The following is a 72,089-nucleotide window of genomic DNA, read 5'->3' as shown; positions in this document are numbered from 1 at the left end:
TTCTAAACTATTTTGGACCAGCTGGGGGAGCTGGGGGAGACCGAACAAGGAGCCCCCTGGGAGCACGGGCCTGTAGCGCTTGTTACCCTTGTAGTTACGCCACTTATTGGTTTCTCTATTGTAAACTCAGCAGGGGCTGCCTTCTCCTTTTCTACCAGTCTGATTTTTAAACATGCTACAAAATCTGATTGTAAAGCCATACGGAATCTGCTGGTGCTATATAAATTTTATGTAATACATCATGAATTAAGCTTTAATGTTAACTGTGTTACTGCACTTATTCACATATCCGGGATTTCTGATATTGTTTATAAGAACAAATTTAATGATCTCAATTTAACTTTCTCTCCAGAATGACCCTTTACCAGGTCGAATCAAAGCTGATTTTATGGTTCCTAAAGAACTCCCATTTGGTGACAAAGATACAAAGTCCAAGGTTACTCTGCTGGAAGGTGATCACGTGAGATTCAACATTTCAACAGATCGACGGGACAAACTGGAACGCGCTACTAACATTGAAGTCCTCACAGATAGCTTTCAATACACGGATGAGTCTAGAGAGATGGTTAGTACCATTAATGGGTTTTCCCCCCGGTCTTTATAGTGTCGGATGAGAGTATGAAGTTAATGTGGGAATTGTGTATTGTACGGCAAAGAGAAATGGCACATAAGTCATTTTGCTAGTAATGACCTAGAAAAATGTGCACTCGTCGCAGTCTGGTAATGTCCGCCACCAGACTTTAGTGTTGTTTGACTGGTCCTGGGAGGAGCTGCCAGGTAAGTTTACATTCATGCTCCTGCTGTTCCTTAATGAAGTCTGATCTTATTTCTGCAGCCAGTGCCAGCTGACTCATTGCAAATAAACTTTCAGGGAGAATGTTATAAGCCAGCGGTGTCCAACCTGCGGCCCTCCAGCTGCTGCAGCACTACATCTCCCATAATGCTAAGGGGCTGGATGATGAGTATGGAGATGTAGTGCTGCAGCAGCTGGTGGGCCGCAGGCTGGACACCCCTGTTATAAGCTATACTAGTGAGGTTTCATTAGGATCTGTCCACTTTATTAGTGTCTGTACCATACATGGTTGTACTGTCATGGTCTCCAAGTTCGTCTCTACTTAAAAACCTACCAGTGGGTACTTGTATGTAACCCACTTATTATTAGCACCGCATTGTCTTGCATGACCCTGATAGCCATTAAACAATGCACAGTAAAGTTGTACACTGAACGGCTGCAGAGCTACACAGTGCATTCATACTGCTGTTTCCCTTTTACAGGGTGTGATTGCAGCAATGAGGGATGGGTTTGGTTTTATAAAATGTGTTGATCGGGATGCCAGAATGTTCTTTCACTTCAGTGAAGTCCTGGATGGAAACCAGCTACACATTTCTGATGAAGTTGAGTTTACTGTTGTCCCTGTGAGTAAGCCTTCTTAACTAAGAGTACAGTTATGTCTGCTCACGTTCCTTTAGCAGAACAAGCAATGATTGTGCCCCTTTAGTGAAGGTTTTTTGTTTTTTATGCTTTGCCCTAAAACATATATTTTGCATGTGGACCATCTTGGTTTTTTGTAGAGGTCAGAGGATGTCTCTAACCATTAGCGATCCACACCCTAGTGCAGCAAACTAACCTTGGTGGACTTAATATTTAATGTACCTTCTTTGCTTTCTTGTAGGATATGCTGTCCGCCCAGAGAAATCACGCAATAAGAATTAAAAAGCTTCCAAAGGGAACGGTCTCCTTTCACACCCAGTCAGACCACCGCTTTGTTGGCATTGTGGAAAAAGAAGCAACTGCACCCAGCACAAAGTCAAACAGCCCCAACAAAGGGAAGGAAAAGGTAATCTATTATACACCCTTCCCAAACTTTTTTGTTTTTTAACATAAAATACTTTGAATTTGTGGACTTGAGAGGAAACGCCCAAAGAGCATTATTTTTCCTTATTCAAGCAGTGTGCAGGCCATATTGGTAGCTAGACTACTTCTTTGGTTTTGTTACCCAGTCTAAAATGCTTTGATTGCAGGACAGGGAACTTTTTTCTTTAAATCTTAATGACCCTATTTCACTTCTATCAGAAATGGTGCCAACAGAGGCTATTTTGGCTCTGGATCTTTCAAGCACAATAGGTAGACTGATTAGTGTCATGGCCTACCTAGGAACCCTTTCTGTTTTGCAAAACTGGTTAACGTTTCCATAATATTATTGGCGTGCCAACTTCAACATAAAACCAGAACTTTGAGTAATTTCTGATTTCTCTAATCTACATGTACTTACCTTGTGGTCATTGAGTAGAAAAAGGAAAAGGTAAGCCGTTAAGCATGGGGTGTTAAATATCCTCCCCTGTGGGGGGTTACCAAGGTTTCTTGGTTGTTTGCATACTTCTATAATGTTTTGTTTTGTTTTTTTGTTTTTTCTCCATGTTAAGCCATTGTTTTAGTCTGCCTTTGCATTGCACCAGTTGAGTAGATAATGTCTGTCAACTCTTTTCCTCTGGATCTTTCCATGTTGTCTGTTAACCGGGTTTAACTGATCTCTACTTGCCTGTCACAGAACTTAATGTTAAGTGCATTTTCTCATGGCTGCCTAACAGCTTCACTTTGGTCTCCTCCTTAACAAGTAACAGTTACGCAGCACCTTATAGAAAACGGCCCGTTTCTCATGGGTTTGGTGTGTAATGGAAAGTATCCTATTCTAAGCATACGGCTAGCATTCTTGCAGTTCTTTATAAATGTATTTGTGGAACGTGAGACTGCAATGTGGTTCTGTAGTCCTAGCAGCATAGATGTGCTAGTTCAAGGGTGTCCAACCTTTGGCCTTCCAGCTGCTGCAGGACTACATCTCCCATACTCCTCTGCCACTAAGCTGAAAGAGCATTATGGGAGATGTAGTCCAGCAGTGGGAGGGCCGCAGGTTGGACACCCCTGTGCTGGTTTAAAGACTTAAAAATCTTAAATGCATGTTTATGTTCTGTTTCTGAAAGCTAAACTATCCAATGAAATATGTTTTTACGATATCGATATAGAGATGTATGTATGATTTTTTTATTGGTATCTCCTCTAATTGCCAAACAGATTACTCAAGCGGCAAAACCTTTAGCATTCAGCATATGTAGCCCCCTGCATTTTGTGTTACTTTGGCATTGCAGAGGGAATACCCTGACCATGTAATTACTGCCCTATGGTTATTGCTTTCTCCAAATCTGTACTTTTTTTTGTTTTTTTTTTTCGTTTTTTTTTTGTAGTGGATTAGAGGAGGTTAAATGCTAAATGTAATGGCCGGTTGAGCATGGGTCCACTAACAGTGTACCTCACCTGAACAATAGCAAGGGTTTTGGGTCTTCAGTTAAACCAATTTGTTGTCCTTTGTATTAGGAGGGCGAGGAAGGAATCATCTCCTATGAAGACTGTGGTATAAGGCTGACTGTTTCTTATCATATAAAGGATTTGGAAGGGTCCTCTCCACCTCAACAAGGCGATAAGGTGGGATTGTTATTTACATTCTCAGTATTGTCAAATCCAATTTGCATTGTGTAGCTAAACACTTATTTAAGCACCTAGTAGCCATCTATCCCTCCCAAGAAATGACTGAAGAGATGCAGGTTTGGACTGGAATACATGTAATCTGTAAAGCATGCTATTTAATTCACATGTTTCGAGGGGCTGACAAACCAGCCTAAAATTGGAATTTGGAAACCTGAAAGTCGGCACCCTGAGACTGTGGAGTGCTATCGGGCAAAAGCATGTCTGCCAGTGGGGCTGTGATAAAACTACTATGATCGAACCGTGTCATGCAAAATGCGGTTAATACTCGAAATTTTTACTTGGCATTTATTGACTTATCTTGAAGCCTGGCCAGGCCCCATAATAAAACTGAGGCGGGAAGAGCATCCAAGGAGGGCATCTCCGAAGAATGCCGTGTGTGTGCGCGCCATAAAATCCTACAGAGAACACAGCACTTAGTATCTTCAGAGTTATGTTTGCATTTCAATAACAGATTTATAACATGAAAATGTTCTGTGTGCTGACCGAATGATTGAAAACCTGGCAGGAGGGTGAGAAAAGTGGGTCTCTTAGATAACAGGTAGAGGTGTTTGGTACCTGAATGTTTGTAATAGCATATAGTTCATAAGGTTGAACGTTATCACCCCGGAGTTGACTTACAAGGTACCATCACAAAATGACAGGATATACAACGCAACTCTTCAGAAGTGTTGTAAAATGCTGTGACTACGCGCTTCCCTCTTACATGACTAAGAGATTCTTATAAAAACGTGAATTTTGTTTTGGACCAAGGGCTGTGACATAGATTCCCACAGATTTTACTTGTTTTTTTTCTGTAAATGTTCTCTTTAATCCTTGTTTACGAAGGAGATACACGGTTTTGTACGTATTTCTTGTGAGCCTTTTTGCTCAAGAAAACAAATTCTGTTCTAATCTGAAGGTTTTTATGGTTTTTGAGCACTTCAAGACTCCTTAGGTGTTAACCTTTAAATAGAGCTGAGTGACCGCAAGTGTTTACACAATGCAATATAACGCCAGAAGAAGCGTGCATGAATGTATAATTCCTGTTCATGATGTTTTCCGTCTCCCCCTGCAGGTTGAGTTCAGCATTTGTGAAACTAAAAGGACTGGACAACAAAGTGCAGTTTCAATGAAAGTTCTTGGGCGAAATTCTAATGCCAAAAGGTTTATTGGCTATGTGGCTACCCTGAAAGATAACTTTGGATTTATCGAAACTGCTAACCATGATAAAGAAATATTCTTTCATTACAGGTATTGTAAGAGTCTATGTTGCCATAATAACTTAGAATTTCCTTCTTTGATTTCACTGATCTGTTACTTTGAATAATTGAGAATTTGACTATTCCTCCTCAAGATGGTAATGTTCCTATGTAAGAGCCAATTCCACATGCAGTGTAGTCGCTATAGAAGATCTTCCCGCCAAAACCTCTTGAGCACACAATCCGCGTGCCCTATTAATTTAGTTATTTAACTATATATTCAAAACTAACTTGAAATGTCTCCTGGGGATCAGCATACTAAGTGTCTAAGTAGAGGTAGCTATGCTAAGTGTTTCTAATCTATCAGGGTTTTATTTTATATATTTATATAAATCCCTCGTGGTCCCAATACTTGCCCTGCTACCATGTATTGTAGAGTCTGAAGAGATGAGTTTGCAAACGGCTCAGTGTTGAAATGAGATGTGGCTGGAAGCCATAGTACTCCTACTACCTAAGTGGAACATGTTTACCAGTCTTTTTCAAATAATGGCCAATTGTCTTTTCTCTTAAGCGAATATTCTGGTGATGTGGATAAGCTAGACCTGGGAGACATGGTTGAATACTGTTTGTCCAAAGGAAAGGGGAACAAGGTCAGCGCTGAGAGGATCTCAAAGGTTCACCAAGGTAAGATAGTTGTGTGTGGCATTCCTGTACCTATGGTTATGTAAGGAGTACACTTCACAAGCTGTTCTAAATGCCATCTACTTTGTGCTGCACTTCTGTTAACTTTTTTCTTTCTTTGCCCTGTCGCTTGGGTCACGTGCAAAATCTTAATGAGTTCTTGCAAAACTAACATCTAATGTTTCTTTGGCTATATTGTTCAGCAGTGTAGGTATTTTCCAAATCACATTTTGCGTTTACTGGACATGCAAGCTTTTTTAAAAAAAATTTTATCCTAGATATCTGTTTCCCAAAACTAATGCTTTGAGCTTTCTAAGCTTGTATTTGGAATTTCAGTTATTGTATGCTGATCTCTTCTTCCATTGTCTTTAGTAAATGGTTCAAATGATGAAGTTGATCCAACAGTATATTGGGGTAGAGTGATCAGACCACTAAGAAGTGTTGATCCTACACAGACTGAATACCAAGGCATGATTGAGCTTCTTGAAGAGGGTACGTGTGTTCCCCTTTCATTTGTTTAGCTGTCACTGATTTATGATAAAGGGTCGGATAAGGTCTGACTGGCCAGAATTTCATGTGATTTTTATCTTCATCTCTATTTCTAAACTAGTTTCCGATAAGCAAAAGATTACAGAAGAAACTGATGAGCAAACTGCAGATTCAGAAGCAGATGTGGACCTGGACGTGGAAACTAACAAACAAGGTAAACATTTTTGTAAGGGTTTTCTCCCTTGGTTTTATGCGACTTTACTGAACTAATACTGTCCTGTAGTTGAGCGGTTGAGCGATGCAGCTTCCATTGGGACAGTAAATCTTATGCTTTTACCAAATGAGGGTCTTGATGTGTGGCTGACTGATATCCTCAGCCTTGCATGGTGTTGGTGTCCTTTAAGTGTGAAGGTGAATTGTTAAGGGTAATGTAAAAATCACTTTACTAATGTGGAGCCATTGGATGCTTACATGCCACTTCTGGCAACAGCATGGAATCATCCCGTTGGCTTTCTGCATTTGCATGTGGGGGCTTGTGAGAGTTGTGGGATGGTAAGATGACAGGTTCTGCATTACTTGAGATGAGATGTCTATGTAGTCTTATGGTTTGGCATGTGAAACACCAGTCTGCTGTTATTGTACCTCAGCCGGATATGGGCACAATTTGATTAAGAACATGTGTCTCTATTTTAGCTAGTATGAAAGGAAACCACATCCCCTTTGGAATTGTTGGAATGGCAAATAAAGCAGATTGTCTTCAAAAGGGAGAGTCCGTTAAGTTTCAGCTGTCTGTTCTGGGGCAGAATAGCCAAACGATGGCTTGTAACATCGAGCCCCTCCGCAGGGGCACTGTGGAGTGTGTAAAGGATCAGGTGGGTACCGCATCTGCTTTTATCGATTTTTAGCCATGTCAAATGCTTTCTTACCTGTAATGTGTATGTGAGTAAATTAAATTTTGCAGTTTTGTGTTACACCTAGTTTATTAGGGCTTTAAGGGTTGAAAAACATCTCTAGACAGTTCAACTGGAATAAATAAGCCTAGCTCAGTGTGGTGGGTGCAATTCCACTGTCTGAGCCATTAAGCTTTTTACAATAGTAAGATGTAAGCCTAACCGGTTCTCTGGGTATGAAATATCAATTACTTTAAAACTGTGTCAATTGTCCCCACTAATATTTCTTCTGTGTTTCAGTTTGGCTTCATAAACTATGAAGTAGGTGATAGCAAGAAGCTCTTCTTCCATGTGAAGGAGATTCAGGATGGGGTGGAGCTGCAGGCTGGAGATGAAGTAGAGTTCTCGGTTATCTTGAATCAACGTACTGGGAAGTGCAGCGGTTGTAATGTTAAACTTATAAGGTAAGCATTGTTGGTGACCCACGAATTATACATATACTCGGGCCATGGCGGTTTTGGAATGTTGGCTCTTAACGAGAGAGAGATTGAAAACGGGAAGACCTGGAACATAGTTGGGCTTGTATTCAAAAGCTTTAGGGTGTCCATCTTTATAGTAAAACCATTACAGAATACGAGGCCTCTGTAGGTATCCACTTATTTTTACTTGCATTTAACCTCAAACTTCTCTATTGCAGCAGGGGCCCTGAAATGGTGGCAGCACCTCGTCCTGACAGATTAGTAAATCGTTTAAAGAGCATAACCCTGGATGATGCTAATGCACCCCGTCTCATGGTTCTACGTCAGCCCAAAGGTCCAGACAACACAAAGGTAATGGAAACGGAGGAAAGTTGCCACTTGATAAAAGCGGATCCTATTGATACAGAAAGCCCTGTGTTTGAATGGTCATCCTTTTTTACTGCTAGCTCTAAATACCGCATTTTGTATTAATCATGGCAATGCGAAACACTTGTAATAGCAAGTGATGTAAATGGATAGGGATCAGATGAAAAAAAGTGGCAGATGTAGTTTAAACTGGGCTTATGCCTGACTAACACAGACTTATTTTTAATACAGTCGTTTAGGTCACTCCTGCGGACCTTGATGTGAATAGTGGATGTCCAACGTTACTTGACCCTATCTCCTACTTTGTTTCCCTACAGGGATTTGTCTTGGAGAGAAAGCTCCGTCAAGCTGGTGTCATCGACTGATTTTATTCCATCTGCAGAAGCACATTACCTACTATATGATCAAACAAGGGATCTTGTGAAGAACATCATCATCATCATCTTTAATGCCCATAAATCTAAGAATCTTATTCTTTATAACTATTACATTTTAACACCTTTATGTTCAAACCAGGAAGGTGATGAAACTTTTTTTTTTTTTAATTATGCACATTTGTAAGTGAGGAGTTACAGTTGAAGCCTTATAGTATGGTTTTTATATTTTAAAGAAGCTTTGTTTTGAATGGTGCATCTTAAAATAAACTTTTTCCTATTTGTCAGATATGGTAACAAAGCGTGATTTTTAACCCAATGGAATTCTGCACTTCGTACTGTTTTGTATATATTCTACCTCCTTTGCCGCAACATAGTTCTACTTTTGCCTGTATGTCTTCATTTTCTTCAGTTTTGGGGCTTTGATGCCCCCAACCCCAGAGGACCACGTGTTTAAAGGTGGAATATATCCTATTAAGACAATTCTTGGCACATGGTTTTAAGGCTTGTTTCTTGGTTAAAGACAGATGTGTTTTTTTTTTGTTTTCTTTTTTCTCCCCTCAAAACCATTTATTTCTTAAACTTCCCAAAGCACCTTGTTTGCTTCAAAATCAGTTTAGTGTTAATATGTGGCTTTGAAGATGCAGAATTCTGTATGGGTAAAGTGCCATCTGTATGAACTTAAACGTATAAAAACGCAGGGTTTTTTTTTTTTTCTTTGCTGCTTCAACAGTGCAGCGTTTCTGATGTTTAAAAAAAGAAAAATGTGCCTCAAACTTTTCTTTACATCAACATCTTATACTGTTTAAATTCTTTAGGCTTTGGAAGCTGTATTGATACTTGCAACGAGATGAATTTAGGACATTGGCACCATTTATTTTTCATTATCCATCTACTTTAACATCTGTATAAATGTATTATATATTATATATAATACATTTACACTTTCATGCAGGTCCTCCTCCCCTTGTTAATCGACAAAACAAAATGTGGTCAAAAATTTTCAATCCAGACCTATATTCGCTGGATTTAAGGAAGAGGGTTTTTTTCCACCTCTATGATTTTCTTTTTGCAGAAGATGCATTACCTTTGTAAAACAAGACTTGGCTCCAATTTTTGTTTAATGGCAACAAAAGAAAAATTAGAATAAAGTTTTACCAATTTTGAAATGCCATGTGTTTGGATTTTGTTCCCGCCTCTGTTGCGTAAAATGGAATCATAAGAAATACAGAATGCAAAAAAGACAACATCCATAATGCATTTATGGTGATCTCTTTAGATTTTAGATTTTTTTTGGGGGAGGGGGGGTGGATTGGTAATACGTTCCCTCTGAGAAATGTGATTGTGGCATAGAAGGTAAAAACTGCCCTCCCTCGCAAGAAATCTACAGTGGATGGAACGGTGGATGTGATTATTGTATGCAAATTCTGCCATGGTTAAATAATGATTCCAGTCGTCCTGCAGGTAAGTGGTGTAGCACCGGAGATATTGTTCAAGTGTTCGGTTTGACCGTTGCTTTGAGGGTGAAAGGCTGAAGACAGAAAACGCTGGACATGAAGTTGCTCACAAAAACCCTTCCAAAAACGCAAGGTAAACTGAGAACCATGGTCAGACACAATATTATCAGGTAATCCGTGCAGACGGAAAACATCCCTAATGATCAGAGTGGCTGTTTCTGAGGCTGAAGGGAGATGTCCATATGGAATGAAGTGTGCTATCTTTCTAAATCGGTCGACTACCACCAACAAGGTAGTCAGGTGGTTTGAAGGCGGAAGATCAGTAATAAAGTCCATATATATGTCAGTCCATGGTTTAGAAGAGGCTGGAAGAGGTTGCAAAAGGTACGTAGATGGGGGTCATTATGATAGTAGAGACTGTAACAATGCTGCAAACCTGAAATATCTGGAGGAGTGATACGTGCAGAGCAATGGTGAACTGCATCCCAAATAGCGCGGGTCACCGCAATAAAATGTGCAGGAGATAAAACTGTCTTGTTCTGAAGGGATTATAGTGGGGATCTCGTACATGCGGGAGAGTGAATCCGTCTTTGTGTTCTGCGACACAAAGGCGGATTCACTCTCCCATATGTGTAGTTAAAAACGGGTAAAAAAACAAGGCTCTCCTTGCCAATCGGATTGTAAACGTTTGGCTGAACGTAGGTATTCTAAGTTCTTATGGTCTGAGAATACAGTGACAGGGTACAGTGCACCTACAAGGAGATGTCACCATTTTTCCAGGGCCAGTTTGATCTCCAATAGATTCCGTTCCCTACACAATAATTCTTTTCGGCTGGGGTGAGAGTTTGGGAAAAGTAGGCAACTGGATGTAGCTGCCCATCTGATTCTTGCCTTTGGGACAATACAGCACCTACAGCAGTGTTGGAAGCGTCCACTTCCAAGGTGTAAGGGTTCTTAGGGTTAGGCATCTGGAGAATGGGTGCTGAGACAAATTTACTCTTAAGGTAGTCAAACCCCCTCTGTGCGGCATCAGTCCAGGTGAACTTGGTATTCTTTGTGGTAAGAGCAGTGAAAGGTTGCACGTGTTTGGAGGAATCTCTGATTAACTTTTGGTAGTAATCTTTGTACCCCTTTTCCGATCCGTAGATGGTGGCCAGTGCAAAATAGCCTTAACCTTTTTGGGATCCATCTGGATACTTGTGGGAGAAAGGACATAGCCCAAAAACTCAACGGTTTGGACCTTGAATACATATTTCTCCAGCTTAGTGTATAGTCCGTTTTGTCTTAGCCTCGTGAGTACTTGACAGACATGCTCTCGGTGTGTCTCTAGGGATGGAGAAAACACCAGGATGTCACCTAAGTATACAATGACAGTGATCCAGGACATCACGGAAGACGTTATTAATTAAATGTTGGAAAGTGGCAGGAGTGTTACGCAATCCGAACGGCATCACCAGATATTCAAAGTGGCCGTAACGACATCTAAACGCTGTTTTCCCACTCATCCCCTTTGCGGATTCTCACTAGATTGTATGCCCCCGTAAGTCTATTTTAGTGAAGACCTTGGCTGTTCGCACACTTTCAAGTTATTCTGGTATGAGTGGAAGAGGGTATCTGTTCTTCACTGTGATATTGTTTAATTCCCGATAGTCAATACAGGGTCATAGTTCTCCATCTTTTGTATGGACAAAAAAAAGATTCCTGCTGGGGAAGTAGAGGGTCATATAAACCCCTTAGCGAGACTGTCATTGATGTATTCTTTTAATGCTGTGAGTTCAGGTGCAGCCAACGGATGTATACGGCCAAATGGAATGGCAGCTCCTGGGTACAGTTCTATGGGACAATCGTAGGAATGAAAAGGAGGAAGTCTTTCAGCCCCCAAAGACTCAGACATCCTTAAACCGTCTATAAGGTATTTCTTGGGGAGAGGTGGTGATGTAGGTGAGACATACAGCCTTCTTCTTCTTCAGACAGGTTTGGTTACAGTGAGTGGAAGTGAAGCGGAAAACCCCTGTCTCCCAGTTGATAGAAGGAAGGCCACGAATGACAAGAGATATGGGAGAAGGTAAGACGTCGAACCAGATAGTCTCCGAATGTCTATCTCCAATCTTGAGTAGCAAGGTGGTGGTCTCTCGGATAATAGGACTGGTCCTCAGAGGACTGCCGTCAACCAGCTGAATAGAGCTAGGGTGTCTCTTACAAAGAGTTCGGAATGTAGAGTGACTGCACTAGATCATAGTCCAGGAAATTGCCACTAGCTCCAGAGTCCACCATCGCTAGGAGGTTGACAGACCTCTTACGCCACCTTGGAAAAACTAGCACGAGTTCTGCAGTCATTGAATGAGTGGCCTGCTCGACCACAGTACAGGCAAAGTCCCAAGGTTCTGCGTCGCTCTTTTTCAGCGGGAGATAAGGGTCCTCGGACGATGCCTATTTGCGTTGGCTCTTCCAGTGGAAGAACAGATCCTGTAGTGAAGGTCAAAGCAGGGGTCCAGGGAGTGTTGAAGGATTGACGTTCTAGTCTTCTTTGAGACGGCGGTTGATCTGGGTGGCGAGCTTGATGAAGTCTTCTAGCCCGACAGGAATAGTAGTGCGAGCTAGTTCATCCTTGACCATCTCAGATAAGCCCCAACGGAATTGGTCGTGGAGGGCCGACTCATTCCAAGTAGATTCGAGGGCCAGCCGCCTGAATTCCGTTATATAGTCCTCTACCGGTCATCTCCCTTGTTCAAGAGACCTTAAGGTAGCGATAGCTGAGGGTGTTGTGATGGAAAGAAGGCCAGGAGTCCAGGAGAGAGCTACGGCTGTGGAGAAGGTGGTGTGCCCATGTAATGGGTTGCTTAGTTAGGGTTATAGATACCCTATGAATCCTTCGTCTGTCCCTCAGGATCGTCTCCAGCCTCAAAAGGCTAATAGATGGATCTTTGTCTTAGTTCACAAAAGTTGTCACGACCACCATGATTGTGAAGAACAAATGGAACATTTTATTGTTGGAAAACATAGCCTTGTATATCCACATAATTGCATTAAAATTAATAAACAGGTATATGTAGACAACCCAACCTTGTAGTCTGAGGTATAGGTCCTAGGCTTCAAATTAAATAGTATCTGGCATGATGTAATGAAGGAACAATATTTTTTGCGGTCGTCCGAGAATCTTTCCGGTAGGGGCACCTGTGGTTCGAGGGCTGAGGTCCCTTCCAGGATAGGAGCCTGAGGGGCATGCTGCTGGCTCAGCTGGTGCATTTTGTAGTAACTGAAGCAGGTGCATCTGTTGTGTCAGCTGTTTCTGACTCGCCTGGAGCTCTTGAAGGGACTGGTTTATGGCGGCCATCTGCTGGGTCAGTGTAGTGATGGCGTCGGTAAGTCCTGCGGGCTCGGTTATTATGTAAGGTGTGGGAGGTGGTGGAGTCGAGTATGCAGGATAACCCAAGGCACAAAGCAGAAACAGGGCCAGATCAATAGCCGGGTTTGGTACACTACAAATTAGGTTAGCCGTTTAGTAGCCAAGGTCAGGACAAGGGAAGGCAGCAGAGTCGAAGGAATAGCCGGGTTTGGTACACTAGAAATCAGGATAAGCCGTTTAGTAGCCAGGGTCAGGACAAGGGAAGGCAGCAGAGTCAAAGGAATAGCTGGGTTCGGTACACTAGAAATCAGGATCACGCGAAACACGAACTAAACTGCTGTACTTGGCACAATAACTGAGCACTGAGCACAGCTCAGTGCTGAGTTTTAAACTTTCCGCTCGGAGGACGTCCTGCCCCCGTGCTTCACGTCAACCGAGCGTGTTCCTTGCCATCTCTGTACGGAGACGCATAAAATTTGTAGAGGGCGCACGCATACCTAGAAGCAGTTACGCTGAAGGTGGAGGAAGAAGCTGGAGGCGCGACGCTGGATCCGGTACCCGCGAATAGCGGGTACTCGGGTGAGTTACTTTGTCTGGCTCCGGTACGTGGACTCTGACAACTACCCAGCTTAATATGGTTTCAAATGAAAGTCCTACTTGTGCTGAAATATATGATTTGTGGGGGTATACTAATTGAGTAGAGAGAAATTACAGTTGAAGAAAGACAGCAAAAACACAAAAACGGCTCTGGTCTTTAAGCGCAAACATGATAAAAAAAACCCAGTCCTGAAGGGGTTAAACGATGCTCAATTGGTACAAATGCTCAAGGGGCCCAAAGTGTGCCAAGAAAATGTCCCCCACACCATTACACCACCATCAGCCTGAACCTATAATACAAGGCAGGATGGATCAATGCTTTCATGTTGTTTACACCAACATCTGACCCTACCATCCGTATGTCACAGCCTCATCAGACCAGGCAACGTTCTTCCAGTCTTCCATTGTCCAATTTTGGTGAGCCTGTGCGAATTGTAGCCTCAGTTTCCTGTTCTTAACTGACAGGAGTTGTACATGGAGTGGTCTGCGAGAGACCATCATTCAAAGCGGGCCGCCCGGATGCGAAGTTCAAAGCAGCCATTGTGCGGCCGCAAAATTCAAAGCATTGTAAATAATACAAAAGGCGGGTGGCTGGGTTGTGGCATTACAAAATCAATAAGGGGGATGGCTGGGGGTAATAAACATGGCAGTAGGGGCATCAATAGACAAGAGGTTGGTTGGGCATCACATTAGCCAATACAAAAAGGGCAGGGGCATCAATACACAAGGGAGGGGATTGGCTGAGGCATCACATAAATCAATATACAAGGGTATGGGGGCATAAATGAACAAAGGGGGCAATACACAAGGTTCTGGGGGGGGGTTTGGGTGTCAGTGTGACAGAGCCTGTCCTGGTGTGTGCGTTTGGGTGTCGGTGTGGCAGAGCCTGTCCTGGTGTGTGTGTTTGGGTGTCAGTGTGGCAGAGCCTGTCTTGGGGAGGGGGGTGTATTTTTGTTTCAAGCGGTAGAGCCTGTCCTGGTGTGTATTTGGTTGTCTGTTTCCTGGCACTTCACTTACTGCAGTTTTTTTCACTAGTTGGCTACTATATAAAGCACATTATATACCATCAAGGTGTCCAAATACAGAATAGTTTAGATACAATCAGCGCATTAGGAATTTAGGATGGATTCTTATTATACCGGACAAAATTCGAAACATCGGCATGTGACACAAATTGCCTAATCAAAGCGAGGCTTGGAATACAACCGGGAAGGGTGGATGGTCTCGCGAGGTTTGGCTCAGTAGATGCGGAAGTGAGTGCCTGAAGTTGGGGTGGAGGGTGCGCCCGGGTGGAGAGGGACCTCCAAGGGAAGGAGCAGAGAGTCTTAGAGGCCGGGAGTCCTGGTGAAGGGGCTGGTGTATGGACCGGGAGGGCGGACAAGGATACCAGACAAGAGACGGTATGTAGTGCTTCATTGTGCGTGTACACATCCCGTTTACTGAGGCTACGCGTGTTCGCCTTGCACACTTGCCTGCCACACCATCTGTAGCTTCGCCACCACGATCCCACTCCCATCACTCGTAGTCAGCGCCTGGTGGGACATAGGTTTCCGAACCCATCCCTTAAGGCATCGGGTGCCTATAGAAGTTATGGGAAATATTTTAAACACCACCAAAGCCGGCAGCCAGTGCCGTGTCTCCTGCTGGCTTTAACCATTCCCAGTCTCCCCAGTAATCTAGCTTCCTTTCCCCTACTGGACCAACATCCTGTCTCACACAGCAGTGGAATGCCAGGCATTTAAACATCACTTGTATATATACACCGTTCGGTCATTCGCTTTCATTATTGGTTACTGCTGTTTACTTTTCATTTTGGATCATAACCCACTTAATCTCATATCGTTAATGCTTCTCAGATTTATTGTATTGTATTTTTTCTGGGAGATTGGTGTATATTATGGCTTAGTAACTGTCCATTCTGTGGCCCTTGTAAGCTATATGCCATATGAATATGGCAGAGATATGTAAAACCAATACATAATAAGTTACAGAACTGACACTTTCCACATGGCCAAGACTGCCCTCAATAGGCTGACCTAAGGCTTGTGTTAGGCTGAGGATCGTGTGTGTGTGTGTGTGCACACCAATATGTACATATTTCTCATAGTTACTGATCCTTGCAACAAAGCGTTAACAAATCACCTTCGATCCACTACAAGTTTCCACAATCCTCTGCGGACGTTTTTTCTACCTATTCGCTATTGGGCATCTTCATGTCCGGACTGGCCATAAGGCACATACAGACAAATGCCTGACGGGCCACTGGCCGAAAGCCCCACACACACGCTCACCCTATCTGCCTCTAGAGCAGCGCCTTGTTATGGTCGCCATATGCAATGCGAGCATAAAAACATACCGCGTGTCTGTGCATATCCAGCCATCAGCTGAGCTTATATCATCAGGCGGCCGCTGGCCTTAAAGCGCCAGCACCTCATCCAATCCAAATGTGATCATCTTTGTATACTTTAGGGATCTTTAACTGCAATCCTTTCTTTGACCTTCACTCACCCTAAACACATTTCTTACTATCATGTTTTGCTTTATCACCGCGGTTTTCATATTCTTCACCGCATTCCCTTATGTATAATTTGCATTTTCTTTCTGAATATTTTAGCACTCTTCTGATTTTTCTGAAGGTATTGCATATTCATCGTTGCGTTTGCCCCGCTGTGGCAACGTCGTTGGCTTTTTATCAAACGGACTGAGGCAATTAATTTAATGTAGCGTTAACCTTTTGTGAGATTCCTGTCCTTATTTTACCTCCTTAGAGCAAACCGAGATTGCTTAGCTGCCGATATAAACCCGCGGGATTGTGGCTTCGTGTCTCTATTTCTGCTTATTGGGATGATAGGGTTTTGTTGCGGATTACCCCTTTCCGTAAATCAGATTTTTATGTCATATTCTACCTAGGTCCTTGTACAGCGCTGTGGAATATGATGGTGCTATATATATAAAACAATAAATAATAATGTAAGGTGTTTTTTTATGGATATTCGTCATATCAAAGAAGATCACAACAAAGTATCTTAAATCTGGGTTTTCTTATGTAGATGTTCCACTTGGACATAATATTCTCTTCTCTCTGGAACCAAATAAACTTAGCAGGTTTGTCTTTTTATTTTTTCATATGAAGGGTGAATCGTGTTTTAAAAAAAAAAAAAAAAAACTTTTAAGGTGCTTCTGGCAAAAACATAAAAGTGGCTGCTTTGGTGTCATGTGACAATTAAGCCCTACAGGCATAAATTCTGAATGAAATTGAACATGGTTGTTTCTGGGAGTGGTTTGGAGGAATGACTTTTGCGTATAGCACCTAATGCATAGAAGTTACTTTTTTCACGTTGTATAAGGTGATCCATAATTTGGCCTTCATTTGGTAAGGGTTTTAGAAAGTGGTGCCGATGGGGATTTTGTGATCTGTGAAGTGCGAATGCAGGGCTATCGGCAGATCTGCGTAAGGATGGGATGAAGTTCTCGGGGAGGAAATACCACCGGGTGAGTCTCTCCTCTGAGACATCTGCACAATAGAATGATTGACTATACATTGTTCCATAGCTTCTACAGTGCTTAAGGTTTTAGAAAGACTGGCTTTATCTGTGTCTCTGAGTCAATACTTCTTATTTACAGTGACCCCCCTGCCCTTGAAACACGTGCTGAGTAACTGCATCCTTCAATTTTTTTTTTCACCAGCTAGAAATAGCTACATAATCTTTTTTTATTATTATTATTTTTTGCAGAATAAGCGAATAAGTGTTGCCATAAATAATCGGCTCATTGTGGGGTTTAAGACGGAAAAATCCATGCTTCGTGTCAACACAATGATATTTATTCACTAAACATGAAATTGAGTCGGGTAGAAGGGTGTCGTTTCACCAACTCGCCTATTCATTTTCCCCTCCCCTGTCTGCTTCTAATGAAGCAGGATGTGTACTTATGTACACTGCTCATTCATGTGCTCCAGAGCATGCCGGCGCAACCTGCGTATATGAAAGCTGAGTTTCCATAGTAACCGATAGAAGTTAGAGATGAGCAGCAGCCACATGCAAACCCATTGAAGTTGAATGTCTTTGATTTCTCGCAGACAGGGCTCGTTTTGGCCCTTTGTAATGCCACTGACTGAGGATCATATGCGTTGAACCATTATATGTAATATATAATGCATTGAAATATAATCTTGAAATGTTAAGAAAACCTATCTTTTTTGGGGGGAGGGGGGATTTACATCCATGCAGCAAACCTGAGTTTCCCCCACAGATCATATAGCTTAATTATAATATGGAAGTTAGTAGTAGGTAGCCATCTCGTGGTCCTCTGCAGAGTTTCATGGCAGCTACTCCAGCTGAAGTTCTCCTGTTAACTATTATACCCATTTAAGTACTCTGTGTTCTCAAAAGAGAATTTGGTATCTTTACTAATGTATGTGTATTCTATTCTTTTCCCCACAATGACACATACTCATTTATGCTTATGACAAACAGATAAGGAACTTTGTTACGAGGTTTCATTTTCAAACATTGTCCTTATTTCTCCTTGGATACCCATGTGTTTTTTGACAACAGTAAAAGAACACACTATTCCATTTAAGGTATTGGCACGTCTTTGGTGCAATTGTTTCAAATCACACGTAGTCCGTTTCCTTTCTTTCTTCCTTCCTTCTCTTCTTCCAGCGGTTACTAAGATAAATATCCTGGTTGCTAACATCATTATACATAATCTGAATCTTCTATGCATAATGTCACATTCAGGATGTCATATAGATATACAGAGATATGAGAACTCTCTTGCTGTATGCGATCATATATTTATCTTCTAGGATTTAACTGAATTTTAGCATCTATCTGTATTCAAATTATCACATCGTACAAATGTAAATATGGTCTCCATCCATTAAAGCACACCTTCTTCTAGGGCTTTGTAGAATTTTATATGGTTTTAGACAAAAAAATCCAATCTTATAGAAACATAACAGGTATGACATATCAAGGATTGGGTATTTGCCTATGCAAGTACGTTAATTGTCCCTTACCTTGTTATGCCAAAGCTAACTGTTTTCTGCTTTTTTTTTTGGTTTTTGTAGCAACGGAAACGGCTTTAAAGAAATGACTGAATATAAATTAGTGGTGGTGGGAGCGGGTGGTGTTGGAAAAAGTGCCTTGACGATCCAGCTCATACAGAACCACTTTGTTGATGAGTACGATCCTACGATAGAGGTGAGATACATTCTTTCTGCAGGTCAGAAATGTTTTAGATGATATAGAGGATTATATGATGTCTAAAATGTAACTTAAAAATTAATTCTCGAACCGTGTATGTTGGGCAGTTGGTTTGGGCTGATTTCATGAATCTTGGACCCTTGAAGGGTCACAGAAGGGTTGACCGCCTTCACTGCGTCTCCAAGTGCACCTCTTTAAGGGTTGTTTATTTAGAGTTTGGCGCACCAAAGATGGAATGCCAACTCTTTCTTTATATTCCTCACCACTTATTCCTTGTAAATGACCCGGATATTCTATTCTGAAGAGGATGATGGACTTCTAATGCAGCTCACCAAACATCTACTAAACGCAGCAAGAAAAATGTCAAATAAACTCCGTGACTGGGCCCCTAAAGTATAAAAGATATGGATGAAGGAGGAACCGATTCTCGCATTGTCTAGTTATACCACCTCTTACTTGGCACCCGCATGGAGTTTGTTAGAATACTCTATCCCCTCTCTCCACCACCTTACCTAAATATATAAAATACACTTTCCTATTGTCATCTAGGCCAATGTAGAGCAAACACTTAAACAGATGCAGCAATGGATGACAAACGTTGAATGCGTGTTTTTGTTCTAAAACCTGCTGAATGTGTATTTTGTTACATATTATGTGCTGTTTGTCCTTCTCCACAATATTTGTTTATGCTTCCAATAATTCTTCTTGCTGGTTTTGGGCTCTCTGTATTTTAACTCACGTGGAGTCTTGTTTGCTTGTGGTGTAAGTGTCTGATGTCATTTTCAGGACTCGTACAGGAAACAGGTAGTGATTGATGGAGAGACTTGCCTACTGGATATCTTGGATACTGCAGGGCAGGAGGAGTACAGTGCCATGCGTGACCAGTACATGAGAACAGGGGAAGGGTTCCTGTGCGTGTTTGCCATCAACAACAGCAAGTCTTTTGCAGATATCAGCATATACCGGTAAGAGCTGGCTAATCCAGCTTGAGTCTTATGACCAGGCGTCCTCGCATTCTTCATGGAAGAGTAACTTCTAGCTTGGGATTGTATTCTAAATGCAGGATGACAATATGGTGTGCCACAGGTTTAAAATGGAAAAAGTGAGAGAGACTGACTCAGCAGCGTGATTTACTTTTGTTGTTTAATGTAAAAGAGCAATAGGTAACAATAATGGGAAAGGGCAAGTCATTCCCAGTACAAAGTTGTGAAATATATCCTGGACTGTATCTGCATTGTTTTAGCAGACAGTACAGGATATCTTGGCCCTAGGGATTGTTTGCAATTGTGATAATAGGTTTACAGAGGAAATGCACAAGCATTGTAGTGTGAGCCGGTAATTTAAACCATTTGATGTGCCTGCAAGATGGCTCTCTTACATGCAGCACTCCAGAAGATGACAATGGCAATTGTATATTAATATTTGAATTAACATGAAATGTACATGAATATGTTTTATACAATACATTTCCTATGTAATAACCTATTCCTGTGCTTTTAAAACTTTTGCAAATGGAGCATGAATCTAGTGTGTTTAATTTAAGGGCTTCTGTCAATCACAAGTCCACAAAATGCAGGCGATGGTTTTCCACTATGCTAGGGGAAATGGACAAAACACTGTTTGGGATCCCAGAATCCGTTGCCAGGCAGTAAACTTTTTACTACATGCGCAAAAAATGTATCTATGACATTTGCTTTCTGTATGTTTGGTGTCTGTTTCACATTCACTTTCCTTCACAGGGAGCAAATTAAGCGAGTGAAAGACTCTGATGATGTACCCATGGTACTTGTGGGTAACAAATGCGATCTACCAACAAGAACTGTAGACACCAAACAGGCCCAGGAACTTGCCAGGAGCTATGGGATCCCATTCATTGAGACTTCAGCAAAAACTAGACAGGTACTGGAGATTAAAACTAATACTGGCATCTGTCCTCTTTGATTGTTTTCTTCTGTGACCTGGCCACCATTGATTAGGTAACATCTTATCGGATTAAGTTTTTGCAAGGGAGCATATATCTGTTGAGGTGTATTTATTTTTGTCTCTCTGCACATCAAAAGAAAATGACTGTAACCTTTCCTTTCAAGAACCCGGCAGAGAATTAACAAAGTGTTTATCTCATTAGGGTGTTGAAGATGCCTTTTACACATTGGTTCGGGAGATCCATCAATACAGGATGAAGAAACTGGACATCAGTGAAGATAACAATCAGGGTTGTATCAAAATGCCCTGCAGCTTAATGTAGTCTGGTAAGTGACAAAGGAAGCTGTCCCCACACATATTCCTTTACACTTCTCGCTATGCACATTTGTTTTCAAAGGTGCTGTTCCACCCTCCCTGCTGAATGTAACACTTTTATAACCAAATGCAGCATTAAGAACATCAATGCTGAAGGATGCACAAACCCTTCCCGCAAATGATTATTTAATCTTGAATTCCATCATTAATATTTTTATATTTCATGGAAAGCTTAAATATGCGGCCAAAGGCACATACAGAATTTTTTTTTCATAGAAATTGTATGAAAAGAACAAGCCATGTAAATGTTTGTATTTTATGCGGTGAAACTATCTGAGAAAATAAATATCTGCCAAGGGTTTATTTACTTTGTGCGCCTATGAGCCTAATTAACTTTATGCCTATGTTGGTGTTTTTAAAGGAAGTGACTGCTAGTATGACCCACCACTATTTGAATTGGCGGTCTAAATGATACCTGGTTACATAATGACATAACTTAACTTGTTTCAACAAGTCTTGACTAACATCATACTGTGGTAATTTTGTTATACGTAAGCATTGTCTTAAAGGAGATAGGCGTGTGGCTATCCTGAATATAAGACAAGACCAAGGACCAATTACCGTTATAACATTGGGGAAAATGAGCAGAATAGAGAAGCCAAATAGTTCTTATCTGCTCTTAAATTCTATGTTTTTATTAATAGGTTGAGCCTCTATGACCAACATTGGAAAGGTCATAGGGTTGGTATGCTGGAACTTGGGGAAGTCTCTTTGTGCAGTCGTTTCAAACTTGGTTTATGCTCAGAAAAACCCTCTCTCAGGGCTTTCAAAATGCCAAATAGTCCTTTGTGGGACTATTTACTTCCCCATGCTAGAGCCACATGGAGATCACTGACTGTACTTATACCACCCACAAAAGAACACCTATTGGAAATGATGTATGGGGAAACTCCAGTGTCTCGGTGTAAATGTCACAGAAATCCATGCATGCATGGAAATGGTGCTTTCTCTTTATCAGTACAGTGTGATAGAGAAATCGTTAGCAAATTTATATATAAAAACTTATGCTTACCCAAATGATACTGCCACTGTTCCTAGTGCTTTTCAGTATGGTGTCTTCGGTTCAATTATGTGGTTGAAATTCTGTGACTTGGAGCAGTTGTAGTGTGGCTGTGTATAAGATGAGTATTTTATTGTTTTCTCTTATTACAGGAGTCCAAGTTAACAAAATATGGAACCTTACACCGGATATCAAAACTAAAGAAACCACTCGCACAAGATGCAACGCCAACCACACAAACTGCGTCAGAAAAACACTTTACCTCGTTGATTGATGGTCAGATCGTTGAGCATTTCCTGTGCCTGTAACATGGCGGTATTACCGAGCCACTGCTATGTGGATTGCAACCTCTTGGCAAGACCAAGGCTCAAAAAAAGAACACACAGGTGTTAAACTTACTAAGTGGCTGACTGAAAAGGACAGACGTGATTTTTTTTTGTTTTTGATGACTTGCCATCAATATTCATCTCAAGGATTTTAATGACCTCACTGACTAATATATTCTGCTGGACATGTTTTTCAAAAGGCATTTGATAAAGTTGCCTATATTACTATATCTTTTGGGGTAATTTGGAAAAGGACTCCTATGTATTTTTAATGTGATTGATGTCCTTTGGACTGGAATCCAGACGTTCGACTTTCAGTGTGTGTATGTATATATGTAATGTGTGTGTATATGCATACACGCAAATGGATGCATGTTTCCTATTTCATGCAGAATATTTAAAGGTTTTTTGTTTATTTTTTTTTATGGAAAGTCGCCTTTCATATTCCTCTTTGTGGCATACACAACACCTGATTTTACATCCAAATCTTGGACGTCGGGATATATTACAAAAACAAAACAAGAGGCGAGATCTCTGAGTAATTAAGTGGCTTCAGATTTCCAGTTATGTAAATCGCAAACTGCCTTACTCATTTTAATGTTCAAAGTACTAACATTTTATTACCCTTTTTATTTCATACTATGCAGTAGCACAGTCGTCTTGGTGTTGAATGAAATCAGTATTTTTAATTTGTGATTTAAAAGGTGATGTAGCATGTGTGCTTATATCTGAAATACAAGGATGATTCCTAGAATTCCTTCTTGTTTATCGTAAACCAAACTTTTGCGCAACCACAGAGTTACAGAAAAAGAAATATGAACTGCGTGTTACCTGTTTTTTAAACAACGTCTAAAATTGCTACTTCTTATCTTTTGACTGTTTATAAATGGAAGTTTTGCGTACATATCCATTTCATATCATCTTGTCTCCTAAATGTTGGATACAAGTTCAACCCCTATAGGAAATTAACACAGGTCGCTGGATTTCTGTATAATATTTTATGTAACAAGGTGTCTTTTCTTATGTGCAATTATTACTCTGAAGTGCTGTATTAACCCTTTCAATCACTTGGGTTGCACAATTTGGTAAGCGTTTTGCAGCTAGTTAAGTACTGTGGACCAATATGACAAAAAGACAGAGCAAATCAAAGCACAGCCACTTTCCAATGTGCCTGGTGTATGTAAATGTTACATACTGTATGGGATGCGTGACTGTATTACTTTTGGTGGGCATTTACGTATCACAGACCACACCAACAGAATTACAATTAAAATGAATGGGGATGCTGTTATTGGTTTATGGATGTAGTGGTATTTTTATGTATGGCTAAATAACAGGGCTTGATCTTTTTAATGTGAAGCTTTAATGATCATCCAAGCTGCTGCTTTCACATCAGGGGTTTTCAAACAATTTTTATATGCTAAAAAGCCCTTTCTCTGCAGACCTCAATTATTGCAACAACTTGAATTGTTGGGGAAATTCTGTTTGCAGTAGCGCAGATAGAGTATTATATAAAATGCATTGATCATAAAGAGGTCAAAGAAAGTTTATTGAAATTAGTCAGGATTTCTAAACTCAAATGTACAACAGATTAATTTGATTTTCCAGTTCAAGTCTCCATGTCCCAAGAATGTACAGTTTAACATAGAAGATGACATTTTACCATATTGCCATATTGCCCTTGGGAGTACGTCCTTGGGATAGATGTCTATCTCTAATTTGTACTGTCCTATACTACAGATTGGCTCAACCACAGCTTTGTGACCCTCAAACATAATGTTAGAACAAATAATAGTGTTTTAGATGAATACTATATGCCAAAATAAGTATTGTCAACAAAAGTGGTGTCACCATTCTTTGTTACTTATTTGCAGTGTTCTCATCCTTATGTCCCTATTTGACAAGTTTGTGAGATCAGTTATGACACACACATTGGATAGAGATGGCAGATGTGTGTCTTCATACATATAAAGAAATGCAACCATATGGCATAGACAAGTCACTGAACATGCAGTAAATCTAATTGTATATTGGCAGAATATAATTTCCACACTGTAAAACATTTTTGAACTGTAAGTCTCTAATATCAACACACATTTCTGGTTCAATATTAAGGATTTGGAATCAAGCAAACAAAAATAAGAATGTACTTGTGTTTTATTGGGTTCTGCATTGGCAGAGGACTACCGCACACATTGTAGTTACTGTTACATTGCCATGATTACCGAAACAAAGTACATTTAGGTAACCATGTATATGTGTGATCATACAATTTTTATTTTATATTTTGTGATCATTGCCAGTTAGTCTATTGAATGAGGTTTGTATTCAAGCCACATCAGTTTGATGGCAAACACATGCTCAAAAAATAGATATACAGAAACACATTAAATGCAAGAAGGATGTTTCACTCGCTTGCATTTACTTGGTTCAGCTGCCTGGTCGAATGCACATTTAATGACCAAGCTCATCTGATCTTAACAGACGTGGGAAACATATCTGTAGGTACCTTTTATTGTAGCTTATTCCAAATCAATGGTGTGGCTTGAGATCTCAATGTCCTGGTTTAAAAAATAAACACCAATCTTTTATTGTACCAAAGTCCTGTGAACAGAGCTGTTTAATTTCTCTGCAACAAATGTATGCCATGTTGTGTGGGGGAAAAAAACCAAACTTTTGAGGCTCATATGCAATAAACTAATGTCAAATTTGCATTTTTTGCAAGTGTCTTGTTTTAATGTTTGTTTTGTTTTTAGCAGCACTCACTAGAACTGTTTTTTGTGGGGGGAGGTGGTATGCATGGTTTATTTCTAACAAAGCTTATGAAATATGTTACAGCTTAAAATAAGTCACATATACCCTTATGGATTACAATAAGGGCTTCAGTTTATTTTTTTACACATTTCATAATGAGCTTCCTCTGCTTGGGTTGCATGGTGTCTAGTCATATCAGATGTGTTTCGGGGCCATCTTAGTGATTAAGCTCATTCATCTCCAAGTACACTCCTTCCCTCTCTGCCCATCTGATTATCCTCGTCTGTCCTCTGCTCTGATTTCTGGTTCTCATGAATGCTTGCAAGATTTCTTAAGGGCTGACCTATCCTCTGAAGTGCCTTCCTGCCCTATCCATCTTTTCCCTTGCCTTCAGTCCTTCAAAAATAGCTTAAAACCCACTTTGAGGACACCTGCAAACCTATGTATTAAGGCCCTTCCTCTCCTCCCATCTTTCTTTTAGATCACCTTTCCTAGTGCTTATCCTGCCTTAGGATGATAAATGTGGCTGGTACATCCCTAACAACGGCACCTTTACCTCTTGTGCAATACGCTCTAATTTGTTCTAGATTGAAAGCTAGTTTGAGCAGGGTCCTCCTCGCCTCTTGTTTTTGTAAGTCAAATTGTTATACGCTATCCGTTATGTCCTATTTCCCCAATGTACAGCACTATGGAATATGATGGCACTTTATAAGACCATAACAGCGATTATGTGAATAAACCTGTCCTTTTTTTAATTTCAACTTAAATTATCATTTTTGTGCTAATTATGATTGTATCCCAAACAGCTATACAATGTTACTTGCTGCCAGCTGACAAGCTTCAGTTTGAGCTGCTGAATAGGATGTAACTTTACCCAAAGGCGTTATAGGTGCATTCCTGTTTATAAAAAGCCCACACAGTTCTACCAGCAGACTCTTGTATATGAGAAATGCTAGCTAGAAAAGTAGAAAGTGTGTAGCCCATAAAATCTATTTTTCTATCTTACAAAAATAGTTCTAGCTTCCTGAATGTAGTTTGTATATTAGTAGCTGTGCACTCCTACAATCAATCAAATGAGAATTTCAAGGCTTGCCCCATTATATTTGAGCATTGATTGCATTTTTAGTTAGGTGGATTTAAGTGAGCATTTGGGGAGCTAAATGGGGTGCATGGTGTTAATAGCTCTTTAGGTCAAGGCCGTGGGTTTAATTCTGGATGGTGGTATAGGAAGCTATTCGAGTGACTAACATAGTGGGGGAACAGCTGAACAGTGACAGGATAAGACAATTAGTATTGTGGTTCCAGGATGAATTTGAATGAAGCAGTACAGGAGAGAGGAAAGCTGATTAGTAGAGAGTTGCAATAATCCAGACAGACATGATATAATAAGGGAATGGATTATTATTTTGTTAGTGTCTCGTATGATAAAAGTTCAAGAGATATTTCATGGGTGATGGATACCCCCCCCCCAGCTTTTGTCTGTTTTTCCAGTTTTGGACCAATGTGAGAACAAACCTTTTACACCATCAGTGCATGGGCGTAGGAACCCCTAAAAATCTGGGGGGGATAGCATTTTTACTGGTAGGATATACCTGACCATTTCACCAACAGGGACTTTTATGACATTGCATTATAAATACATAGAGATTAATATGTAGTTGGTCCCCCTTTGGCGCTATAACAGCTTCCACTCTTCTGGGAACGATTTCCACAAGATTTTGGAGAGTTTCTGTGGGGAATTTTTGCAATCGTGCCTTTATGGACCTTGTTTTGTACACTGGGGCACAGACCTTCCCCAAAACTGTTCCCACAAAGTTAGAAGCATAGTGCTGTCCAAAATGTCTTGGTTTATCACCTTCAGCTCATAAAACGTTCTACTAGATGAATGGGAGAAAATTCCCACAGAAACAGAAAAATCTTACAACCACAGATGGACCGCACTGGACACGGCCACAGAGACTACTATGATGTATTGAAGGAACCATCTAAGACTCCTAACGCGTCATGCACACAGGAACATATCCACACACTTAGACACTTGAATAACATACACACACATACACACCAACATACACACACATACACACCAACATACACACACACACATAATAATACACCAAAAAAGATTCCCACCCTAATATACCTAGACACATGTTCACCATAACACACCTGAAAACATACTAACATACCCACAAAAACAGATGTGCACAATAACATACCCACAAACATACGCTATCACACCCAGACACGCATTCAAACACATCCTTCACTTACTCTGCCTACCCCTAGATTTAACACGTGGCGCTTTGTATTAGTGATGCCCTAGACCAAGTAGCACCCCGCAATATTCTCTTGTGTCCAAATGCTACATACAGTGACACACACACTCATTTTAACCAGAAATAGGCCTGGATTTAACCCTAGGCGCCCCTGAGTTAAACATGTGTTACAGGGAATCATAATCTTCCCTTTAAGTACGACATGCCTGCTCATACACACATATGCACTGCTCTTACGCATGCCTGCCCACAAAAACACACATATACGCTGCAGTTGCCTGCACATACACACTTGCCAGTACTCACACATATGCACTACCCTTATACACGCCTGCCCAAGCATACATAAACTGCTCACACACACATGCCTCCCCATAAATATACACTGCCCTTGAACATACTTACACAGACGTATACACTATAAGACAAATACACTCCTAATATACACACATATACACTGCCCATACACACATACACATATACACTGCCCATACACACATACACACTGCCCATACAGACGTACACATATTCACTGCCCATACAGACGTACACATATACACTGCCCATACACACGTACACATATACACTGCCCATACACACGTACATATATACACTGCCCATACACACGTACACATATACACTGCCCATACACACGTACCCATATACACTGCCCATACACACATACACATATACACTGCCCATACAGACGTACACATATACACTGCCCATACACACGTATGCACATACACTGCCCATACACACGTATGCACATACACTGCCCATACACACGTATGCACATACACTGCCCTTATATGCGCGTGCCCATACACACACATATACACACCTGCCCTATACACACACATATGCCTGCCCAAGTGCCCATACACATTCATAGACATTGCCCGTATACATGCCTCACCATATATATATGCACACACACATATCTACCACCAGACCCCTCGTTTTGCACATCAGCCCCCCCCTCGTTTTGCACATCAGCCCCCCCTCGTTTTGCACATCAGACCCCCCTCTCGTTTTGCACATCAGACCCCCCCTCGTTTTGCACATCAGACCCCCCCTCGTTTTGCACATCAGACCCCCCCTCGTTTTGCACATCAGACCCCCCCCCTCGTTTTGCACATCAGACCCCCCCCCTCGTTTTGCACATCAGACCCCCCTCGTTTTGCACATCAGACCCCTCCTCGTTTTGCACATCAGACCCCCCCTCGTTTTGCACATCAGACCCCCCCCTCGTTTTGCACATCAGACCCCCCCCTCGTTTTGCACATCAGACTCCCCCTCGTTTTGCACATCAGACCCCCCCCTCGTTTTGCACATCAGACCCCTCCATTCATTCTTCACATCTCTTACCTTTCTCTTCTTTCTCTTCTTCCTTTCTGCTTTCTCTTCCTCCTTCCCTTCTGGTGGTTTGCCGCTCTAGTGCAGTTCTGCTGCGCACAGCTGTTTATGCTGAGCGCCGGGGCTGGGATATAAACGTCATATCCCATCGCCCGGTGCTCAGTGACAGAGATCACACCGGTAAGTGTGCCCTTAATGTTGGACTGGTTAGGGAAATCCGTGATCTCCCCAACCAGTCCTGCACGCTGCAGCTGCTGATTGGCCAGCTGTGCACCGAGGGCACTTCCCTCACACAGCCCTGGGGGGGATTTCTCAATTATCGGTCCCCCGCATGATTTCCTGGGGGGGATCTGTCCCCCCCGTCCCCCCCGGTTCCTACGCCCCTGCATCAGTGGGAAGGGTAATCCCAGCTGGTTTATTTCAATTATTACACCTAGGTCTGCTCTGTTGTTTTTTTAGCCGTGTTATCAATTTCCATTACACAGTAAATTGGTGTGTGCATAATATATTCTATGTCCGTAAGAACCTGAAATCACTTGTGTATTTACAGGCCTTGCTGCCCGAGGCTGACCCATTTCTCTGTGCTGAGTGTCTGGAGATGATGTCCTGGTGCAGCACTTTAAATAAAGATTCTACAGCCTCTAGGCATCAATCTCATAGTGCCTCTAGAGCCACTCCATTGAGCTGCAGTGCAGTAAAGAGGTAATCTGTCTCCAGTAACCCAGCCCATTGACTGTGCCCCCCCAAAAAAAAAGATGCCACGCTATGCATAGTCAGCCTTGGCCAGAATACATTGCAGTTTCCTCTGATGTTTCTAAAGTTTTAATGTCCCAATCTGTTTAATAAACCAGTTTTCTTTTTATTATCCAGAAAAGGTACAGAAAATTAGTAATTGATTAACTTGCTATATGCTAAAAATTACATTAAAGTTACATTTATCACAGGTAACACAACCCACCGCTGTGTTACAAGACCTGCTGGCAGTGAAAGGGTTGTGTTGCATCTGCTCAACTGGCAGCCACTTCTAACCCTATGCTGGAAATAGCTTCCTATCCTTTTAAAGTTTGAATATCACATTACGGCACCAAGAGGCTGGATACCCCACCACAGATTCACAGTCCTGCGCTGTACCGGGGTCTCTGTACACTTACTCCTCTGCTGAGCTGTCAGGAATCTTCTCCAATATGTCAAAAACAAATAGTAAGTGATCAAAATATAGGGTATTTGCATGGGTGTCCATTAGTTTTCCCAGTGTGGTTTATATGCAGTAAATCCAGTATTTGCTACAGTTGAGTTGCACCTTTTCTAGCCGTAGTTTGGACACTAAGGGGTGGTAATGTAACTGACGTAAGAAGAGCTGTACGTGAAGCTATTGTCACAAGTAAAGTGCACTTTTTGTGACAATAGGTGGTTTGTGTAAGGATGCTTGACACCATTTGTGCCCCAAATATTTATGGTATTATGTTGTATGCGGCGTCTAACACATTCTGTGCCAAGAGGCTTCCAGGTCGCAAAAACAACCTTTTCACATATAACAGGGGATAATTGCTAGGTGACTACTCAGGTGAAACATAGGAAGAAATTATGACGGTACTATTTGAGGCTTTTTGCAACAAATATTACATACATATTCCTTGCAATCATAGGACAATACCGAAAGGATACAAAAGTACAGTAGGAGCTCCCTTTGTGGGGCAACTGCAACTTTTATACTCTTTACGCAATATAACTACTTCTTGTAATTGGCCCATTTATAAGAACAAAAGTAAAGAAAAATCCATGCAAAATACCATGTTTTCAGTTTAAAGAGGTATTCATTTGGGTGCAATTACCCACAGAACAGTGCAGATATACAAGGTAATTGCTTCTGCAAGACCTGCTTTAAATACCGTAGGGTGCAACACAACAATACATAAGGCACAACAAGAAAATATCTAACATTAGGCATCACTGGTATCTCATATAAAGGAGGAGGGTTTGGATTCCTAAAATGATTGGAAGTACAGTATGAGTGAGGTGCATTGCAATTCCTGAATGAACGTGTTTCCTTGGTGATTGTGATTGTGGCCTCTCTGTCACTCATTACTCCTCTAAGCAAGCGTACCACAGTGATCCTAAAAACACCAAAATGTACAAAATGTCTATAGCAACAGCAGAAATGTGTAAATAAAATACAGTTGTCTTCTAAATGCCTTACCAAGTTACATAAATAGCTCACAACAGGTCACATCAAAAGTTTTTTAAGTCCTCATAACCACATAATATTATTAGTTTGTATGGTATGTCTTAGTTATGATATTCTTAACTGTCATGGTTCCCAAAAAACTCTGCACTGGGTGTTGATGCTAGGATCACCCTTGCTTCAATGTAAGGAATGCCAGCTATTTAACTGCTGTGTACAGACTTTGTGTGACTGATTTTACCCCTGTTAAATATATATCAGCTGAGAATTCATCTTGGAATCCAGTATCAGTACTAAATACAAGAGGTCAACCTGGAAGTCAACACAATTTGAAAGTACTCATCCTTTGCAGGCCTTATTGTGAAACCAGACCAAGTACTGTGTCTGAAAAAGTACCACAACCCTACGAAGTTCCGCTTCTTTACTTAGTGAAGTAGTTTACTTGCTTAGTGAGAACTCCACTCCGACTTCCAGTGTGCGACTCTTAGCGGTCCTACAGAACATATTTTATATTTGTGATTCATAAATGGAGGTTTAGCCTCTGTGAGTGTGGCTTCACAACCACACATGTCAACCAAATTGCTTATATACAGCATCTCACAAAAGTGAGTACACCCCTCACATTCTTGTAAATATTTTATTATATTTTTTCATGTGAGTTATTTTGGGGGGATAGCATATTTTCATTGTTATACAGGCTGTACACTCACTACTTTACATGAAAAAGATATAACTCTCATGGTTCCAGTAACCCATGTCCTTAGTGTGCTTGTCTTCAGAAAACTGTTTGCTGGCTTTCTTGTGCATCATCTTTAGAAGAGGCTTCCTTCTTGGATGACAGCCATGCAGTCCAATTTGATGCAGTGTGCGGCGTATGGTCTGAGAACTGACAGGCTGACCCCCACCCCTTCAACCTCTGCAGCAATGCTGGATATGACGCTGAGAACGTGCACTCAACTTCTTTGGTCGACCATGGCGAGGCCTGTTCTGAGTGGAACCTGTCCTGTGAAACCGCTGTATGGTCTTGCCCACCGTGCTGCAGCTCAGTTTCAGGGTCTTGGCAATCTTCTTATAACCTAGGCCTTCTTTATGTAGAACAACAATTCTTTTTTTCAGATGCTCAGAGAGTTCTTTGCCATGAGGTTCCATGTTGAACTTCCAGTGACCAGTATGAGAGAGTGTGAGAGCGATAACACCAAATTTAACACACCTGCTCCCCATTCACACCTGAGACCTTGTAACACTAATGAGTCACATGACACCGGGGAGACAAAATGGCTAGCTGGGCCCAATTTGGACATTTCCAAACTTTTGTTGCCAAGGTAAAGACACTGTTATACAGGCTGTACATCGTACATCGAGACTTTACATCGTAGCAGAGTGTCATTTCTTCAGTTTTGTCACATGAAAAGATATAATAAAATATTTACAAAAATGTGAGGGGTGTACTCACTTTTGTAAGATACTGTACATACACTTGCTCTCTACTGGCTGCAATGTTGTTTTTTTGTATGTCCTTTCCGTCTCTAATTTGCATCGGACTCATATCCCCTTGCATTTTTATTACCATTTTATTATATTATATTAATAGGTTTTTGATGCACATGCACGTCAATTTGTTACCATGGTTTTATCAGAGGATGTGATCAAAGAGGCCAGTGAGCTAACAGGAATAGAAGGCAGCATAGGAGAGTTAACATGAGGTCAAAAATGGTGTAATATACATCGCAAGGTACATAAATGTGAAGTTGAATCACCATCAATGAATTCAGAGACTTTGAGCTCCTGTTTGGTTAGATGGGTAAAATACGAGGATCTGGAATGAAGTTTCAGATTTTAAGTTTAGATTGCAAGCTTGTTTAAGCAGGGCATTCCTCGCCTTTTTGTTATGTAAGTCCAAATTGTTATGTGATGCACTACTTTGCTATGTCTTACCCATGGTGCTGTGTTGCGGAAATGACATTACATAAGTCAATAAATAAAAAGTTAAAACGCCCTCAGACAAGAAGTCTAGGCTAAGTCTAGGTCTGAGTTTAGGCAGCTGAAGAAAAATAAAGGCAGGTGATGCTGTCCAGGGAGGAACATCTAAAGCTCCACCTCTACTGTCCTAGAGCAGCTTCTGGAGCCCCTTAGTGGACTTTTCTCTACTAGGATTTATTGAGTGTCAGTCTTTAGCTACCTTTCCTCCATGTGCTCTAAAATTAACATAGTAAAGCTCATAGTCATGTACAAGAACCCTTTCAAGGGTGGAAATGGTGTGCCCAATATATCAACTTTAGGCATAGTCTCATTTGTGTTTATCTTTTTTGCGGAGGACTCGCTTTAACTTATCTTCCCTCTGGAGAAACCTTAAATGGGACACGTGACACAGCTCCATCCATTGCAACTGGAATATACCCTGGTTTTACCTGGATGTTGTCAACTTTGTGAGGTAATGCTAACCGTAGTGAAACCAACTCCTTAGGGGGATCTATAAGCTCTTCAGAGCCAAGGACATAATTGAGCAGATTCCAGGATTCACTGATGCCACAGAAGAGATGGATTGGACTAATCTCATAGACTCTGTGGAAAGGAAGTTCCTCTTCTTTTTGTATCTTATGTGTGGTCAGGTGTACTGTTTGACAGTACACAAATGCTATAACTGTATGCATGTACTTGGTTATGCTGCTGATGTTTGTGATCCGTGCCGCGTCCCAGTTTCACTTGTATGTAATGTATGCTCAGTTATTGAATAAACTAATTTAAGCTGGCTGTAGATGTAGGTTGCAAAGGGCAGCCTGCACTAGATTTTTAATTACCTTACCTAATATGTTCTCAGAACACAGCATTTAGGGACAGATCAGTACTGCCTAGAAGATTCATACTTCCTATAAGCACTACTCAAAGCACCTATGAGCATTGCGTTTAGGAAATTTGACCTTTCATAATATTGACAATGTTTTTTCCAAAAAAGTGGCCATAGCATCATCCATGTGAAAAATGCAATGTTTCACCTGGAATGCTAGGGTAAGCGTTATTGTTAAGTATATTGTTAATACTTATGTATTCGTATTCGGGAGAACATGAAAACGAACATTCACGTTACATTTTATTTGTTCAAACCGAATACAGAATAAACAAATATGGTGGTGGATAAACGTATAGGAAGATGCACAACATGAAGAATCTCTGTTTCTTTGTGTTCGACTTCGTATATATATATATATATATACTAGGCTAGCCTATTAGTTTAGAGAAAAAACCCAGAATTATCTCCTGGCTAACCTCTCTGGTCCCTGGCCCCTAGCCTTCCCCTCCCTTTAGTATTGATTTATGTAATGGCCCCAGCTGCCCCCTTGTGTATTGATTTCACCAACCCAGGGAAATTGCTGCCCTGCAGTATGGGGAATGGAAATGTGAATCTGTGAGAACTGTAGCCTCAGTTTCCTGTTCTTAGCTGACATTAGTGGCAGCCAATGTGGTCTTCTGCTGCTTCAAGGTTTGACGTGTTGTGTGTTCCTTGATTGTAACAAGTGGTTATTTGAGTTACCGTTGCCATTCTGTCATCTCAAACCAGTCCAGTGGCGTCGGCAGGTGCCTACCCGTGTGCCCCAATTGAAACGCCGTCTTTTTTTGTGCAGCCATGATTGACATGGAGAGAGGCGTCAAGCGGTCGCTCAAGAATACGTTTTCAGCAACCGCTCTGTGCCTCTCACTGTCTTCTGCGAGGCCTCTGTCTTGATCATGGTGCCAGCATTTCATGCTGAGCGCCAGAATATTACATCATATTTTGGTGCTCAGCAGTGAAGCAGCGTGCACCGTGGCAGAGCAGCGAGACAGAGGCCTTGCGCTCCCACTTCAGGCCTTCTGCAAAGTAAGTGAACTACAAAGGGGGGAGGGTAGATAATGAGAAGGGGGGTAGATAGTGAGAAGGGTGTAGATAGTGAGAAGGAGGTAGAGAGGGGCAGAGGGGGTATATAGTGAGAAAAGGGGGGACAGGGTAGATAGTGAGAAAGGAGGGTAGCAAGAATATTGAAATAAATAAAGAGTGAGAATGAATGAGGGTGTGGCCTAAATTCGAGCCAATACAGTAAATTAATTCATGTGTGGATGAATTGTGTGGATGAGTGAGAGTATGAATTAATGTGTGTAAAAATTGTGTGAATGAGTGAGAGAATGAATTAGTGTGTGGATGAATTGTGTGAATGAGTGAGAGAATGAATTAGTGTGTGGATGAATTGTGTGAATGAGTGAGAGAATTAATGAATTTGTGAGAATGCATTAATGAATATGTGTAAATAATTTGTGTGATAGAGTGAGAGAATAAATGATTGTGTTAATTTGTGAGTGACTGTAAAAGTGTTTGTGTGTATCATAGATGTATAATTGATTTGTGGAAAGGCAAAGATGGGACAAGCACGGTGTTTACGCCTTGGGAACAAAGATGGCACAGGTAGCATGTTTATGGGATAAAGATGGCACAGGGCGGGCTGTTTGGGGACAAAGTTGACTATGCTGGGCTGTTTGGGGACAAAGATGGCACATCCTATGTGTGTAATTTGGGTGCTGGTCAGGTTCTATTTTGGCAATGTGGATGCCAGGGCTGGCCTTTGGGGTGTGCAACCTGTGATCTATGCCGGTAATTTAGGGGGTTTTATCTATACCTTTAATGCTGAGTTTTTATGTGAATTCCAATTGATCTATACCTGCAAAGTATTTATATATACTTGCAAATATAGGGTTTGTAAGTCTTATTCAGTTGATTAATACCTGCAGTGCTGTTTCCATGTGTTGTTTAATTGATCTATACCTTCAGTGCTCAGTTTACATGTGATTTCCAGTTGTTCTATACCTGCAATGCTGGGTTTGTGTGTTCTGTTGATCTATACCTGCAATGTTATGTTTCAATACATTATTATTGTATACCTGCACATACAGAGTTTTTATGTCTTATTCTGTTGATCTATACATGCACATGCTATTTACATCTGTTGTTTATTTAATCTATACCTGAACTACGGGGAGTAAAAGAGAGGTGTCGCTCAGTGTATAGTGATAGGTGTTATGCTGTACCCCATTAATGTTTGCCTCAGTATATAATGATTGATAAAGACCTCATTGTGAGGTCAAAACGTTGTTGGTGTCTTCCTTTAATAAATCTGCCTGAGCTGGAACCCTTGAGTGCCTGGAGCCTTTATTTGTTTTGATCTACTGGGGAGCTGGCCCTTCCTGACACAGTTAAGCACCTGAGTTCCTTTGGTGTGTGTGCAGATTCCTCATTCTGGTGACTCAGTATATAATGATAGCATTTATGCTTTACCACCGTCAATGTTTGTCTCAGTATATAATGATAGTTATTCTGTACAAGCGTCAATGTTTGCCTCAGTATATAATGATAGCAGTTATGCTGTACCACCGTCAATGTCTGCCTTAGTATATAATGATAAATGTTATGTTGTACCCCTGTCAATGTTTGCCTAACGATAGAAGCTATGCAGTTTTAAAGTGTGTGTGTGTGGGGGGGGGGGTGCCACATAAGTACAGTACAGTATACAGAAATTTTCTGTGCACACCACCTAAGAAGAATTAGAGGGGACATTGCACACAGCCATTAATGTCTAAGCCTTGGCAACAAAAGTGGGTACATCCCTAAGTGGAAATGTCCAAATTGGGCCCAAAGTATCAATATTTTGTGTGGCCACCATTATTTTCCAGCACTGCCTTAACCCTCTTGGGTTTCAGAGCTTCACAGGTTGGCACTTGAGTCCTCTTTCACTCCTCCATGACCACATCACGGAGCTGGTGGATGTTAGAAACCTTGCGCTCACCCACCTTACTTTTGAGGATGCCCCACAGACGCTCAATAGGGTTTAGGTCTGGAGATATGCTTGGCCAGTCCATCACCTTTACCCTTAGCTTCTTTACCAAGGCAGTGGTCGTCTTGGAGGTGTGTTTGGGGTCGACTGCGGCCTAGTCTCTGAAGGGAGGGGATCATGCTCTGCTTCAGTATGTCACAGTACATGTTGGTATTCATGGTTCCCTCGATGAACTGTAGCTCCCCAGTGCCGACAGCACTCATGTAGGCCCTGACCAGCATGTTTGACTGTAGCCAAGACACACTTGTCTTTGCACTCTTTGCACTGGTTGCTGCCACACACGCTTGACACCATCTGAACCAAATAAGTTCATCTTGGTCTCATTGGACCGAAGGACATGCTTCCAGTAATCCATGTCCTTAGTATGCTTGTCTTCAGCAAACTGTTTGCGGGCTTTCTTGTGCATCATCTTTAGACGAGGCTTCCTTCTGCAGACCAATTTGATGCAGTGTGCGGCGTATGGTCTGAGCACTGACAAGCTGACCCCTTCAACCTCTGCAGCAATACTAGCAGCACTCATATGTCAATTTTCCAAAGACAACCTCTGGATATGACACTGTGCAGGTTGCACTCAAGTTATTTGGTTGACCATGGCGAGGCCTGTTATGAGTGGAACCTGTCCTGTGAAACCGCTGTATGGTCTTGTCCACCGCGCTGCTGCTCAGTTTCAGGGTCTTGGCAATCTTCTTTTAGCCTTGGCCATCTTTATGTACAGCAACAATTATTTTTTTCAGATTCTCAGAGTTCTTTGCCATGAGGTGCCATGTTGAACTTCCAGTGACCAGCATGAGAGAATGTGAGATAACACCAAATTTAACACACCTGCTCCCTATTCACACCTGAGCTCTTGTTGTCACATGAAAAGATATAATAAAATATTACAAAAATGTGAGGGGTGTATATGTAGCATTTTATAATTGCCCCCCTGTCAGGGTAGTTGGGGAGAAGAGGATAATAGTCCAGAATGCAGGAACAGGAACCGGAGCGCAGCGTTTAGTAGATAAAACTCAAAAATCAGTGTCATAGAGAAAGCCAAGATTCAGTACACAGGAGGGAGACAAAGTCCAAAAGCTAGCCGAGGTCAGGTACACAGAGGAGTCAGCGAAGCCCTTTAGATGCCAAGGTCAGGTACAGGAGAGGAGGTAGTCAGGATAAACCAGGTCTGGTACACGGGAATCAAAAGACACAATGAACAAAGTAATACTAGACGTCACTGAAGCGTGTTCCCGCCGGCACATTTTGGGGAACAATAAAGTTGCGTGAAAGGTGCACGCGTGCCCTCTAGCTGCAGCCATGGAAGAGGAGAGGACCGGACGCTCAACTGGATACAGTACCCACGAGAAGTGGGTAATCAGGTGAGTTGCTGCGGCGGGGTCTGTTCCGCGGACCCTGAAACCCCCCTACCTTGGTCCCTGTCCCCCCATGTGCCCTCCTCTAAATATGGGACCAGCCCGTCTGGCACCAACAACCATGCCACGTTCAAAAACACTTCAATCCCCTTTCTTCCCCATTCTGATGCTCGGTTTGAACTTCAGCAAGTTGTCTTGACCACGTCTACATGCCTAAATGCATTGAGTTGCTGCCATATGATTGGCTGTATAGCTATTTGTGTTAATAAGCAATTGAACAAAGCGACAAGCGTCCAGTGAATTAGAAATAAAGAATCTAGTTGCTGTTTATACGCCTACCCCATTTTGTTGGAAGTGAACTTAGCTGAACCCAGATTGATTAGGATTGCATCATAAAAATTAATTCAAACTCATTGCCCTAAATTGCCTTGATTTATATGAAATTTGTTGAAAACGAGTCCTGATTACTTTAATTAATATTATGCCCTTACCCATCTTTTCAATATTGCAAATATATTATATTTATTGCAAAGCTTTCTAGTATTTTCTAAGCATGTATTGTGAATGGGGCTTGTCCGCACCACCCTACAACCACTTCCTCCTGATTCTCAGTTTGCAAACTTAAGGAGTCTTTCAACAAGAGTTGTAATAAAAGCTTCTATGTTACTACTGTTAATAACAAAATACACACACAATGGGGTCAAGAGTAAGTATATGAAATGAAAATGTACTTAAAGTGAGGCACTACCTTCTTTCACTTACCAATGCACGTACTGCACTACAATCGTCAGGTCATTCCCACCACAAAACACGAAATGCTCAAAAGACACTTGAAAGACGAAATCATGTGCTGGTGTCAATGCTGTTATGTGTCTGCTCCCGTGAAGCCACAATACGCAACTATATCCTAACTCGCAAGTGTCCTTAAAGCGGGAAATGCCTGTATTTATTATAGGCTTAGACAGTCTGTTGGTGCTATGTCAATAAAGGATAATAATAATAATCATAATAATTAATAATAAGCAAAGCTTTAAAAAATCTCTTTCCCCCTCCAGAACACAGTGAGCATCTACGCAGCTTGGCCGAGAAAGTGTTTGCAACAGAAGTTCGCGATGTGGAAAGTAAAGAAGACATATCTCCTTTTGATGTTTTGGAGAACTGCCCCATTGCCCATCATGAATTGGCAGATCATTTGGCTTTGAGGGAGAATAGGGAAGCGCAGGAAAAAAGGTAAGAAGTCTAAAGTTTTGCAATGTGTGTTATGCTATAAAGTTGCATTGCCAATAAGGTAATCATATCCATCTAGCCTGTTCTTTTTCTCCAGATGTAAAAGAAGTAACCAGTCCTTGGTCTTGTCTTTAGATTCAGGATTGTTTTATGCCTATCCCATGCATGTTTACATTCCCTCACTGTATTGGCCTCTATTAATCTCTCAGTAAAGTAAAACTTCCTTTCATTAAATCTAAACTTCTGACCTCTCAGTTTTAGACTATGGCCAACTCATCAATGTTACAAAAGACAGAGCAACAATGCAGTTTTTTTAATACATTATGGGTACCACAGATCATCCAAATTCTTTTGTTGTCTTGCCTACATGAAGCCATGTATTATTGTTTAAAATATATGCTTATTTTAATTTCTGCACTGTAGGAAGAAGAGACTGCAGCGTCTAAAAACAATTGCTATTAAAGTTCCTGAGGTGGAGAAGGAACTCACGATTGTCCATGATTCTGATGACTCCACTCCATTGTACCTGACGGTTCCAGATTTTCAGAAAGTGCAGATCACAGGAGACTATGCATCAGGGGTGAGAATACAAGGCTCGATGTGTTCATGTGATATAAAACATATTGTAATGAATGTCATTTAAACAGTTGTCTATTAGGAAATCAAGTATCTTTGTCCCACTTGGCTGGTTTAATGGTCAGCCATACCAAGGTAAAATAAACAGCAAGCGACCTAAATGGTCCCAAGCTGCACTTGAGTAGTGAGTCAGAGTTAAAACAAATTTCTGTTATTGAAAATTCAGTACTTAATAGTAACACAGTCAGTGGACTAAATTTCTCCCGTCCCTTATTTAATTTAGAGAAGAAGGAATATAGTAGTTGCAAAGGGTGAGGAACATGGTCACAAAGACCCACATTTCTCTGTACCACAGAGTGAAATTATCCCAGCACAACATACAGTATTATATAGTCAACCATTATAAAGGTTCCCTAAGGTGCCCCAAGCTGCTCCTCAGAAAACCAACAGACCTAGGAACAGTTTATTTACTATGCAAGCTCTCCTCTGAAACGATTGGCATGCCAAGTGAAGTCTTCTTCACAACTTATGATCTTCCAGTGTGGTGTCAGCAGTTGGATTGAATATCAGCCTGAAAACGATCTTGTTATTTTGCTAATGTACTTGTAATGGAGCTGGAAGCTTCTGGACATTTTCAGTATCAGTCAACACCACCTAGAACATACAGTCTAGCAGCGACATTTAACTATTTCTAAATTTAACTGCCTTCTTTAAAATATTTGAATAAATCAGATAGTTTGCCCTTTACACTATCCTTCTTGTATACTTCAGAGGAATATCCATAAGAATATTCTTATGTTAAAAAACCCAGTAGCATAATTTTGCTGTCAGATTTTACCAGTTTCTTAAATACGGGACATGGTTACATCGTATGTTGAGTGTTGAGGAAAGAAATGCAAATCAATCATTCTATGGATATTATGTAAAAAAAGTAACAGTGCTTTTTATTTTATTATGTTGAGTCTTCTTCAGCATATTTATCATCCACTGAAAATAAACACATATTTCATATTAATACAACCAGTCCCGTACGTAAAAGAGTTGAAATGATGGAATCATGGCAATTGTTCTGCTACAAAATCTCTGGGTAACATTTGTTCAGTCATCTTTTGGCTTCTGCAAGTTGTGCTAGGTCATCACTTATTTCACTGTTAGCGAAGTCATTGCGCTTTGTAGAATAACTTGTAGGAGTGTTTAATGTCACAACTCTGGGATTTATTCACTAAGGCAAGAGTTGGCAGGAGAGTTGCAGTTCCAGCTCCCTCACTCTGCGTTCTTAAGGGCTAAAACTGGCAAATTTCTCCAGGAAGGTGGTCTGCATAATGCATAACTCAATGTGTCAAGAGTTTTTGAGGAACATTTTTACTATGCATTCTGCAGGACCAGCATGCAGTTGCGTTGGACCTTCATAATGTATAGTCAAGTTGAAACCATAACTCCCCTGAAGACCCTACCAAACTTCCTCTTTGATGTAAACTAGTTGTAAAGCCGTCCATTTTTAATTCATATTGGTATTTTACATTGACTCCAATACATTATACATCAGTGCATGTATTCTATTTTAGTAGACTTCTGTCTCATTGTCCTCATCTCTCTGTCTGCTTCTACTTAAACCAGGAAGCAAATTACAGTATGCTTTCTGCACACACATACACACACACTATAGTGCTGTGATTTAAATCATTGTTAACTCAATCTGCATAATTGCACATCACAGCATCTATGTGGGAAGCATACTTTAGTTCACTTTCTTGTTTTAGGGGAAACAGATGGAAAATCAGACAAAAGCCTAATTTTCTAACTCCAACAGTAAGATAATGCACCAATTTACATGCATTAAAATGCATTGGAGTTAATGCAAAATTGACATGAAGGTAAATTGGACTGTTCCCTTAAAAACCATGTGTCTTATCATTCAGTGCTTATGTGCAACCGGTTAACTGTCTAAATTTCCAAAGGTTTATACGCCATTGGAAATTATATAGGAAAAAAAATACCCATGTGTCCAAAATACATGGTAGTTAACTACCACTGAATACTGGGATATGTTAAACAGATTTGTCGCTTTTGTTATATTCTACCTTTCACAGTTCTATACCCTAAAAAAATCTATGTGATAACAGACTAAAATAACAAAGTATATGTATTAGAAACCAACCTCATGTGTATACTTTTCAGATGAAGCATCTCATCTCCAAGTCTGTAGGTTATTTCTCTTCATTACCTTCCACATTGTTAAATTTGTGATTCTTGTTAATTAGTAGTAAGGTATGAGGTGAGAAGAATGGCGAGCACCTCACGACAGAAAATTCTGTCACTTTGAGACACAGATCTCAGTATCTTTAAGGTAAACTGCCTTCTCCATTGTAACATAAAGTAATACCGTTCCTTTTAATACCAAATTCACTATTTTATGGAGTAAGACCATAAACAGAGTCAATAAGGCCAGAACCACAATATTACTTAAATATCAGATCTGGCTACCCGAGAAACCTTTATTTAAAATGAGTAGTTGGAGATTTGCTAAACTAAAATTCCATTGCAGGTCACCGTTGATGACTTTGACCTTGCTGGAAAGGGTCTGTATAGGGCGCTGGCTATCAGGGAAAAATATATGCGCCATTCAATTCAGAGATTTCCACGAACTGTAGCTCAGTATCTGCGTGACATTGAAGGAGGAGTCTGGAAAGAAGAAGATGAGATTTATCCAGGTAAGGGTTGAGCAGTATGGGTGTGTGGATGGAAGTGTTACCTTATTGCTGATTTGGGAAGTTTATTAGTTCATTTGTAGCTATAGATCTGTCTTTTCTTTTTCTGCACTTTTACGCTTGGTTACTCTACTAAGCATAAAGTTGATGAAGGTGCTCTCACACGAATGATGGCTGCAACTCGATAACTCTGGGTAAATATCACGCTCAAAGGAACTTGATTAATGGTGTGCTGTATTTGCGTATTTTTTTGGTGAGACAAAAGGGGGATAGTTTGTGAAATAATGAAAAGTGATGACAAAGAGAATGAAAGAAGAAGAAAAAAAATAGGATATAAGGAACAGAAATTGGTTGAGATAGAAATACAATTTGGAAGTTGTGTGTTTTTGTCAAATTGCATAGAAAATATACACAATTAAGACAACCGAATCTGAAACATGAACATAATACATTTTTAAAACGCCTTTGCCTTCTGTTTTATTGAAGACTTCACCCCACCACCAAAGAAGGGAGAAGATCCTTTTCGTAGTGACAACTTGCCGGCCGATGTTGGCTACCATCTGCAAATGAAAAATGGAGTTATATATGTCTATCCAGACGAAGAAGCAGTGGCGAAGAATCAACCAAAAGATCTCAACTATCCAAATCTTCATACATTTGTGGATGATATGAATTTTTTAATTACCCTTATTGCCCAGGGGCCTGTGTAAGTACCATAAATATATATATAACCAACTGTGGATTAGTTCTTTCTCTCTGTGTGTGAATGCCTGTGGTGAGAAAAAGGTAAAAAAAACCCCACAGAGTACAAAAAGCAAAAAAGGATACATGACATGTCTAAATACTGCTCAGATTAGTGCATAGTTTGCTCACTATTATCTATACATAACAAGATTGAAACATCTGCATGTAGGAATATACAAGAGCATGCAAACAAAAGAGTCCATCAAACAGCGGTTTAGGAATGGAGTTATGGTGTACTTTGTGTTCTGTTCTCCATGTCTGCGCCTAGAATTCGAGAAATTTGTTGGAATTTTTTTTAATGTTTCTAATTCAGCGCAGGGTTGGTTTTGATCATATTGGTTTGCTGTTTGTACTCTGAGCACACACACCCACACATCTATTAATACGTCAATCTGATTTATGTTGTAATATCCAGGGCTCTGATTGAGCTTGGTTTTCCACAATTCACTGCATTGTTTTGCATTATAAAGTGTCATGTTAAGCATTTCCTGGTGATCTACATATGCTTTCAACCTAAACCACTTCTTGTCTATTGATAATAAGTCCTGCAAAAGTGTTTGTGAACTTCTACAGAAGTGTTTGGACTAGGATACGTAATCTAAGACAAGGGTTATTAATGTCTATGGTTACATGAAGTATTAATTAAAGTGTCTGCAATGGACTCTGTTGCTGTCTATCCCTGGTTGAGAGATGAAACCCCAGCTAAGACAAAGATATTTTTATCTGCAGTTAGTATTTATGTATTTAAGATATATTAAAATGTTGGTACAGCTTAAAGGCTCAATGATATTCCTAACATACATCGCAAATGATTTGTGTCTGAGATGCAATTAGGTAAAGTACCTTGTATATTTGAAAGTAGAGACTAGAGTTGGAGTATACTCAGCAAGAGCATTCCACTGGAGTTATGGATGGACAATTTTAATTAGCGAGTGCTAAGTATGTAGTCGAAGTGTTAGGCTATTATGTTCATGTCTAAGTACAGTGTTAAGTACAACATCCCTATAGGATTGCGAATCCAGTAAATTGATACATATTTATTGTTTTAGGGAAAAAATAGGTCATAGGATGGACCTGGCAGATGATTTATTTTTAATTAAACCACTTACTATTACTAACTGACTACTTACACATTTACATACCTAGTATGCATTTACATACTATATACTCATACTTACACACAAACCTGCATATAGACATATATTTTCATATATAGCACATATAGTAGTTTACAGATTTAGGTAAGCAATATATACCCATTGTAAACCATGGTATTGGGCATCTTAGCCTTCAGTTTGTTAGTACCTATAATAATATTATTCCTGCCAAATAAGTCATTTTTCCCGTACTCTTATGTTCATCATTGCTGTGGATTCCTTGAGGAAGGATTTGTAAAGGTGGGTGAGGAGAGAAATGGCATTAACCCATTCACACCTCTAAGGACGTACTAGTACTTCCAATAAAATTGTGGAACACTGGACTTTAGGACCTTTTATGGAAAATCCCTGGTCCTGAGGGGTTGGATAAAGCTGACGCACATCTCAGCTTCAATAAAGTTCCTACATCTAGTATTACATGGTAAAGATGTGACGAAATCACAAATGCCAAGACTGATCATGATTTAGCAAAGAGGGATTAGTGAAACTGATGGACTAACTGAACTGACTGTGTGGAGGAGATACTGCAAACCCGTCAGAGGCCCTCAAAAACAGCACCTGCCTCATGCGTTGTTGTCTAACAGGAGATGATATGACTTATGTGGCCAACACCGTAAAGCATATTAGCTCTTATTAATAATATTTTAATAGGGTTCTATCACCAAAATGTTTCTGTCCTACAGCTTTGCTATCTCTGGTTTTAAATCTGATGTTTTATATTATTTATATTATTAACACTTTAATTAATGGCAATAGAAGTGTGTTATGAGCTATATTATAAAAATATTTTCTGAAGGTTTTTAATCAAAATGTTTATTTGGCTAATATATATAGGTAACTTACAAGTGGTTCCAATTTTCCTTTGCCTCTTGGATGTATGCATACCTAAAATAGGTATATTTAAATATATTCTAAGTGAAATTTTATTTTCCTTTCTGCAGTAAAACATATAGCCACCGCCGTCTCAAGTTCTTGTCATCAAAGTACCAGGTCCATGAAATGTTGAATGAGATGGAAGAGCTGAAAGAGTTAAAAAATAACCCACATCGTGATTTCTACAACTGCAGGAAGGTAATATGTGAGTTGAAGTGCAGTTACCAGTAGGTGTTAGAAGTCTGCTTTGTGTGAATCTTTGCTAATCCAAAGGTCCAGTTCCAAGCTACTCTTATCTGTCCAAAGATATATAGCGACTCAGAAAAGACATTACTAAGTAACTAAATAAACCACTGACTCGACTGATGGTTGATGGTTGAAGGTTCATAGAGGTGGATGAAAGATGTTATAAATAAAAGGTGATTCTGTTATGGAAAAATGGTATTTATACCATAGCAATCACTGTAAAGGCAGCTCTGGCACTTTCCATTGATTGTGGTAATAAGAACCACTTTTTATACATAACACTTTTTTCTAGGTCTCCATGAGAAAGAGGAGGGAGGACGTAGGGGAGGCATCTAACAGTGGCAATGATGGGGTGAAATAAATGCACTGACATGGGGCACACATCAGATACAATTAAGCCTTTCTGAAATGGCCCTCTGGTCATCACTACTATACCTTCATCTTACCTACATTGTTTCTTGCAATCATCCCTGGGAAGCTTTTGCATATGGATCATAAGAAATGTTCTGTGTGTGGTCATAGGAGAGGTGTTTCATTTAAAGTTTTGTGTAACAAAGAAAATATACAATGTAGTAATAGTGATCTGCCACTAGAGGGCACAGAATATTATGTATTTTATTATTAACTTCAATCCTCCAATCTCTTTGTTTCTGTATGAATGTACAAACCTTGACACATTTGAAAACAAGTTAATAAAAATATTTGTAACTAAAAAATGCACAGTCATATTGGTTATATTAGTTTTGAACAACATATGTTTTGTGTGTTCTCAAACACTTTTTAAAGGGTAGAAGGTTTTAACCCCACTTGATTCCCTCTCTCATTTACTTCCCGTTCATTATCTCCTTTTACTTCACCCCTTCCCATTGTCTCTTTGTTTCTGCAATATTATCACTTAGTAACATTTGGGATCTGTCTTTTATAAGGTGGACACTCACATCCATGCTGCGGCCTGCATGAACCAGAAGCATCTTCTGCGCTTCATCAAAAAGTCCTATAGGGTGGATTCAGAAAGGGTGGTATATAATGCAAAGGGAGAGAAGCTGACATTGAAGCAAGTGTTTGAAAAGCTACACCTGCATCCCTATGACCTCACAGTAGACTCCCTTGATGTCCATGCTGTAAGTATTTGTCAATTGAATTAGTAAACCTCTAGATGGAAAAACTTAAAATTGGCATGTGTGATATAATGTAAACACATTTTCCATAAGTGCTCACATATATAAAATACAAAGCCATTAACAAATATTTACATTGTTGGTAATGATGTTAATTCTTTCCAACAGGGAAGGCAAACTTTCCAACGCTTTGACAAATTCAATGCCAAATATAACCCAGTTGGCGCAAGTGAACTGCGAGACTTGTACTTGAAAACTGATAATTCTATTGATGGGGAATACTTTGCAACTATCATTAAGGCAAGTAGATTATTCACCCACAAATGAAGCAGACGTATATCTTACAGTAAAAACTAAATAAAAATGCTAAATATGAAGCGTGTTACACACAATGTTAAAGATATTCAGGAGGAAAGACCACTTGTAACTTCAACAAGTGCATGCTGGTATTTATACCTAGAGCTTTATTAGACAAGAACAAAGAGATTGGTAAGACGGTGTTGTGCACATGTATACAATAACAAACCCATATATGCTAAAGTGAAGCTCACCTTTCTAGTCCCATTCCTGTTCCCACTAGACCGTTACTGAGAACAATCAAAAGGCCCATATTATCAATGTTAGTTTTGTAGGGTATCGTGTAACAATAGATCATTCTAAAAGCACCCAATAGTACCTCTGCTTTAATGTGGCAGGACAACCATCTCTCAATGATTAAACTAGCACTGTGTTTATCTTTGGTGTTGAACTAGGCCTGACCCAGGGAAGCGTTCCCTCATCTCCCTGCAGCCAACCGCCATCTTCACTGCAAGGCACTGGGGATACAACCTCACATCCCGACACTCCGTGTCTTAAATTGTTACAGCGCCTTTTAATGCAGTCTATGGAGACTGTGCCAGGTCAGCATAGCCTCCATAGTGTAAATGCGCCAGTTGGGGAGATCAGAGACCTCCCCTGTAACCAGCCCATTGTGCACCAGGGGACGTGATCACTCAAGAAGGCTATCTACCCCACCCAACGGATTTGCAGCAGGGAAACGGCCCCCTGCCCCTCAGAACTGCCATCCTAGGCCTAAACCTAGCCGTCCTAGGCCAGGATACATCATTCTAAAACATAGAAGCATAACATTTGACAGCAGATAACCATTCAGCTCATCTAGTCTGCCCATTTTTTCTTAGACTATAATCAGTCCTGCCATTCTTACCTTAGATTCAGGATAGCTTATTGTATTAACCTCTACCACTGATGGGAAGCTGTTTCATTTTTTCTACTACCTTCTCTGTAAACCGAGTGGTAGATAAAGTGGCAATTTGCTTTAAATGTCATAAAATATATCTATCATAAACAACACACTGTTTCGTAGGTCTTTGTTATTTCATAATTGTGTCATCTTTTTTACATGGTCTCAAAGCTCCAATAAAAAATCCTAGTAAGATGCATTATTTTAGTGAGAGGACAACTCATTGCTTATGTGTGTATCTCTACAAGCAGGTATTATAGACCAATAAATATTTGAAATGGACTTATACATGTTATAATTACGAATTATACAGTAGTTAAGTACTTTAAAACATATATGACTAAAACATATAGATAAACTGGATGATTAATTCCTTTTATTCCTATTTATGAACATTCTGTAGTTTCTGTTATATCAAAACAAGAATATCTGAATTTTTTTATATTAGGAAGTGAGCTCAGACTTGGAAGATGCGAAATACCAGTATGCAGAACCTCGTCTTTCAATTTATGGACGATCACCACAGGAATGGACAAAGCTGGCACAATGGTTCAACAAGCATAAGGTTTATTCTCCCAATATGAAGTTTATGATCCAAGTACCAAGAATCTAGTAAGTACAGTACATAGGCTTTGAAGCACAGTGTTTCCATAACCTGTCGTACTGTGTTAGGTGTCGTATGACAGATGTACCTTAAATAATAAAGACTCAACAGCCAGAATTTGGGTTTTAAAAGGCCACAGGCGATTAATTTAACATAAGTCGTTGTCACGCAAAACCTGTAATTCTAAACATAGATGTGCTAATCACTGACAAAATGTAACACAGATTAAAAAAATACACACTTAAACCCACCAAGCTTGCAAAGCTATCTACAGTAGGTACCATATCTCACACATCAATTTTGGGAAGGACATACCCCGATGCCCAAACATACATGCTTAATTCATAACCCCCATTGTCAGATACATGCAAGAGACACTTTGTTCACTCACATTGACACACAAAATGCAGAATGGCAGATGTTGGGTGACCAAGCTATCAAAAGGTGACAGTGGGACACTAATGATGAGACGTAAATAGACATGTTGACAGACAGAATGAGACTTGTTAGCACATGCTTGCTTTTATTCTAAAGAAAACTACACCTATGATCAAAACTACTTACATGTACCTGTCAGTCCTATCCCCTTTTTGAGGCACAACTGGAAGAAAATTATTTATAGTCAGGGTTTGGGCATTCAAGACTTCAGTAACTTTTACTTGCGACCAAAGTACTGTAGGTATTCATGTGTAATCCTTAGCATGCTTTAGACCATAAACTGCTGTGGGGTTCCTCACTTGACAATTAATATCCGTCAGCACACCAGTCCTATACTGTTAAAGACTGGCTTGGCAGGGGGCACTACATTTCTAAAAGAGGAAGATTGTTCAAACTTCACTTATAACATAAGTAAGTTTGCTTAATCGTTTTCTTAAGAGAAAATAGAAAAAATTACTGTCACTTTAAGTTTCCAGTGAACCTCCGAGTTTCCACTTTTCAGAAAAGCTACCAGTTTTTCAGCAATCGGCTGAATTTCACAAGCAGATGATAGAAACAATTACATATTTCAGTAAGTTAGTGGTACAGCTCAATGCTGTGTGGATAACGTGACTATGCGTTTGACATCATCTGCCATCTGCCCTGCTAAATAGGCCAGCTGCTTTCCTGCCATAAGAACAAAAGAATCAGGGTGGGTATGGGAAGGGTTATTATTTGGGGAGTGGAGACAGGAGGTGCCATCAAAATACCTAGAGGAGGTGTGTAAAATGCCCCTTCCTCCCCATTATGCGTTGCCAATCGTATCTTTATTCTTCAAGAGAAGATGAACCAAGTTAAACCAGTTCTTCTGTGCATGCTTATATTATGAAATGCTCTGCATGGTAAAGCTGTACATCCTATTCTTAACATTGGCCATATTAATCATTTCCTAATTGTGCAATTCTAAGCATTGACCCATTGTAAAATGAAGAGGATTTTTAAGCCTGCATAAAAAAAAGTAATTTCACAGTTTCCGCACCAGAAGTTTAATATTCCAGACGTCCCCACCAAAGACATCAAAGAATGCATTTTAAAGTACTTTGTGAATTTTCCTATACGCATTCCTTAAAATGCATATGCGTTGTTTTTTAAAAAAATAATGGTAAAACACCTTATGGAGAAGCTGCAGCTTCCTGTTTCCTCTGTGGGCCGACAGTTCTCTTCATTAATTGACTGCTTGAATTGAAGCCTTTTTTGTGCTTGCGCAGAGGGTTCTCATTAGACCCCCTCCGTGATGTTTGCCAATTTTGCAGAATTGCCCCATGCATTTGCATGCAGTGGCAAAACGTAACTTTAAAAGGACCACATAGATATTGTAGGAACTCCCCTTTAATATCTTTTTTTAACAGTAGTTGTTTCTACAGGTGAAATATGATATATAATGAGAATGATGAAAATCGGAAACTATGTTTCTAGAAAGTGACAGCTAATTAATCCTAGTCAAAATGAAAAACTAAAATTAAGGATACAATTAACTTTATTTGGGTTATCCCCTCTGCTTATTGATACCCAATGTGGATACCTGGGGATTTCCCTTGGTTAGCTGCCCAGACCTTCCCTTCTCATATGGCGGTTGGCAATGATCAGGAAGAAGGGCTAGCCACATGGAGGTGAGACTAAGACTAGTTAAATATTAAAGGGAAGTGGGTGAAGAGTATGTGGGAAAAGTAGAACCTAGTGAGCAAGCATTACCAAATGCATGTACCCTTCCAGAGGACTGAAAATACTGGAGGCAAAAGATGACACAGACAAGCTGTTTAGAGGATAGGATGGCACAGACATACAGTATGGAGGCTAAGATGGAACAGGCAGGCTATTTGATTGCAAAGATGGTGCTGGCAAGCTGTTTTTGGACACAGGCAAGCTGTCTGGAGCAAAGATGGCACAGACAAGCTAGATGTGGTTTCTAGTTATGCCTCTGTGTTAAATTGTATGCATTTATGAAAATTATTGTTAAATATTCAATGAAAATGAAGAGGGCGTGCTAAGGGAATGGTATAGAGATGATAAGTTATGTTAGGGAGTATAAAGATGAAGGGGGTGATTGTGGTGCAAAATGGGGTGATAGTGGTAGAGGATGGAAATGATGGTGGGGAGGAACATTGTGATGGGGAGCATGAATTTGGTGGTTGGGGGAAATTATTATGGTTGGGTACACATACATGCATACACGCACTCTTACAACATAAACATACACACATGGTGGAGAATACATGGCAAGGGATCTGAGACCATTCCTCCATACAGAATATCTCTCTCTCTAGATCCTTCAGCTTTCTAGGTTCCTGCTGGTTTTCTATAGGGTTCATGTCAGGGGACTGAGAAGGCCATGGTTGGACCTTGATTTTGTGGTCAGTAAACTAATTATGTTGATTTTGATGTATGTATTGGCTCATTGTTCTGCTAGAAGATCCAACCACTGCCCATTTTAAGCTTTCTGACAGAGGCAGTCAGGTGTTTATTTGATATCTGTTGAGAGTAGAGGCTTTTTTCTTGAAACCCTTCCAAACATAGGCAATGTCAGATTGTAGTTTTGGAGATTTTCTGACCCCAAGATTCAACCCATTTCTACAATTCTCCAGCTGTGATATTTTGGCTACACAAACCATCTTCTTCCACTAGCTGTAGTTAGGTGGCAAGCCTCCCGATGAACAAAGCAGTTTGGGGATGGACCTTGTTATCAAAAAAACACAGAATACCCATGAACATGATAATGAGTACTATGTAAAAATAGCAAAAGTTTGAAGTCATGAAAAAAATGAGTGTGTCGTATGAGTGTCATATCCCCGCGCTCTGCATTATTTGCCGGCGCGTAGTGATTAGGGAGCAGTAAAGTGAGGTCTGAAGTGACAGACCTCGCGCTCCCTAATGTTGAGCCGACTAGAGGGAGATCGTGATCTCCCAGCTAGTCTGCAGGCTGCAGCTGCTTATTGGGAAGCTGTGCGCCCCCCGCAGCTGCACCTGAGGTGAGTATCGCTCTCGCCTCACCCTTCCTCTGCCCCTTCAAAGCGGGACAGAGGAAGGGATAGGCGGGAAAGCGGAACAGAGACCCAAAATCGAGACTGTCCATAAATCGGGACAGTTGGGGGGCATGCTTTAGAAAATATTATACTTTTTACATACAGTTATAGATGCATTAACTTTGAATTTGATTCTTAAAGGCCCAGGTGGTCCTTATAGATGATGTGTTTGTTAGGGAAATCTGAGCTAATCTTAGAAATGTAAATCACTGTAGGTAACATCTATAATTAAGTAACGTCTTATGGGCCCTGCTGCTTCTTGTTTGCCATTAAAATTTATATTTATATTTAAATCTTTTACAGCTATAAATGTGTAGTTTTTTTTAAAAAAATTCCTCTAAATTTCACTGTGTAAAATATTTGTTTTTCTTTCCAGTGATATATTTAGGGCTCAAAAGTTTGTGCCTCACTTTGGAAAAATGTTGGAGAACATTTTCATGCCCGTGTTTGAAGCCACAGTAAACCCAAATGCTAACAAGGAGCTCAGCGTGTTCCTCAGACATGTAAGTTTCACAGTAGTCTATTAAAGGGATCGTTTGATGATAGGATAGACCCTACATCTGGAAACAAATCTAAATAGAGAACTAAAAAAATGTAGTCTCTTTGTTTTTTTAAATACTTTAACTTATATTTAGCTAAAGCTGGTGTGATTTTATACGTTGTATACGTTGTAGAACCCAGGGCCGGCCTTAGGGGTGTGCGACCTGTGCGACCGCACAGGGCGCCATGGTAGCAGGGGCGCCTGCCCGGGACTTAACTTAAAACATCGTTGTTTTTTTTTGTTTTAACTTTATTTAACATCATTCATGTTAAATAAAGTTTAAAAAAAAACAAAAAAAAACCCCCGATGCTTTAATCTAAGTCCCGGGCAGGGGCGCCGAGCGGTTGCTCGTGAAGTTCTCAGCAACCGCTCGGCGCCCCTTACTCTGCGTGACTCTGTCGCGGTGCCGGCATCTCATGTTAAGCGCCAGACTATTCCGGCGTTCAACATGAAATGCCGGCACCGCAGCAGAGCGAGAAGACGGATGCCTCCCGCTCTCACTGCAGGACTCCGGCAACAAGGTAAGTGGGGGGGGGTGTAGTTTGAAGGGTCAGAGGGTGGGGTGTAGTTTGAAGGGTCAGAGGGGGGGTAGTTTGAAGGGGCAGGGGGGGTTAGTTTGAAGGGGCAGGGGGGGTAGTTTGAAGGGGCAGAGGGGAGGGGTAGTTTGAGGAGGGGTAGTTTGAAGGGGCAGAGGGGGGGTAGTGAGGGGGGGCACCAGAGGAGTAGTCCCCACAGGGCGCCACAACGCCTAAGGCCGGCTCTGGTAGAACCTATGGCCCAAGAGGACAACATAAGAATTAATAAAGAAAAAACAAAATGTATATGTTCTTTGCTATTTGATGGAGTATTTAGTTGACGCTGATAACTTTTTGTTTATTTTTTTATCACTGTGTAAAAAATGTAGAGCTGTATTGACAAGTGCCATTCCATTTCAACCCGTTCTTGTGTAAATAGTGGTATGTATGTATAATTCTAATGGCATAGAACTTCCCTAAACAGCTCCGGTAGATGCTATAGGGACTAAATACAAGAGAATGTCTAGTATATATAGCATTAAAAGTAAGCCCTCCTTGTCCATATACATAACTTGTGTAATAAATGAAACCTCTAAAGCAAAACATGACAATTACCCTTCAGATATGTGCAATATCCCCGTCTACTTTCACTAGTAAAAGAAGAACCTTATTTTTGTTTGACAGATAACTGGCTTTGACAGCGTGGATGATGAGTCTAAACACAGTGGTCACATGTTCTCCTATAAAAGCCCATTACCCCAAGACTGGTCCATTGAGAAGAACCCATCATACACATACTATATCTACTACATGTATGCAAATATCAGAGTGCTGAACAACTTGAGAAAGTAAGTTATGGGTTGGGCTCCTGTGTGATCATACATGAATGGTACACGTGTCATTTATTAATATATAAGTACTCTTACTATTAACCCCTTCAGTCCCAGGGGTTTTTGGTACCTCAAAGCCCAGAGCAATTCTGCAATTTTTGTGGTATGTCAGTTTAGCGATTTATTCTCCTTTCTTGCGAATAGTGTACCCATGTAAACTATATACTGTTTTTTTCAAGGAGAGATAGAGCTTTTCTTTTGATAATCAGATGATTAGCTGAAAATTTAGGAGGAGAAATGTAGTAAAAACTGGCGAAAATTAGAAAACAAAAACTACCATATTTTCCCATGTATAAGCGGTGGTAGATTTTTTTTTTGCTTACCTCTGTGTTGCGCAGCAGCGTCTCTTGTTCCATCGAGGAGACACAGGAATCCAGTGGAGTCACATGAATGTACATCACATCACATGACTCCGCTCTGTTCCTGCTCCCCTGGGCAGCACAAGAGAAATTCACTCAGAGTTCAAGCAACTCGGAGGGAAACGAAGTCTGCAAGCGGCACCGGAAGATCTGCAGTTCAGGTAAGGGTGTATGAGTATGTGTGAATGAGGGAATGAATGAATATGTGTGTGTGATAGCATGAATGTTTAAGTAGGGGGGGCAGGGAGGCTGGAAGTGATGTGCATGTGTTGGCTGCTTGTGCATGATAGGAGTGTGATTGCTATATTAAATATTCATGAGTGCTAACAGCAATAACACTCCTATCATGCCCAGGGATACCCAGATTCGAGCACAGCTAACATCACACTCATTTTAATTTTCGGGCCCTAAAATTAAGGTACGTCTTATGCATGGCAGTGTCTTATACATGGGGAAATACGGTAATTTAATTATTTTATTTTTTGTATTTTTTTTTTTAAATGCACTGTTATCAGTGCAGTATGGTTAGAGGTCCTCTTAGGGACCTCTTGAACATGTTATTAATGCCACTTTATAGTTTTTTTTTAAATTATTATTAATTGTATTATTTTAATGATTTTTCTTTTAAATCACTAACAATTTTTTTTTGCTGATTTGTCCCCACATCCTTTTTCTGTAAGTGGTGTTATTCCATGCTATGGCCAGGAGGGGTCTCCTGAAGTAAAAAAATGTTTGCAGGTATCTTTTAGGTTGTGGATTGCTTTTATTCTTCTTATAATTATTATGTTTTATTTATATAGCACCAACAATTTATGCAGCACTTCTATATTAAAACATTCATAAATATGAAAGGATATATTCAAAGATGTATATTGGCTGGGCACTGCCTTCACTACTACTTACCTCTGTGACCACCATCTCTCATGCTGAGCTGATGCATGTGCAGCGCGGAGTAAGGTCACTATGGCGGCGCTGACAGTTAGGCACAGTGCTCTATAGCATATATAATAATGTTACAAGGGAGATCCCAGTTGGCCAAAGAAAAGTGGTATGCAGCGAGGCTGACCTTCCAATAGAGCGATCTGCCCTAGGTAATGCAGGAGAGGGTCTGCCGTCCCCCCTGGAATCGCCACCCCATGCGTAATTGGCCAAGGCAAGAATGCACCACTGGATGTATTTCAATTAAATTATGAGTGCTTATTCATCTGGATGAAGTAAAACAATGAGCTGATAAATAGAAGGATAGAGACCCACACAAGCTATACTGTCAGTCAATATTTCTATTTGGTTTACATGATTCTTTAAATTTTCAACAATTTAGAAATCTTAACAGAAAATGTATAATAGAATTGGATTGTATAGTACATTAGAGAAAGCACTGTGACTTTTTGATCAGTTATTATATAATAAGCAAAAGCTATTGTCAGTCTTGTTCAAAGCCAACCCAATATGACTGTCTCAACTTTTAAGAATAGGGTTCTTCCTCTGAATCAATTGAAATGTGACCACAGTCTCCTTTATGAAGCCTTCCTTGTGGTTGGAGCTATGTTAATAGTTGTATAAAGTATGAACTATTTTTTGTCCCATTTTTTTGTTGAAATGACGGCCTTTTTTAGGGATACACATACCGTATATTTCACTTCACATACAAAGTGCTGTCCCCTGCAGTATGTGGGGTATAAAAAAATGGTCAGCGTGCCAAATTACCCTCCATATTGATGCTCACCCACCATGTGCTTCAAAATTCATATGCTTCTTGCACTTCACAAACCCTCTTTCACCTCGACTTCTGGTACTGTTTTAATATCATCCCAGACTGTTTCAGGACTAGACAAAAGTATTTTGGCTGACACTTGCCAAGTAGCACAATGAATTCAAACACTCCACCCCATAAGAAAAAGCTGTTCAGCAATAATAGCTTTAAACATCAGATTTATCACCATGTCATAACTTCATTATTACATCTGTCACGTCATTGGTGTGTAATTTATTTCAACCCAATCTCAAGATTCAACCTCCCATGATTGTTCATGTATTCTTAACCAACAAGACTTATGTCTAGATAATTATGCATTGTCAGCCCTTAAGACACGTAACAAAAAAAATAAACTTCTTTTAGGATTTATAAGTAATCGCTTCATCTTAAAGTTTAATTACATGTTACTAAATCATTAAATTATTAAGATTATAGTTTTTTTTTTAATATTTCACCAAAAATGAATATTTATTTTAAATTTTTCCGCCTGTGCATTAAAGGGAATGCACATTGATAATTTGTCATTTTGCATATTGCAAATTATTCTGTAACAACTAGCAGGTTAACGTCATTAAAGGAATTAGCCTATTAGTGAAATGGCATTGGTTGATTTTCTGTTTTATAGGGAACGTGGAATGAACACTTTCCTCTTTCGCCCTCACTGTGGTGAGGCAGGAGCAATCACTCATCTATTAGCGGCTTTCATGACAGCAGACAACATTTCTCATGGGTTGAACCTAAAAAAGGTAAAATTGTCCTACATGTTTCATAAGAAAGTTCGAATTCTGCTTTTTTCATGGAACGTTCAGTGTTCCATTTTCTTCTTCCCTATAACCTTTGATATACCAGAAAGATGTCTACCTTGTACAGAAATCCAGGTATTGTGATAGGGGCTTCTTTCATTGCATTTCACAAATTCATTCATAGAATGATATGATAAATTAGGCATAAAAACTATTTAAGTGCACTTCCAACTGAAAAAAACCAAGGCAAAACCCCACTGCTGCCAAATGAGTTTAACAAAAGGCCTCCATCACTGCTCCGAAGGCTGCCAGTGAACCTTTAAATTCAATTTGCATTGTCCATTCCCCTTTATCTTATTATAGATGGGCTTAACATAAGATTATATATATAGAAATATATATTTTTGAGATACCTTGCCTCAGCTGTTTTGGAATGGTGCAGACAAAGCCAACAAAGCCTACCTGGAAGGATGCCAGTCACACAACATTCCTTGTCTATTCTCTTGTTATAACCCTTTCCACTTCCGGAGCTAGTGGAGGGTGATGGAGAAGCTATGGATGACACAAAACAAACCTTCACAATGAGGGAAATACTCTCACAACTCAGTCCAGTGGGCAAGTCCAGCCAAGTAATATGGCTGCCAAAACATTCTCAATGTGCTATATCCAAAAACATTCACAAACTAGATAGAAAAGCCATAAATGTAATAGATTTCCCATTTCACTATAATATTATATATATATAATTTAATATAAGCTCTTTTCCTAGTGTATTCATACTTATTGTATCACATTCATAATATCTGTTTCACTACTGTACTTGTTATATGACTGCACTTATTTTACCTCTTATACCTAATATACTGTAAAGTGCTAAGTACATAATACATATTTATATATAGACAGGTAAAACCTTGATGTAAGCACACTTTAAATGATTTATCTATTTTAATGGATGATGCATATTAATCTCTGGAAGATCTTTGCACATTATTCCTTCTATTTTTCAGAGTCCAGTCCTACAATACCTGTACTTTTTAACAAAACTGCCCATTGCTATGTCACCACTAAGCAATAACAGCTTGTTCCTGGAATATGCCAAGAACCCATTACTGGATTTCCATGCCAAAGGCCTGATTATATCATTGTCTACTGATGACCCGATGCAGTTCCATTATACTAAGGTAAGTGTCAGGTTCTTTGCTTGGGGTATAGTGAAAGATGAAGGTAGTTGGCATGCAAAGGTATTTTTATAATGGTCTACTCTGGATGTCTTCTGCAGGAACCTCTCATGGAAGAATATGCCATTGCTGCTCAAGTCTTCAAGCTAAGCACTTGTGACATGTGTGAGATTGCAAGAAACAGTGTTCTGCAGTGTAGTCTTTCTCATGAGGTTTGTACAAAGGTTTTAGAATAACACTCTCCATTATCACAACCCCGATGGCTCCCGACATTGAGTAACAGCTCAATTGCAGCCAGAATACCTTTACATTTACAGATCAGATATTCATTGCTATGCATTTATTAGTTGTTTTAGTAGGTCTTCTATTGTCAAAAAAAAAGTTTTGATCTTGGGTCAAAGACCTGTGTCAAGTTTGGACTCAAATGGAGGTACATTATTCAATCTGATAATAATTCCACACAGGCAAGCAAACCCCACACAAATTTTAGTTTTGCAATCAGTAAATTAAAATGTGTTGTGTTCGATTGTATAAGCATGGCACAACATATCATGATGTTTTAATCCTTGACTGTCTGCTTTAATATAATCCTTACTTTTTCACCCCAATTTATTGGTCATAAAACTGATGATCAACTTACCCTTTACTAAACTTACTGCAAATCAGTTTATTTATTTCCAGGTGCATACAAATTTGAGGAAGTATTTCATAATATGGGGCATCCCATCATCAGACCAAAGTAGTCATTCACTGCACGTCATGGAAAAGCAAGAATATTACTTGATGTAGCCCACACACTAACCCCAAGAATCCTTTGAGGTTCATCTCCTAGTAATGAATGTACCGGTTGTAAACAGGAAAATTCCAAGTGCAGGTTTATGACTTAGTGAATTAAACCCACAGGCAATGGGTCATTTGTTGTTTTCCTGGCAGTGGTACTACCGGGGCTGCATGAGATGCCAGCCAACAGAACACACCTACACCCCTTCAGTAGTTGCTAATACAGTTACAACAAAATTACAGGAGGTGTTATGGTAGATGAGTGATATTTAAGGCAAAGTTACTTCTGTAATTAAAACGTGCATCAGCACAGGACTTTTTTCTAAGAAGGATCAACCCAGACAGGTTGGACAGCCTAGACCATACACTTGTTTATGTATGGAGATTTGTATAATCACCTAAATATAAATAAAATGCAATGGATTCAAAGTTTATGTGAATCCTGCTGTGTATAAATATATATATATATTTTTAAATTGTAAGAAAATACATTAAACAAATAAAAAACTATACAATGCCAAGCTATAGATCTTTATAATTCCAAAAAGAAAGTCAAAATATATTTAAATCTTTTGTAACACCATGTTACCATGATCAGAGATCCCTTCTCTATTAAAGATTAGTTAAATCCTGAAAAAAAAATCTTATGATATATAATATATATCCTGCTGAGCAGTAAGCAGATATAATCCTATATTAGGGATCATTTTCAGGATAAATCCCATCATTCTTGCACCTCTTGTATTATTCCTTCTAGAGACTTTATTGTGTACTCATTTCATCATCATGTCTGATTTTTTTATTGTGCATAATAAAGTATGGTACGCAAGCTGAAATGGCAGCTTTCCTGTAAATACAAGCTTGAATCCTGCAAGTACAAGCTTAGATACCTCTAGATATTTTTACCATTAGATAGAAATAAAGTGACCATGAGGGCTAGGGGAGAAAAGTGGAAACTGAATACGAAGAAAAAAATAGCCTTCCCTGTAAACACATATAGAGTTCTAACATACAGCTCGACCTTCAAAGCAGTTTTGTTCTTTGTTCATACCTTTTGAAAAGTTTCAAAACCATAATTTTGGAAGAAGTCACATTCTGGTATTATAATAGCCTTTAACACATTCAAAATCTTGCTACTCTTGGTGGAAATGTTATGTATGGCTGCATATACCTCAAACTTGTTTTGAGAAAAACTATGCAAAGTCAGAAAAACTATTGGAATATGTTTTTCATCTTAATGTTGGTAAATTAATCTTTGTGATCTGTTTGATTTGTAGGAAAAAGTACGTTTCCTTGGTGCAGATTACCACAAGGAAGGACCTCAAGGGAATGACATTCGCAAAACAAATGTGGCCCAGATCAGGATGGCGTACAGATATGAGACATGGTGCTATGAGCTCAACCTCATTCTCCAAGCGCTGAAAACAGCAGAATAAGAAGGAAAAATGCAGATTTGAGTGATTTCCTAATCGAATTGCTGATGAACAGGCTAACTGGCGTGTATACACAGATACACACATCAGGTTGACTCCAGTCAAGATACACAAATCTATTCTCACTGACACTCAGTGATCCAATTTTTCTGTATAGTTAGTGTTGTCTATCTAAAAAAGAAACCACATCACTGCTGACTTAATAAAGATTCATTTTAATCAAGTAATAAAATGATTCATAACTTGAATTCCCACAAGAGTATTTTTTCCTATTTTTCCTAGGCCCGCTAACAAGAAAGGCTCCCTGGACAAGGATGGGTGGTTCTTCTAAGCATGTTATCTGAAAAAATAGTCCTCTAAGTAAATCCTTAATATTGTGAATGATAAAAGATACAAACACCTCTCAACTGTACTGTAGACATCACTCAGACTGATCTAGATTCATTCTGTGCTTGTCATATTCTGGCACTTGGCATCACCAGCCTGCACATTGAGCGTTTGAGCGCTGATGTAAAGGGCTGGACTGGCAGAAGATTCCTTTTCACCACCTGACTTTTTTCTATACATGCTTCATAGATCTCCCAACAGGCAACTATGTCATGCAGATACCCCTTGCCACTATGATCTCCTAGCTTGAGCACATGGTTGCTACACCCCAGGCCAAAGTTGCTGCCAGCCTGTGCTTAATTTATAAAGCTTTGATCAAACGTTTGCATACCCTGGGAGAATTGGTGATATATGTACCATTTTTAAAGAAAACATGAGTGAGCAGGCAAAACACATTTTTTTTTATTTCTTATGGGGCTCAAATTCAACTGTAGGTTATAACAGAATGGCACAATCATAAAACAAAACATGGCAACAAAGCAAAAAAAATGAATTGACCTCTGTTCAAAAGTCTGCATACCTTAAGTTCTTATACTGTGTGGTGTCCATTCATCATGGCAAAGTCTTTGGTCGTCTTGCATGAACCGGACGTTTGGGATCTCGATGATACTATGGTCAGGAGACTGTAATGGCCACTTCATATTCAACATATTACACTATGTTCTTTCAACAATTATAGTTATTTAAATATATATATCCTTTTTCACATCTTAGACTTTCTCTTGTGTATTTGTTTGTTAGTTAGCCTTTCTAGTTTTAACTAGAATTATGAAGGCTATTATGCACGCTAGAATAATATGGGGAGGGTCTAATTCAAGAAATACATAGCCTTTGTTGGCTATTATTTTTTCTTTATCAATACATTGAATGTGTCACGTAAATTTCTTAAAACGTTCTTCCCCTCTTGCTCAGACACTCCTTTGTTTTTCCTTCCATATAACTTCTCCTGAGAGCTAAATGTGGAGCCTGTTACAGTAGAATAGGATACAGGGTCAAGCAACAGACTGCAAACAGACATAGAATGTACGCACCAGTAAAGGGTATGTAAAGGTCGCTAATATGGAAGGGAGGAAATGACTGAATAATAACCTTCTCTTTGGTGGTTTAAAACTATTGAATGCTACCTACTAGTGTACTTCCAACATCTCTTGACAGCAGCTGCTGAAACTGCACTGAGATTAGTTTACTGTAAGCAGGCAATTATATGTTTTCTCCCATGGTAATAAACCATGTATGAACCTTGTATGGTTAGCATATGTACCGGAAGGGTACAAAACTGTGAGGCCGACCAACAATATTGATATGGGAAGGTAATGTGTCAAATGGTTCTTGCTTTGGCTTATCTTCCCTGGGTAAGACCAGTACGACCCACAAATTTCAGCTAACTGTGACATTATATCCCTCCTTACCATATACTTTGTATTTTACATAACCCTAAAAGTCTTGTTTTTCCTATGAGTAAGCAACAGCCTAAAACCATGTTGAACTCCTAATGCCCACTGAGAAAAGCCGATTATGAATATATGGCCAGCCAAATCATAGGGATAAATGTTCAAAAAACGTTAGGTGTCAAATGTAGGAGCCATAGCTTACGGCAAGCCCAAATTCTGAATTGAACTACGCATGATAAAATAGATTCTGGAATTCTTAAATAAAGAATGGTTTGAATGGTTTCCCTGCTGTGGGTATAATTATACTCTACCTTAGTGTTTTCAGCATGTCGGCTCATGCACATAAAGGATAAGTGCAATGGGAGGATTTGTCATAGGATTTTAAGCTAGGTGTGTGCTTCTTTTCTCATTGCCACACCCCATTTATTATATATATATCATTTCCTTTTGCTTCTTTGAGGTCAACTGTTGCTTATATTCAAACTAAAATTGTAATTGCTGTTCCAACACGTTTCTTGCAACCAAGTTTCTCACATCCACACCCAAACTATTTTATCTGCACGTGACAAGAGATTCTTCAAAGTCTTCAACAGGGTCACAATAGTCACGATGATGTAGAATGATCCTTGGGAATACCATTTGGCACCTAAGTATAATAGGGCTTAGGGCACTGTTTATACTGCCAGTGGATATTGAATACATGTCTTAGTATGGTTTATTCGGTAAACTGGGAGTTTGCAGATCAGTTGTAGAAATAACTTGATCATAAGTTATTAAGAGGACAGTTTAATGGCCCGTACTCAGCCACTAACAAAAATGTGTATTCAAGCGCCTTGTAATACCTGCAAGAAAACATTTATCTTTAGAAGAAGCTGCAAGCCTAGCAATTGAGGTGAAACCCTTTAAGCCTAGGAGCTAGAGTGTCCTGTTAAGGAGCAAACCTGGTTAATATCTACTGGAAGAGTAGGTGAGTTGCCCCTGCGTGAAGCATAGTTTAATGTGTGGAGTCCCACATCTGTCACACTGCATTATAGAGGTAGCCCAGGCCTATGTGCAGTAGAAACATATATGGCAGGGGCGTCCAACGTGCGGCCCTCCAGCTGCTGCAGGACTACATCTCCCATACTCCTCAGCCAGCCCCTTAGCTGTAAGAGCATTATGGGAGATGTAGTCCTGCAGCAGCTGGAGGGCCGCACATTGGACGCCCCTGATATATGGTATGGTTCATTCTAATTCATTGTTGAAGTCAAAATATTAATAAGCCCCCTAGCTAACATCAAAAATAACTTTTGACTACCCTCTTGAATAGCATACTTAAAAAATGTCAACTAAAACCTGTAGTAAAAAATGATCTTATTGGCTACTGTTGTGTCTTCACTTAACTATATTTAATAGCTGATACCTTACCACTTTTTGAAATGCCTTTCCAAAAGCAAATGTTATTATGAGGATATTTTCACAAAACCACAAAAGGATTAGATCCAGCACGGTATCCTTGTGCTGACTAGACAAAAAATCTCTACAGGGATCAATAATGAATGTTAAATTAAATTATGTGGGCCTTGTCACAAAACTAAAAATCTACTCATCAGTCCAAGTTTGCTGCCTCTTGCTCTTTCCTTCATCCCTCAGATCCAGTCATTCACCAAATCCAGATGGTTTCACCTGCAAAATGTTTCTTGAATTTGTCTTTTTCTCACACACATCAAAACTAAAACACAAATGAATTCCCTTTTGATATTTTGGGTGTGTTATTGCAACTCCACACCAACTGGCCTCCCCTTCTCTCACCTTCCACCATTCAAATCCTATTTTTTGAGTAATCGTCCAGACTTATATTGTTATATCACCCCTCAGCATCATACATACATGCCTCCAATCTGACCCACTTTGCAAGGGAAAGTCCTGATTTTGCCACTCTGTGCTGCAGTCCCCCTGAGCTCTCTATCACACTTAACAGGACGGAGGTAGAGCTCAGCAGGACACCGGGATTCAGGACTGTAGTCCTGTGGTCCTTATCTCCCAGATACTGGAGAATGCATACCGCATATGTGCAGAACTATTCTCATGCACAGTAGCACTACCTCCCAAGCTACACCCGCTGGAATCGGCATCCCGATTCTCCAGGAGAAGTTGGGAGGTATGTACATACAATCAAACCTGTTAATACTCCACGTTCTACATTTTACATCAGTTCTCCAGATCCGTGACCTCAACATATAAACTTCACTTCAATCGACTGATCCAAGCTCAAGCTACACCGTCTTATTATCTTCAACTTCATCATATATTGTAAACTCTTCAAAACAGGGCCCTCTTCTCCTTATGTACCAGTATGTCGTATGTTCATTTTTTTGTTTACTTTGTATATTGTTAATTTTAATGCAATAGGTAATTTTGTATTATCCAGTTTTGTAATGGCACTAGGGAATTTACTGGCACGATATAAATGAAACATAATCTGATGTAATATTATCATCTGTCCCAAGAAATTGTTAAAAAAGACAGAATATTTGCAATCAGATCTTTAATATTCAATACATTAGTGATATTAATACTGTAGATCTTTAATATCTGTTATGAAATGTGTTTGTGGGGATGTTAGTCATTGCTAATTTTTTTTCTAATTGGCATTCTGCCGTATTTACAATAATCAGCTATTGCTCAATCTGAAAAGGTGTAAACACGGAGATATATAATTTAATTGTGTTGTTACCCATTCAGAACTATTTCCTATTGTGCCATAAAACTCCTGACTTTCAAGAACACATTCCATAAATAAACATTTTTTATCAAAGCATGGGGTCTTCAATGATGTAGATTGCTCTGGTGACATGGACTACCACTTGTCTTCATATGAAGCAGATTTTGATCCTGCCGTCCACTCATTTGGGGGCACACACTGAACAATTTGGGCAAGGCTCATGTCATTAACAATTTGATGCCTTCTTCCTTTCCTCCTCCTCTGTCTAAGTTGTGATGCCAGCGCTTGATGTTGTGTACTCGAATATGACGGCTAAAAAAAAAAAAGATGCCACACCACCAAGCAAGCCAAGAATTAAGGTTTAAAAGAAAAATGCATACTGAACTTACTATGACTATGTGTTTGTTGGTTATGGTGCAAAAAAAGCATTAAAAAATAGAATTTAATATCAGATAAGAACCAGTACTGTATGAGAGGCTGTTCCATTTATCTACCACTCTCTTTTGAGAAGTATAGTTTAGATATAGCCCTATCCTGGGCAGTGTGATGAGCCAGAAGAAGCCAGAGCATTGCTCAGAGCTGTTGGGGGTATATGAACAATACTGGGAAGAAAATTCTTGCTCCTACTTCAAGACTTTTAGTTCATTCTTGGAGTGGATGGTGAAACAGGTGTCAGGGCTCAAGTCATTTATTTATTGGCCTTACCGGGTCAGGACGGTGTGCAGCAATACTAGCTGCATTATGTCAGTTTTTGGTGAGTTTTGGACCCTGTTGGGACTGGATAAGTCAATTGGCCAGTGTGCATGTTTAAGTTCTTTAGGTATAAAAATTGATTCTGAGGCATTAGGTTGCATCTTATAGGATAAGGCTATGGATTCACGTTTTTTGGTGTCGAGTTTGTTAGTTTCCAAAAAGTTGTCATTGAAGCAGTTGCAATCGTTGGTGAGGAAGCTCAACTTTGCATGTCGCATCATGCCTATGGGCAGCACATGTCTATGGCGAGGGCCATGGTTCAGTGTCCTGAATTTGCGGGTTTGGGCTTACTTCGTCCAAAAGTAAAATGGCAGGTCCATGTTGATGGACCCTGTGGTGGCTAATGGGGACATTAAGTTCTGAAAGATGCTGCCAGTTCTATTTAAGTGCCTTTTCCCACAGGAGTTGTTGTGCTGGGGTATGGCCAGCTAGTTAGGGCATGGTGGATCTTACTAAGAACATGTCTCATAGATGGCAATGAAGGTTTTGGGTAATCATTTAGCCAACAAAAAGGACCAGTTTAGATGTGATAATTTGGGCAAGGTTCATTCCATTAACAATTTGATGGCTTCTTCCTTTCGCCCTCCTCTGTCTCTGTGGCGATGCCAGCACTTGAAGTTGTGCACTGGAATATGACAGCATATCATGGTGCTCAGCAATGAAGCTGTGGGCACCGCGATGGAGCAGAAAGACAGAGGCCTTGCGCTCCCACTGCAGGACTTCAGCAAGGCAAGTGAATAAGAGAAGGGGGATAGATAGTGAGAAAGAGGGGAAGAGGTTGATAGTGGCTCAGTATATAGTGATGGGAGTTATGGTGTATCACAGTCAATGTCTGGCACAGTATACAGTGATGGGAGTTATGCTGTACCTCAGTGTCTGGATCACTATATAACAATAAGAGTTATACTTCTTTGGTTGTGGTGATGGTATACCACTGTCAGGCTCAGTATATTTTGATGGGAGTTATGCTGTACCACTCTGAATAAACCATTGGGTATGATAATTTGTTTAAATAATATCATCAATTTCTTTGTTATTTATTTATCTATGTTCCTCAAAATAACCTCTTTAAAGATATAGTGGGGGCGCAATTTTCTGTTCTTGCCTCAGACGCAAAAGGAGCTAGCTATGGCTTTGCCCTTCTCGCTCATCGGCTACTTAAAAGTCAGGATGTTGCTGACACATTCAGTGTAATACTGGGGCAAAGATGACACTGACAACTGGTTTGGGCACAAAATAGCACTGGCAAGCGGTTTGGGGGGCAAAGATGGCCCTGAGAAGCTGTGTAGGGACGAAATGGCACTGTAGAAAGTGAGTTACATGTTACGGGGTGAATAACATAACGGGGTGCAAAAAATAAAGTTTGGCAGACACTTGTGATGAAATGGTTGCCAAAAAAGTGTCAACATGACCCTAGTTGAATACCCTGGGTTCTCTACTCTTTGTAAACATAGACCTTTATATAATATATGGGGATAATTTGAAGTGGGAAACTGCTAAACTGTTCCAAATGGTTCCAAGTCTCAAAATGGTCCTTGTGAAAAAACCTGGGTTGTCTGCTTTTCCACATTGTATAGTTTTATGGGTGGTTTTAATATCAGTTAGAGCAGGGGTGTCCAACATGCGGCCCTCCAGCTGCTGCAGGACTACATCTCCCATAATGCTCTTTCAGCTAAGGGGCAGGCTGAGGAGGATGGGAGATGTAGTCCTGCAACAGCTGGAGGGCCGCAGGTTGGACGCCCCTGAGTTAGAGGGCCAAAATGCCATATTTAAAAAAAGTGATGTTTGAAAAAAAAGGTAGTATGCAACTTGAAATTTTTCCTATGACGATCAAAAAATATAGTTAAAAAGTTAATGACTATATTTTGGGTATTTCCCCCATTGGCTGAAAAATAACAAACCATACTTTGCACATATACGTTCAATTAACTGTATCAGAACTAGAGCTGAAACAACGAATCGATAAAATCGATAATAATCGATAACGGAAATCATCGATAACGATTTCCGTTATCGATTAATCGAGTGATCAATTCGTTGTTGGAGCACTCGGCTCCTTTTACTTACCTCCGCGAGCGTTCCCCGCTTCTGCTACACGCTCTGCAGTCTCCGCCTTCTTTTAGCTACGTGACGGATGTGACGCGTTCCGGAGGTAAGTATTCTTCATGTCTATGTGCACGGATCGCACAGAGCCACTCGCACAGAGCGAATCGCTCTGTGCGAATGGAGCCACTCGCACAGAGCGGTTCGCTCTGTGCGAGTGGCTCCACTCGCACAGAGCGGTTCGCTCTGTGCGAGTGGCTCCATTCGCACAGAGCGGTTCGCTCTGTGCGAGTGGCTCCATTCGCACAGAGCGGTTCGCTCTGTGCGAGTGGCTCCATTCGCACAGAGCGGTTCGCTCTGTGCGAGTGGCTCCATTCGCACAGAGCGGTTCGCTCTGTGCGAGTGGCTCCATTCGCACAGAGCGGTTCGCTCTGTGCGAGTGGCTCCATTCGCACAGAGCGGTTCGCTCTGTGCGAGTGGCTCCATTCGCACAGAGCGGTTCGCTCTGTGCGAGTGGCTCCATTCGCACAGAGCGGTTCGCTCTGTGCGAGTGGCTCCATTCGCACAGAGCGGTTCGTGAGTGTGGGTGCAGGGCAGAGTGGGGGTGGGGGTGCAGGGCAGAGTGGGGGTGCAGGGCAGAGTGGGGGTGGGGGTGCAGGGCAGGAGACTGGGTGCAGGGCAGAGTGGGGGTGGGGATGCAGGGTGTGAGTGTGGGTGCAGAGCAGAGTGGGAGACTGGGTGCAGGGCAGAGTGGGGGTGGGGATGCAGGGCAGGGTGTGAGTGTGGGTGCAGGGCAGAGTGGGTGCAGGGCAGAGTGTGAGTGTGGGGGCAGGGCAGAATGTGGGGGCAGGGCTGGGTGCAGGGCAGAGTTAGAGACTGGGTGCAGGGGCACAGTGCAAAGTGCTGGGTGCAAAGTGCCAGTGCTGGGTGCAAAGTGCCAGGGCTGGGTGCAAAGTGCTGGGTGCAAAGTGCCAGGGCTGGGTGCAAAGTGCAAAGTGCTGGTGCAAAGTGCTGAATGCTGGGTGCAAAGTGCTGGATGCAAAGTGCCAGGGCTGGGGCAAAGTGCTGGGTGCAAAGTGCTGGGTGCAAAGTGCCAGGGCTGGGTGCAAAGTGCTGGGTGCAAAGTGCTGGGTGCAAAGTGCTGGGTGCAAAGTGCAAAGTGCTGGGGCAAAGTTTCTTGAACAGTAATAGTCCACCTCTTTTCAGAATGTTTGGGGTTATTTTGTTTCATAAATATTGTGTTTGGGTTCTTGTACTTTGAAAATATTGTTTTTTATTACATCATAACAAAATAAGAATGTTAATGTAAATTTTAAGTTGTTTTTTAACATCCAGTTCATTAAATTCTTTTAAATAAACGAAAAATTTGCATATTGTTTTTTTTATCCGATTAATCGATTAATCGAAAAAATAATCGGCCGATTAATCGATTATTAAAATAATCGTTAGTTGCAGCCCTAATCAGAACTGTCTTTTTTAACTTTCGACTAGTTAGTCACATAAAAACAAGACAAAAACTTTTAGAAACTTTGTCAGTCTTAATGGCAACAACCTATCAGTGCTTGGTTTTGTTATCCCATGACAAGTTTAAAGGTTTAAAATCACCAATGAAACAAAATGTTCTTGATTAAAATATATTTAAAATGTATATAAAATTGGAAATTAATCAGTGCTAAGAATGATGTTTCTAATGCTGCCGCATTTAGTTATAAAATTGTTATGTTTGGCAAAGTAGGTGGAACAGCACCTTTGAATGTTTTGTCAACAATGTGAAAGTTCTTCCTGCTAGTACAGAAGTGTATCCTATGGCAAACTGCATTACAAGTCCTAACTAGCTGCACTAATACCAAATTGTGCAATTCATACTACCGCACATATGTTAAATTAAATTTAACTACAAGTTGCCTTGTAGTAGAAAATATCTCAAATATTTCCATCTGATCTCTAGCATCAGTGCACAAGAGACCCTCCCACACAAACCAAAACCCATAAACATGCCATAACCTGGCTATTTTTTATGTTATATGAACACGTGCTGCCTTTAGGAGCCTAAGGCTTTCTATAAAAAGTCAGAAGTCGATACTGAACAAGGAGCATCATCTGTCACTAAGGATTTAGATTGTCTATTGTGCTGTCTGTAAGCAAATCATTTAAAGTTCACTCAAGTGACATATATATTATATATATATATGACATCAGCAATTGCTACTTAGCGAAAGTTACCAGACGTGTCACCCTGTCAGGGTCCGTGTACCAGACCCCAACGCATCGACTCACCTGAGTACCTGCTACTCGCGGGTACCGGGTCCAGTGTCGTGTCTCCAGCCTTCTCCTCCTCTGCATCCTGCGTGCGCGTCCTCACACAACTTTATGCGTCCCCGAGTGGAGACGGCGGGGAACATGCTCGGGTGACGTCACGCACAGAGGTGGGATACCCACCAAGTGGCAAGTTTAAAACCGAGCACTGAGCATTGCTCAATTATTGTGCCTCCATACGGTTCCTATTGTGAAGTTGCTATGTAAATATATATCTTGCTTCCTGTGTACCGAACTATTGGCTGTTCCTTGGAGTTTGCTGACCTCCTGTGCCCCTGACCATGGCGACTAAACGGCTCTCTTGATTCCTGTGTACCGACCCCGGCTATTAACTCTGGACTCTGCTACCTCCCTGAACTTGACCTCAGCTACTAAACAGCCCCTTATCCATCCAGCTTTCCATGTACCGACCTTGGCTAGTGACCCTGGGCTCCGGTACTGGACCTTGCTTTGTTCTGGTTCCTGTGTCCTGCATTCTGGACTCCGCTGTATCTGCCCACCTCTTCCTGGCACACCCTTAGCTTTTGTACAACAATATTGTTTACCAGGGAAGCAATCAGCCATATTAGGCTGTCTGTACCATGGACATGATCGCTGCCATAAACCAGCAATTGAAATTTTTTAAAAATAACTTTTGCATAATCTCAGAGAAGTTGCTGATTATTAGGCTTATTAGCCAGTGGGCAAACACATTCTTTACAGAAACTTTACAGAAACGGTTACTTAAAGTGTTTGCTTAAGTTTTATAGCATTTTCTTTATATTTATTTTTTAGTGCTGTAGTAATATACTTACTAGCATGCACCTGATGTATACCTAACTAGCTGCCATCTTTGTAACTTGTTTATAGCTGATGATATTATGTACCCTTGAAACTGCAGGTGGATTTAATAAAAATATCAACAACATATATATATATATATATATATATATATATATATATATATATATATATATATATATATATATATATAGACAATTTTTTAACTCTAGTTAAAACTGTTCATGCTAACACTATGCAAGACATTGAGTTATTACACAATTAGCGTCTTCCGTCAATTGACAGAGGAAAATTCTGGAAAAAGCACAAGCCAAAAATAACACATTGTTTTGTAACACAAGTATTACTGACCGCTTACTTGCAATTTTAGTTTCCCATTCAGTTTGTTTATGAGCCAAATAAATGAGCCCATGAACAGCATATTGTGTTTGATGCCAAAATAAATCTTTTGCATGCTCATGGAGACTTCTCATTTCCGATCCTTTACTGTTATTAGATCTTTTCCCAATTCAGAAATGACAAAGCAATAATTTCAGAAAGGTGGCGCATAGTTTAAAAAAAATATTAAAAATGAATCACCTGGGAAGGAACAATAAAATCCACCAATGATTGGGGAGATTAAGGCTTTAAAAATTTTCATTTTAAAAACTTTTAAGACTTCTGTGTGAGTGATGATCATACATGGAGACACTCATGGTATATTCTTGGAGACACCCATGGCCTATCTTCGACTTTTCTGAAGGTCTCGGGATAAATGAGCAGATTGTCAGTCTGGATTTCGTAGTTTTTTTTCATTTGTATATGGCAGTTGAAATCCCTGCTTAAGTGCATTTGACAATTTAAAATAGATGTATCACCTAATAAGTAATCGTTTTCAAAAATAATTTTAGTGTAACCACCATTTCTCATACTTTCTCAATTGGATCTATTACCTGGTTCATGCTTATTATTTTTTTTTTCATCCATGTACGATCACCCTTTGATTAGTGCAAGTCTATAAAAGCTAGACTACTTCTGCCGGTGACATAATGAGATTAGTAATGCTGTAACTCTAATTGTAAACTATTTACAATGCACATGAAAACGTTTTTACAGACAATAAATGTGTCATCACCATTAAATGACTTTGAAAGTACTTGAAGATGTTTAGATATTGAGAGAATAGTTTGATACACATACAATGCCTCATCATTAACTTTTTAAGCAATTAATTTCTAGGCATTATATGTTAGCAGCAGCGTATTCAGGCCTACCACAACTACACTTAAAGTGACATGTCTGGGAAAGGGCAGCCAAATTGGTGGCACATTGCCCAATTGGTAGAACAAGCTTTCCGATGCAATGCTACTCAATGATCCAATTATAAGGAAGGTCCCTGATCTTTCCAAACATCCTATTTACGCTATTCTCATCCATAGCCTCCACAGCATTCGGAACACCAGGATATGATGTCATGTGCTGAGGTCATCAGTAAGGATACTGTCAGTGGAGTGGTTAGCATGGGGAAATGGCATGGG

General features: G+C 40.3%; 3 protein-coding genes across 7 annotated transcripts in view; all 3 read left to right on the top strand.

Annotated features, from left to right (window-relative positions):
- The window catches only part of CSDE1 (cold shock domain containing E1), a 25,251-nt gene extending 16,084 nt beyond the window's left edge, over window positions 1-9,167 (top strand). For 3 of the 4 annotated variants that reach the window (XM_053457563.1, XM_053457560.1, XM_053457559.1), the window contains 12 exons: window positions 353-565; window positions 1,276-1,416; window positions 1,674-1,838; window positions 3,371-3,478; window positions 4,596-4,771; window positions 5,291-5,403; window positions 5,773-5,892; window positions 6,011-6,103; window positions 6,583-6,761; window positions 7,080-7,243; window positions 7,477-7,609; window positions 7,942-9,167. In XM_053457563.1, the coding sequence (XP_053313538.1) occupies window positions 353-565; window positions 1,276-1,416; window positions 1,674-1,838; window positions 3,371-3,478; window positions 4,596-4,771; window positions 5,291-5,403; window positions 5,773-5,892; window positions 6,011-6,103; window positions 6,583-6,761; window positions 7,080-7,243; window positions 7,477-7,609; window positions 7,942-7,989 (1,653 nt within the window). In that variant the 3' untranslated portion in view covers window positions 7,990-9,167. The remainder of the gene's footprint in view (window positions 1-352; window positions 566-1,275; window positions 1,417-1,673; window positions 1,839-3,370; window positions 3,479-4,595; window positions 4,772-5,290; window positions 5,404-5,772; window positions 5,893-6,010; window positions 6,104-6,582; window positions 6,762-7,079; window positions 7,244-7,476; window positions 7,610-7,941) is intronic. The other variant, XM_053457562.1, reaches the window with a different exon arrangement.
- Window positions 9,168-14,666: 5,499 nt separating this feature from the next.
- On the top strand, window positions 14,667-22,583 carry NRAS (NRAS proto-oncogene, GTPase). The gene is made up of 6 exons (XM_053457579.1): window positions 14,667-14,798; window positions 18,473-18,605; window positions 19,395-19,573; window positions 20,348-20,507; window positions 20,734-20,857; window positions 22,059-22,583. Exons 2-5 carry the CDS (start codon window positions 18,495-18,497, stop codon window positions 20,851-20,853), a joined length of 570 nt encoding a protein of 189 aa, XP_053313554.1. The 5' UTR covers window positions 14,667-14,798; window positions 18,473-18,494; the 3' UTR covers window positions 20,854-20,857; window positions 22,059-22,583.
- Window positions 22,584-29,737: 7,154 nt separating this feature from the next.
- On the top strand, window positions 29,738-60,446 carry AMPD1 (adenosine monophosphate deaminase 1). Of its 2 annotated transcripts, none has more exons than XM_053457564.1 (15): window positions 29,738-29,824; window positions 39,066-39,240; window positions 39,661-39,817; window positions 42,359-42,524; window positions 43,008-43,227; window positions 45,364-45,493; window positions 46,468-46,662; window positions 46,828-46,959; window positions 48,348-48,511; window positions 52,377-52,503; window positions 53,741-53,904; window positions 56,687-56,807; window positions 57,815-57,988; window positions 58,087-58,197; window positions 60,043-60,446. In XM_053457564.1, exons 1-15 carry the CDS (start codon window positions 29,809-29,811, stop codon window positions 60,199-60,201), a joined length of 2,211 nt encoding a protein of 736 aa, XP_053313539.1. In that variant the 5' UTR covers window positions 29,738-29,808; the 3' UTR covers window positions 60,202-60,446. The 2 variants fall into 2 exon arrangements, with proteins under 2 accessions (XP_053313539.1, XP_053313540.1); XM_053457565.1 differs by having other exon boundaries at window positions 46,828-46,963; window positions 48,352-48,511.
- Window positions 60,447-72,089: the final 11,643 nt, after the last annotated feature.

Source organism: Spea bombifrons, chromosome 2 (genome assembly GCF_027358695.1).
Source record: "Spea bombifrons isolate aSpeBom1 chromosome 2, aSpeBom1.2.pri, whole genome shotgun sequence".
Taxonomy (NCBI): domain Eukaryota; kingdom Metazoa; phylum Chordata; class Amphibia; order Anura; family Pelobatidae; genus Spea; species Spea bombifrons.
Note: the sequence above shows the minus strand (reverse complement) of the source record. Positions and strands in the feature narration are given on the sequence as shown.

Bases quoted from the DNA above. Each gene is read 5' to 3' on its own strand.
- NRAS (XM_053457579.1), top strand. From the start codon at position 18,495: ATGACTGAATATAAATTAGTGGTGGTGGGAGCGGGTGGTGTTGGAAAA. The intron at 18,606-19,394 runs GTGAGATACATT...TGTCATTTTCAG, and splicing joins AGTACGATCCTACGATAGAG to GACTCGTACAGGAAACAGGT. The intron at 20,508-20,733 runs GTACTGGAGATT...TTATCTCATTAG, and splicing joins CTTCAGCAAAAACTAGACAG to GGTGTTGAAGATGCCTTTTA.
- AMPD1 (XM_053457564.1), top strand. The intron at 48,512-52,376 runs GTAAGTACAGTA...TTTTCTTTCCAG, and splicing joins ATCCAAGTACCAAGAATCTA to TGATATATTTAGGGCTCAAA. The intron at 57,989-58,086 runs GTAAGTGTCAGG...TGTCTTCTGCAG, and splicing joins TGCAGTTCCATTATACTAAG to GAACCTCTCATGGAAGAATA.